Here is a 72,089-nt window from a genome sequence, read left to right as displayed (position 1 = left end):
TCGATTCAGGCTCTGGCCTCCTCTCTGATGGCAGCCATTGCCTCTGTTTCAATCGTTTCTCCTCCCACTCCCACTTCCCAGTTCCATTCTCCTCAACCCCAACCCATTCCAAGCACACAAACAGACATGCATACATATGAGGCAACACCCAAGAGTGGCACAGGCAAACTCAAGCACCACACTTCATCACAAAGGCACTCACACAAACAACATACCGTTGCAGACACGACAAGATCCACTGTCTTGCCCTCCCCTCCTCTTCCACCCCACTCCCAGTTACGTCCACACTCACACCTGCATGCAGTACATCAACATCCACTGCCAGCATCCCCACACCAAGCAGAACACACACCTCACTGGCAGACACCTCCACAACATTCATGCATGTGTCCCCTGTGTCTTCTCCACTGTGTCTGCCCCCCTTCCTAAAGGACACAAACACAAGCACTCAGACACCCAACAGCCATCCACCTCACATGAGCATACAGCCCATGCACCTGCACCCAAATCCAGCAGACATACACCTCCGACAACCACTCCCTCATCCTCCACTCCCATTACTCCCCCCACCTCCCACCCTGACGTCCCTCAGAGGCTTTTCCTTGCCCAACTTGACCTCTTCTCCACCTCTCCCCTCGTCCTGCATGTATGGGCAGGGTACCAAAGACACAGCCCAGCACCTCAGCCAAACAGTCCACGGGACAGTGGTAGCACCACCTATTCATGCTGGTAAGGATACCAGACATACAACACTGAAGGGGAAGGAGCCAGCACCACCAGGGATGAAAGGGAAGAGTCCTGCACCAGCAGTGAGGAAGGGCCTGCACCACCTCTGCCACAAAGGGAAAGGGATCCCCTCCCCATGGACAGGAGGAGAAGAGGCACTCTACGCCAGCGGAAGCTGTCAGGATAACACTGCCACCACCACCACCAGCTGTCACGGGCCCCTACCGCCAGCTGTGGATGTGCAGCCATCAGTGAGTGCAGGGGCTTCCCAGGAGCCTCCCCCAACCACCACCACATGTAGGCATCACCGCCGGCGGACGCCATGTAGTCCACCCTCCAGGGCCTACTGTGCCAGCTGCCCCCTTCAGAATCAGTGGGAAAGTCACCCACTTGAGAGACTGTGGCCTTGCACTCCCCAGGACAAAGCACTGGCCATGTTGTCCCCTCCAGAACCAGTGGGGAAGACACCCACTCCAGAGACTATGACCTTGCACTCCACAGGACAAAGCACTAGGCATGTTGCCCCCTCCAGAACCAGTAGGGAAGACATCCACTCCAGAGACTGTAGTCTTGCACTCCCCAGTACAAAGCATTGGGCATGTTGCCCCCTCCAGAACCAGTGGGTAAGACACCCACTCCAGAGGCTGTGGCATTGCCCGTCCCAGGCAAAGCACTGGGCATGTTGCCCCCTCCAGAACCAGTGGGCTTGATCCCGCATCCAGCTGAGGTGCCCCCCTGAGGTGCCTGCCTATTTGCAAACTGATGCCCCTGCAGTGTCCTATCCAGATGTGCTCAGGTTTTCGAGTTGGGCATTATACTGTGGCCTGTGGCCATGTGGGCCCTTTGAGCTTTGGACTGGGCAGTATCCCTTTTTGTACATGTGTACATATCTGTTTCATTACCAAATCGAATTATTCATTTTGTTGTTGATCTGATTACAATCACTTTAGTCAATTCCTGTTGTCCTTGCATTATTCTGCCGATTTTCAGGGACAAGTTGTTTTTCTTGTGCAGCTGGTTGTGTGTATGGTGTGTGTGTGTCAGGTGTGTGTCGTGCGTTTGTGTGTCATTCTCGTTTTCCTCCCTCCCTCTCTTGTGTGCTGGGCGGCTGTACTCACCATCGCCGTCTGCATCGACATTGGTGTTCCAGGTGGAGCATAACGTAGAAGATCATCGGGAAGACTTGCTGTTCGGTTCCATGGCGGCGTAGTTTTTCACTGTGTCTCCAATGGTGAGTCCTTTCACTTTTGAGCTCTAATTCTGCCAGGCTTTTGTTGGTGTTGGTACCGCCCCAGAAAAGGTGGCAGTTTCCTGTGTCTTAATATGTGGGCAGTACTTTGACTTCCGCCTGGCTGTTGGCGGCTGCCGCCGTGGTGGCTGTTGTTTCCGTCTTGGCCATTGGTGTGGGACATTAGCTGTCTATTGGGGTATCGCCGCCATGGTCTTAATCTGGCGGTAATTACCGCCAGCCTGTTGGCGGTATTACTGCCACTTTATCACCCACCGCCAGGGTCATAATGAGGGCCTTAGTCGTATTCTGCTAACCCTCTGCCTCTGATGCTGACATCACTCCTCAAACAGGAATGGGGTCCTCATCTTTAGCACCAGGCCTATCTGTATACGACCCAAACAACCAGTATTTTGGGACCTTGTTATGGTAAGCCATGAAGGAACAAGGTAGGTTACTTTCAACCAGAGACACACTGGGAGAGACAAACCCGCAGACAACACTAAGAGGCAGATTTAACAGCCACTAGCGCCACTGGAGCATAATTTTTCGTGACTCTCCGGTGGGGCTAACCACTGCTCAATATTACAAGGAGGTGTAATGCCACTTTTTGTGGCGTTACACCTTCTTGTAAACATGGGTCCCTCCAATGCAGTTTTTTGCATCAGAGTGGCTTTTAATGTAGATTTTACTAGTAATTTATGACGGAAAGTCTTAATTTTATTAAAGACAAGGAGGCTAGTATTATGCCTAATGTTTTCTTGTTTAATAAATAGCAGCACTCAAGAAAATCAACAACTCCCAGAAGGCCAAAGGAAAACGGGTCAATGGGAGACAAATAGTAGTTTAAGCAGTCCACCAATAACCGGTGATCACACCCATAAATACATATCTTGACTGTGAACAGCCCTCTTTTCATGAGCGAGAGTCAAATAGTATAAAACAAAGGTACAATAGAACAAACAATGCAGAAGGCCATACCCGGAGCTAAAAAGTGTTGACAAAAGTTCAGTAATTGGATTTCACAAGAAGAAAGGATGACATCCGAATGCTGACGATGTAGATGAAGCCTTGGAGCCAAAGAAGATGGACACCGATGATTTTCTGAGGAATGATTATCATGATGATGGTTGTGCAGTAGTAGTTGATTCTGGAAGGGAGGGAGAAACAATGACAGTATTAAATTGTTGAGGTGGGATAATACTCGGCTCTGTGTCTTTAATAAAATTAAGACTTTCCGTCATAAATTACTAGGAAAATCTACAGTTTATGACAAGACCGAAGGCTCATATTATGCAAGTTTAAAGCTTAATAATGACATCTAAGGCCACATGATGTACTGGTTTGCAATAAAACACCTTAAACACATTATTGTTAGACCAATCAGCCGATTTGAGAATATCTTCTAAACGGGAACCGGCCCAAAAAACTTTGGAAGCCATAGCCCCTGTAGCAGAGTGGGTGCCAAAAGCAGAAGTGTCAATGCCAGCTAAGGACATAATCCATCTAACCCAACGGGCCAAAGTTGGAGAAGAAACTGGTTGAAAGGGTTTTTTGAAGGAAATCAGGAGCTGGGAAGAAGCGGAAGATGTCAAATCAGCTGTTTGTTGTTCATATATTTTCAAACACTGGGGGTCATTACAACCATGGCGGACGGTGTTAAAGCGGGGGTAATACCGCAAACAGGCCGGCGGAACAAAAAAGGGAATTATGACCGTGGCGGAAACCGCCAACAAAGACAGCCACTTTAACACTCTGACCGCCACAGCGGTACAGACAAGCAGCGCGGCGGTCACCACCAACAGACAGGCGGAAGACAAAGTACCGCCCACAGTATTACAACAGGCCAATCCGCCACCTTTTCCGGGGCGGATTCGCTCCTCTACGAACATCAGCAACGCCGGCGCCGAAGACAACGGTGAGTACTGCACCTGCGACATAGGGGAGGGGGGAGACAAAAGTCAGGGACACACACACGCAACACCCCCACCCGACCCTCACCCACTACAACACACACACCAATGCATTTCCAAACATCCCAGTAACAACCCCCAACCCCCCCAGAAGAATGCAAACACAAAAGGAAATGAGTACAACCATTGTAATGTATCAAAATACAGTAACCAAATACATAGAGAAATATATACACATTCCAAAAATTTACATCACGATTAGTAGTGCAGGTATGCACCATTCAATGTCCGTGGACCACTGGGCCCAAAATGCATGGGCAAGCCCCACATCAGATACCTGTCCAGAAACGGAGAGAACCCTGCAGGGGCATCAGATAGAAATACACCAGGCACCTCAGGTGGAAGGGAAGGGGGCACCTCAGCCGGATGACAGCACCACGCCAGATCCACGACAGGGCTCCATGCCCATTGATGTATCCTGGGGAGTGCAAAGCCACAGTCTCACAAGTCTTTGCAGTGGGTGGTTTGCCCACTGTACCATCCTGGGGAGTGCAAAGCCACAGTGTCTCAAGTCTCTACAGTGGGTGGTTTGCCCACTGTACCATCCTGGGGAGTGCAACCCCACAGTCTCACAAGTCTTTGCAGTGGGTGGTTTGCCCACTGTACCATCCTGGGGAGTGCAAAGCCACAGTCTCTCAAGTCTCTACAGTGGGTGGTTTGCCCACTGTACCATCCTGGGGAGTGCAAAGCCACAGTCTCACAAGTCTTTGCAGTGGGTGGTTTGCCCACTGTACCATCCTGGGGAGTGCAAAGCCACAGTCTCTCAAGTCTCTACAGTGGGTGGTTTGCCCACTTTACCATCCTGGGGAGTGCAAAGCCACAGTCTCTCAAGTGGATAACAGTCTCCACTGGTTCTGAAGGGGGACAGGTGCCCAGAGTGCATCACTCTCCCCGTGACGGTCCCACTTCTGTCACTGCCCCTGCCGCACATGGGCTAGCGATGCTTGTGTTGGCGGTGCTTGCCCTGTTCAGCGGTGCTTGCCATGGCAGTCTTTGCCCTGTTCAACGGTGCTTGCCCTGTTCAGCGGTGCTTGCCATGGCGGTCTTTACCCCCTTCAGCGGTGCTTGCCCTCTTCAGCGGTGCTTGCCATGGCGGTCTTTGGCCTGTTCAGCGGTGCTTAACTTTGCTGTCTCTGACCTGTGCAGCGGTGTGTGCCATGGCGGTCCCTCATTGCCCAGCAGGGCTGTGGCTGCAGGGGCCCTCCTGGGCACTGACTCTGGCGGTGGTTTCCTGACCAATGACGATTGTGCTGCCCTCCTGGGTACTGACTCTGGCGTTGGTCTCCTGACCAGTGACGATTGTGCTGCCCTCCTGGGCACTGACTCTGGCAGTGGTCTCCTTACCAGTGACGATGGAGCTGGTGGTGGCCTCCTAGGCAGCGGGGATGATGGCGGCCTTTTCCGCTGTGCTGCTCTTCCCAGACTTTGGCACTTTCTTCTGCCCCTTCCCCACCTTGGGAGGAGTCACAGCTGACTCAACACTCCCCCCGGGACCCTTGTGAGTGGCTTTGCCGGCAGGAGTCTTCACCCTCTCCCGTCGGGCACTGTCCAACTTCTGGTGCTTCACAGGGGGGGGGACTGGCTGTGCTTTGGCTCCATGTCACACTGGCTGCCCTGGTGCCCGGTGCACTCCACATACCTCTAACAGGCACCACTGGTACCGGAGATTTTTTGGCTGAGGTGATACTACGGGACCTATGAATTGGAGGGGGGGATGGTGGGAAAGAGGTCAACGTTGCTCAGGAAAAGTTTCTGACGAACACTGGGACGGGTAGCTGGAGGGGGTCTGGGAGTGGAGGAAGAGGAGGTGGTTGTAGAAGGTGTAACCTTTGATGATTTGAGTGCAGGTGCATGTTCAGGAGGCTGTCGTGAGGTGGATGGATGTTGGGTGTGTGTGTGCCCGCGTTTGTGTACTTTGGGAGGGGGCGTCACAGACACACTGGGAGAGGACACAGGGGACGTGTAAATGGTAGTGGGGGTGGTGAGTGCAGGTGAGAGGGGTGTGGTGCTGGGTGTTGTGGTGCGAGTCCTAGTGGCTGTAGTGGTAGTGCATGCAGGTGAGAGTGTAGACGAGACTGGGAGGGAGGAGGGAGAGGACGAGAAGGGGGACACAGTGGAGGCAGTGGATGTTGCTGTGTCTGAATGTGGGTGATGCTTGTGTGAGTACCTGTGGGATGTGTGGTGCCTATGTTTGCCTGAGATGCCCTTGTGTGTTGACGTGTGTGCAGGCTGGTCTGATGGTGTGCTTGGGATAGGCTGAGGTACAGGGGATTGGGTCTGGGTGGAGGAAGTTGGAGGGGGGAGGCTAGACACAGGGACAATGGCTGCCACCAGTGCTGAGGCCAGAGATTGCAGGTTTCGATGATGGGCAGCCTGACCAGAATGAATGCCCTCCAGGAATGCATTAGTGTGTTGCAACTCCCTTTCTACACCCTTGATGGCATTCACAATGGTAGACTGCCCAACAGTGAGGGACCTGAGGAGGTCAATGGCCTCCTCAATGAGGGCAGCAGAGGTGACAGGGGCAGGGGCTGAGGTGCCTGGGGCGAAGGTGATGCCCACCCTCCTGGGTGAGCGGGCACGGGGCGAAGGCTGAGGGGCTGCTGGCAGGGCGGTGCTGGTAGGGGGGGTGGCGGCTGTACCTGTAGAAGTGGTGGGCACAGATCGTGCCGCCACCACAAGGGAGCTCCCATCGGAGGACGAGTCCGTGTCACTGGTTGCTGATCCGGTGACCGCTGTGAAGCTCCCCTTGCCCTCCGCCCCACTGGTGTATTCTGAGTCCGTGGTGTGGCCCTCCATGGCCATGTGGGATGCAGCCCACTCATGCTCCGGTGCCACTGTACCTCCGCCTGATGATGCTGATGCACAAAAGAACAGGGAGACCACAAAAAGGGGTGGGAAACAGAAGAAAGACAGGTTGAGGGCATGGCTTACCGCTACCGTTGGCGGACAATACAGACACAGCAGCCCCCTGCACTATGCCGTGCTCTTGGGCTCTACAGAAGCAGTTACTGGGACAAGGCCTACATGGCTATGGTGGACATCTGCACACATAGATGACAAAGGGGCATGTATACCTGTACTTGGCACTCTACAGAGGTGGGGTGGGGTGGCACATGCCCTGCATTATGGAGGAGCCTAGCCTACGGAACTCGCCCTGGCCTAGGGAAACCCACAGCCCTCCTCCCCCACCCAGACCCCTCCACTGCGCGCAAAGTCAGCAGAATGCGAGTGTACTCACCCCCTTGTGTCTGCTGTGATGCCCTCAAGCGCCCATCCAACTCAGGGTAGGCCACCGCCAGGATCCGGAACATCAGGGGGGTCATGGTGCGACGGGCACCCCTCCCACGTTGGGAGGCCATCCCCAGCTGAGCCTCGCCGTCTTCTTGCTCCAGCGGCGAATGTCCTTCCATCTTTTATAGCAATGGGTGCTCCGTCTCTGGTGGACCCCCAGGGTCCGAATGTCCTTGGCGATGGCACGCAAAATATCCTTCTTCTGGTGGGCGCTGACCTACATGACATGTACAGGGGGAGAAGAGAAGTCATTGGCAACTGCACAGTCGAAGTGAGTGGCCCCCATCCCTACCCTTGCCATGTGGCACATGCATTCACACTCCTTCATGCTCGCAGAACTCTGCCCCCTTCCTTCTTACATCCAGCCCTCTCCACCCAGGCATAGCCCATGCAACTTGCACCCTATGTACTCACCTGTTGGTCTGGAGGACCGTAGAGTAGCATGTACTGGGGGAATACCCCGTCCACGAGGTTCTCCAACTCCTGTGCCGTGAAGGCAGGGGCCCTTTCCCCAGACGCACATGCCATTCTCTCTTCCAGACTGAGGTCACAGCAGCACTTGCAGTGTAGGTCCTCTCCTGTCGAAGATCAGGTATCGAGTGATTGAACAGATAGAAAATGGCGGTCACGTCCGCGGCGGTGCGTATCATCACCGCTGGCGCACTTCGTCATTGGCTCCTGGGACCCATAGGGTCCAATGTTAACCAATGCAGCATTGCGCCGCGGTCTTCAACCGCCTACCGCGACGGTGTACAACGCCAGTGCAGTTACCTCACATCCAATTGTCCCAGTTTAGAGGTCAGGCAGCCGGCATTTCAGGGGCTCACATGGCTTCATTTTCAACTGCGTCACACATACCTAGGCCTGGACTCAACACTCTTACACACAACTTTTTGGATTATGTTTTGTGTTCAGTGTAGCTGTGGGTACATACCTCTGAGTTGCTTATCTCTGTGGTCGCTTTTGTCCTTCCTAGGCACCGTCAGCTGGGACATGTGAGGAGATGGCGGAATCCTCCGGTGTACCGACCGCTGGTGGACCTGTTGACAATGGAGGAGCGACATTTAATCATCACCTACAGGTTTGACCGTGCCACAATCCAGGAACTGTGTACCCAGTTGGAGCCAGACCTGATGTCAGCAATCCGCCATCCCACAGGAATCCCCCCTCAAGTGCAGGTGCTATCAGTGCTCCATTTCCTAGCAAGTGGGTCATTTCAGACAACAGTGGCCATGGCATCAGGGATGTCCCAGCCTATGTTTTTCAACGTGTTGTCCAGAGTGTTGTCTGCCCTGCTGAAACACATGAGGAGCTACATCGTTTTCCCTCAGGTGGAGGATTTGGCTACAGTTAAAGGTGACTTCTATGCCCTGGGACATATCCCTAACATCATAGGTGCCATTGATGGGACCCATGTAGCTCTGATCCCCCCACAGGAGTGAACAGGTGTACAGGAACCGGAAGAGTTATCATTCCATGAATGTACAGATGGTATGTTTGGCAGACCAGTACATCTCGCATGTAAATGCTATGTTCCCTGGCTCAGTGCATGACTCCTACATCCTAACAGAATAGCAGCATCCCTATGTGATGGGTCAACTCCAGAGGCACCGGGTGTGGCTATTAGGGGACTCTGGTTACCCCAACCTGTCATGGCTATTGACCCCAGTGAGGAGAGGGACGCTACAATGAGGCCCATGGGCAGACTAGGAGGGCGATCGAATGCACCTTCGGCCTCCTGAAGGCCAGGTTCAGGTGCCTCCATATGACAGGTGGTTCCCTATTCTACTCACCAAGGAAGGTGTGCCAGATCATCATCGCCTGCTCCATGCTTCACAGTCTTGCTTTGCGACGCCAGGTGCCTTTTTTGCAAGAGGATGGTCCAGATGATGGTGTTGTGGCAGCTGTGGAGCCTGTGGACAGTGATGAGGAGGAAGCAGAGGAAGAAGACATTGACAACAGGGACTCTGTCATACAGCAATATTTCCAGTGACACACAGGTGAGAACACTTTCTTTACTAATACATTTACTTTCACACTTCTACCTCTATCCTGTCTGTCAATTTCATGCAGTATTTGGTAACTGAGTTGTACATTTCCATTACGATTTCACAGGTGTGGTTACCAACGTGTGTCATCTGCTTGCATCCTTCATGGACTTGTGATGTGTGACATAGGTATGTTGACATTACTATTGAGAACGGATTTTGTCATTGTCATAGCTAATACACTTTTTCAAAATCACAGACTGACTCCAGATTGTTTTGTGGTTAAATGGTGTTTATTGAAGTGCTAATTATTGGAGGGGGTGGTAAAATGGTGATGGGTGATGGTGGAGGAAAGTCCATGGCAGAGTCCAGTCTATTAGTCTCACAGGTGCACTGCCCATATGGGCATAGGAAGTGGAGCTGGGGCAGTTTAAGTATAGACAGGGTGACAAAGTGGGACAGTGGGATGACAATCAGAGTGGTCTCATTTTTTGGCGGGGGTCTTGCCATCGTGCTCTGTCCCGTTCCTGGATCACAGGGGCCGATTGCGGGGTGGTTCTCCGTCTGCAGGAGGTGGGGTGCTGGTGTGGTGGTCCTGTGGCGGGGCGTCCTGTCCACTAGCGCCGGCGGAGGTGGTGGGCAGTTCATCATCCATGCTAGTGTCAGGGGCCCCTTGGAGTGCCACGGTGTCCCTCATGGTGTTCTGTATGTCCTTCAGCACCCCTACGATGGTGCCCAGGGCGGAGCTGATGGTTCTGAGTTCCTCCCTGAACCCCAAATACTGTTCCTCCTGCATGCGCTGGGTCTCCTGAAACTTGGCCAGGACTGTAGCCATCGTCTCCTGGGAGTGGTGGTATGCTCCCATGATGGAGGAGAGGGCCTTGTGGAGAGTGGGTACCCTTGGCCTGTCCGCCCCCTGTCGCACAGCAGCCCTCCCAGGTCCCCTGGACCATGTGCCCACTGCCACTGCCCCCAGGTCCCTGTTGTTGTTGGAGTGGTGGGTTATCCTGGGTTCCCTGTAGTGGTGGACACACAGCTGATTGACTTGTCCTGGGGACAGAGGTATGGGCCCGCTGGGTGGGTGCTGTACTGGTGTTTCCAGAGGGTGGAAGGTCAGTGTTGGGCTGTGCCTGTGCGAGGGAAACCGACTGTCCCAAGGCCCACGATGGTCCGGCCTGGTCATCTAGATCCAGGTGGACAGAGCTGCTGTCATCACTGTGGGCCTCTTCTGTGGGTGGGGTGGAGATGTCTGGACCCTTCTGTCTGGTGACGTTGGGTAGTGGTCTTGCAGGGGTGGAAAGGCATGATTATTGCATCTGTGTGTTTCATGGTGTGCAATGGGTGGGTGACCGTGTACCCCAGTGCTTGCATTCCTGTGTGGGACCTTGTGTGATGATGGTTTAGGGGGTTGTATGGGTATGTGCAGTGGGCATGCTTTAGTGATGGGTGTCCATGCTTTGTTGTTGCATGCAGGGCTTGGTGTTGGGATGGGTGGTTTGTGATGTTGGGACATATGTGAGGAGTTGGGGTGATAGGGGAGGAGGTGAGGGTGGGGGTGTGTGATAGCATGCAGGTAGGGTGGGCGATATGATAGTTAAGATTTGACTTACCAGTGTCCATTCCTCCACCGACTCCTCTGAGGCCCTGAGGATGCATAATGGTCAAGACTTGCTCCTCCCATGTTGTTAGTTGTGGGGGAGGAGGTGGGGGTCCGCCGCCAGTCCGCTGAACCGCCATGTTGTGCCTGGAGACGACGGAACGCACCTTCCCCCGTAGGTCGTTCCACCTCTTCCTGATGTCCTCCCGATTTCTTGGGTGCTGTCCCACTGCGTTGACCCTGTCCACGATTCTTCGCCATAGCTCCATCTTCCTAGCTATAGAGGTGTGCTGCACCTGTGATCCAAATAGCTGTGGCTCTACCTGTACGATTTCCTCCACCATGACCCTGAGCCCCTCCTCCGAAAACCTGGGGTGTCTTTGGCGTGCCATTGGGTGGTGTAGGTGATGTGTGGGGTGGTGTATGTGGTGATGAGTGTGGTGATGTGTAGTGGTGTGGGGTTTTTTGTGCGTGGATGTTGTGTGGGTGATGGTGTTGTGTGCCTCTGTGTGGTGGGGTTGTCTATTGCTGTGCTCTCTCCGTCGCCTTCGTCTCTATTTTTTGGTCGTAGGGGTTTGTGGGTGATGTGGGTGTGTGTTTTATATTGTGTTGGGTGTGTGGGAGTGGTGTCTGTATGTTTATCAGGTGTGTGTATTTTGAATTGTCCAATGTGGCGGTGTTTTGGAGATGCGTGTGTATTTTGAGCGCAGCGGTGTGTACCGCTAATGGAATACTGCGGTTGAAAGACCGCTGCGTGGATTCGTGGGTCGTAATAGCATGGGCGTGTTTCTGTTGGCGTGACGGTGGAGGTTTTGTTTTCGCCAGTTTATCACTGACCTTTGGTGTGGAGGTGTTGTGTGGGTGTCGGAATTTCGGCGGATTCCGAGATGTGTGTCACAATAGCTGTGGCGGAATTCCACGGCCGTGGCGGTATATTGGCAGTCTTCTGCACGGCAGTAAGGGGCTTTTACTGCCAATGTTGTAATGACCCCCATTGTCCCACACAGAGTTTAGGGTGGTCCGGGAAAAAAGGATAAAATACTGAAGACAAATTAGTTTTAGTACGTCTATGAACATTAAATAAAACCCCAGAAGGGGTAAAATAACGAGCAGTAGTACCTAAAGCTCCAACATCTGAAAGACGTTTAAAAGAAACCAAACATAGTAACATGGCCAGTTTTGCAGACAATCTTTTCAATGGAAGCATATAATTTTCCGGCCAGGATAAAAACAGGCTAAACACAACATTGACATCCCACAAAAAACTGTATTTGGGTAAAGGAGGATTAGAAAACTTTACTCCCTTCAAAAGTCGACAAACTAGAGGGTGCTCCTCTGCAGGCTTACCATTGATGTAAGGGTGAGAGGAGGAGATCGCCGATCTGTACAAATTAATTGTGCGGTATGACTTACCTTTACTAGCTTCGGCTGCAAGGAAATTAGCTATGAAAGCTACATCTGCTGAGAGGTGATCAATATTTTTTCCCATGCACCAGCTACGTCATAAGGATAAGGCTGAACCGTAGGCCTTTTTGGTGCCTGAAGCCCAGGAACGTTCAATGAGGCTTGAAGCTTCTGCCGAAATCGAAGGGATTGGAAAGGGATCCCCGACAGTTTCCACACTGAAAGGGAAAGAAGGTTGTCTAGAATCAAGCTGTGAGACATACCAAAAGGGTTGGTAAGAAGTTCCGGAAAGGAGGAAAGAAGAAAGGGAGGTTCTATTGTTAATTCCAGTAGAGAAGGAAATCATACCTGGAACTGCCAAAAGGGAGCCACCAGAACTACCACCGCTCGTTGGCGTCTGATGTGCGATATGAGCCCGGTTATCATAATGAAAGGAGGAAAAGCGTAGTTGAGGGATGTTGACCAATCCTGGGAAAAAGCATTGAAGGCTAGAGCAGACGGATCTGGTCGCCAAGTGTTGAGACGTGATGCAAAAAGGTCTATTTGAAATAGGACCTGGAAATATAGCCTGGATGGAAGCGGAGAGAAGGCCTACGATCCTTGCCAGAGATCTGAGGGATATAAAGGATTTGAGTAGGATGTGGGTCATTTCTGACCTTATAGACTTCAATTTTGCGGGTGGAAGAAGGAGAGTAGCTGACGCTGAATCTATGCGAACTCCTAGAAACTCTATACGTTGGACTGGAATAAGAGAGGACTTTTCGTTGTAGATTAAGAAACTGAGATCAGTGAGAAGAGAGGAGGTTAGAAACAGATGGGATTGCAGGACAGTATGCTCTTGGTTCATAATGAGTATATCGTCTAGATAAATGATTAGTCGAATACCCTGTGCTCTGAGGAAGGCCACTACCGGCCTCATGAGTTTCGTGAAACACCAGGGTGCTGGAGAAAGGCCGAAAGGAAGGGAAGAAAAATGATAGAACTGCTTCATCCATTCGAATTGAAGGTATTTTCTAGAATCTGGGTGCATAGGAAGTTACAGATAAGCGTCCTGGAGATCCAAACGAATCATCCAATCGCCCTGAAGAAGTGAATCCCTGAGATGGAGAATGGTCTCCATTTTGAAGTGACGATAAACCACAAAATGGTTGAAATGTTTCAAATTGATGACTGGGCGCATCTTTTTGTTCTTTTTCTTGACGAGAAAAATCAAACTGACAAAACCTGAGGGATCTGGGTGGCAGGGTAGGATGGCATGTTTTTGTAATAAAGCATATATTGGCTGAAATCGCCCGAGTGATTTCCTGGGAAAACTTGGGAGGCTGAGGAAAAAGGTCTGGAAAGGTTTTGAATAGAGCTCTATGTTGTAACCTTGAACAGTGCTTATAACCCATGGGTCTGAAGTTAACAACTGCCATTTTGGAAGGAGCAACGAAAATCGGCCCCCCTACAATAGGAGGGCCAGAACAAAGACTTACCGGTCTGGGCTTGAAGTCTGGAAGCTCGGCTGCCCCTGTTGCTGAAACCACATCCTCTTTGGGGATAGAACTCCGGTCTGTATTCTTGATAAGAGGTATTGAAGGCACCTCGGGAACCTTGTTGATTGTAAAGTGGTTCCTGCCTCTGCCGGCCCTGGCAAAAACCTGATTGTGAAACATCTTTTTCAGCGATTGTTGGGCTTTGTCCAGTGAAGCAAAGGTGGAAACATATTTGCTTAGTTTTTTGATAAAATTATCGCCAAAAAGTAGTCCTTCCGCCTTAATCCCTGGGTCCGATCCAGCCAGATTGACTAGTTTAGGATCCAATTTGAGGAGGAGGCCTTTCCTGGGCTCATGGGTGGTAGCCGCATTGGCATTGCCTAAAAGACAAAAGGAGCTTTGCACCCATAGGGATAAATCCACTGGATCAATGGGACAGTCGTTAAGGCGGGCAGATTCGTCCAAATCGAAAATACGGGTGAGAGGATCCACCACGTCCAGCGGCTTGTCCTGGCAAGTGGACCAGGCTTTATCAACACCTTTACGAGGATCCTTACCAATCTTTGTAAAAAAGGTGATTAGGGATGGATCAATAGCTGGAGTGGTTGTAATCTTGGAAACTAAAGAAGGACAAGGGCATTCAAAACTGAGTTTGGCTCTAGTTTGTTTGTCTAATGCAGTGCGTAGTCTAGATGCCACATAATCACCCACATGGTCTGCAGGGAACCACTCAGTTGAATTGGGATGATGTATATCTATTGGGTTGAACATAGGAACCCCCTCCGCATCAGCAACCCCTAGAGGCTGGGTAGTCTCATGCGCCATCATTTTTATTTTCTTTGGAGGAGGAGGAGAAAAAAAGGAATCATTGTCATCTGAAAAATTTGTGTCAGCGGCGGAATCAGTACCATCATTATCAGTATCTAAAATACTGGAAATCACAATATGCGCAGTCATATTTTAGTTTTTTTAGTGTACTTGAGCGACGGTTGAGAGTGTAAAACCTTTGAACCCTCCTTTATAGGAGCCTTATGAGGAACCTTGTCCTATGCCTTTTGTGAGGAAACCTCACTAATCAACGCCTTTTTTTATATATTTTTTTTAATTGGGCGTTTCTGCCTTCCCCCGCAGAATGGGCCAGAACCGTCTTGGAAAACAAATTTAAAATGATACAGCTTGTTCAACAGAACTCTGGATAAAACCAGTAAGCTGCTCATTGGTTTGTTCCTCCTCCTCTAGGGCATTTTTGTTAAAAGAGCCCTCCATTTCCATAGGTAAATTGAATGAAAAAAAGAAAAAACAACAAGGAACTAATTTAGGCAGTGAAAGGGTTAATGTCTCTGTAACAGGGAAAGGAAACTACTATGCTCTGCCTATGGTCTGAGAAAATATGGGGCGAGGGAAAACCTGACTAGCAGAGGAAACCGGAGCTGAGCTACCGTAAGGAAAATGCTGAAAAACAGTATCTGCCATTTCTGAGACACGCTGACAGGAAAATGAAGTTGCGCTGCTCAGAAACGGCAGTTTAGAATGCCGGCAACACGAAGGATCACACGCGCGCGAGTAGAGGCGCGCTAGAGTAAAACAAGTACATTCATGATAAATTAGAATAAAACAAAATGACAGAGAGTAAAGGTAAAATACTTATCTTGACTGTGAGCAGCAAGAAAAGAGGGCTGTTCACAGTCAAGATACGTATTTAGGGGTGTGATGACCTGTCATTGGTGGACTGCTTAAACTACTATTTGTCTCCCATTGGCCCGTTTTCCTTTGGCCTTCTAGGAGTTGTTGTTTTTCTTGACTGCTGCTATTTATCAAACAAGAAAAGATTAGGCATAATATGAGCCTCCGGTCTTGCCATAAAATTGGTGTTGCAGTGGGTGTTCTATCCAAACACCCATTGCTTTTGATGCTGCCTCAGAATTACGAGTTGCCGTAAACCTTAGGCAGTCCCAAAAACTAAACGAGAAGGAATGCTTTTATTCCTACTTGTTTTTTGCTTTGTCTATGTATGCTGCATTCTGCAGGACACAAAGAAGAAGAAAAATGCCATAGGTGATTGTTTATGTGCAGGAAGGTGTCCCTTCCTGCACATAAACAATCATTTCAAAATGACGCTTTGGTGTAATGCATTTTGCCACATAATGGACTTTGTAAATATATTTATTTCTACCTGGCAGTATATACAATTTTTAATCTGAGCCTAGTTGCAATTCTGGTCATAATGTCAGACACGTTTTGCGGTCTATTTCAACAATTTAGGCTCCTAAGTATCAGTGAAGAATTTTTTATTTTATGTCTGACCTCCCCAAAGACCTTCCACATTTTTGTGATTTTTAAACCACAACATCTGACACTATATAATTATTGTCTATTTGGTAGGAGATGCATTATACCAGATGCAGATGCACAGACTGACGTTCATCATCTATTTCCACTGAATTATTTGAAACATCTATGTCTCCTCACATACACAGATATGCTTTTTCTTTTTTGTCTGTGTATTCAGACACGCATGATATACAGTCCCAGTGCACAGTAGGAGATGATCTCTTCTGAAATGTTTCAGTTATTTACCACCTGGTGCGGACATCTTTGCATATTGAAATACTGTATCCCAGTGTTACATGTGCATTGGGTGCATGTTTTTCTCTATTATGCATATTTGCAAACACTTTCATTTTTCCTATGAAAGATGCATATTGATATTCACCATACCATTGCGCTGACACAAAGATTATCTACTTTGGATTAAAATTGTGGGAAACTTCTGCACAGAGAAGTCTGACCTTCATAGACAATTTTGGAAACCAGTCTTCCAAAATGCAGGGTTATAGATGCAGGATATCTCCACATGGTAGGGGGCTGTCCAAGTGTGCAATGGGAAGAGGTGGCAAGGAGTCTATCGTCCCTAGTTAAATATGATTCAAGACACTCCCATGATGGGGGGGTTGGCCCGCTGCATGGTCCAGTTATCACCCTGAATTGTATACTACGTTTTCGTGCTGCTACCATGCACTTTACAACGTAGAGATACAGACTCGGGGACCCCCTTCCATGAACCCATCTCTTAAGATCGCAATGATTGTAATGTGTCTAGTATTGCAAGAATTTTATTGTACTAATAGACAATTATGCTTGCAGGCTGTACCAGCTCCCATAATGTCTTTATTTCACTTTTGTTCTTGTGCTTAATAGAGAAATATAAAAAAATAATGTTAGTTATGATTCAGCGCACTGAAACTCAAAAAAGGCCTTCACATTTGTGTGTTATGGTATGCAATGTATAAGACACAATAACAGGTTCAGTGACTTTCACAAAGGCACATTTAAAAAAGGCTAGACACCAACAGCAAAACATGTATCATGAAAGGCACACAGTACAATACAAAAAGTGGCCATCAAGAGGACTTCTCTGTGCCAAATTGATGGCTGCAAAGAAGGCCAGGAGAGTAATATTTGTGGATTGGAAATGCATTATTAGGTTGTTATAAATTTGCTGGGTTGGATGTGAACAGGGTCAACATCTTCAAGGAAGCCAGGTGAAAGGAGACTCACCACAAATGCAAGTGTCCTATTCTTGTTTGTTGAACCACGTTATTACCACGTTATTACCCTTCATAATGCAAAGTGCTTTTTTTTTACTTTATCCAATATGTTTTCAGTGCTCCTTCTTGGAACATGAGAAGGCAGAGATCTGTAGAAGAATAATTGTTTTTCCACCCCTTCATTAGTATGACCTACATTTTAAGCCATTTAACACTTAGATGAAGGTTCTGCCAGTGGCAGACCGAACTAGGGCTAGAATGTCAGATGGGGACAGTAGTTGGCGTTGACAGTCTGGATGTGATCTTAGATGGATGTCAGTCCTAATTTTGTTTTCATTTGTGGACAAAAGAATAATCATGTCTGGGCCTTCCTGTAATAGAGTAACAGGAAAGTGCACAATCACATTTGGATAGAGCATTGGTGTTGTGGGCCTCCTTCAACCTCTCTCAGCCTTCATTTGAGATTCACTTAAATTTATGAAAATTGTTACTCTTCCAAACCATGAGCTTCATTGATATACTTTGCATCAGACCTCTGATGCATCCACAGTGTCTAGCTAGCATCACATACCTCTAATTGCCAAAGTCACTAGGCACCTCCACTTCAATGCGTTATCCACTCTTCCTGCTGCCTTGCTTGCAGAATGACAATTGCTTCCTTCGTGACTCAAGCTCTCCTACTCTTTGTAGTTGTGACAGTTCAAGTGCCAGTCATCTATCTCCGACTATGAAGGTACCACAGTAACAGTGCTGAAACTTTACAGAGCTCCATTCAAAATGTGTTTTATCTTTATCACCGTGAGTAAATGCATTCTAATTGAGGCATGTGGAATAGCCTTTTGAGTAGCACTTTTAAAAACATAGAGCAATTTACACCATCACATTGGGATAAATGACTACACTCATGGTCAGTATTTCTTGTGACTGCTACTATTTTTCTGTAAATGTTGCTAAAGGATTAATGTTTCAATGTTTTGCATTACATGTGTGAACTTTAAAATAAAACATTCATACATTGACATGGCCCAGAGCTCCTTGGTTGCATTGCACCATTAGATTTAGATTTATTAAATATTGTAGATAAAACATTGTTTTATTTCAGGTTACATCAGAAGCAGTGTTTGTGTGCTTCTTGGCTTGTCCTAAGCATGCTTTTATGGGCCACATAGAGCTTGGATAATAAAAAGCATTTGCAACAATGCTGTAGAGGCAACTGAATTAATTAATCCTTAAGAAATGTTTTTCCGTACAACACATAGGGCCTGATTACAACTTTGGAGTAGGTGTTAATCTGTCCCAAAAGTGACGGTGAAGTGACGGATTTACCACCAGCCGTATTACGAGTCCATTATATCCTATGGAACTCGTAATATGGCTGGTGGTATATCCGTCACATTTGGGACGGATTAACACCTCCTCCAAAGTTGTAATCAGGCCCATAATCCTACTTGCCCATACTCCCACGTTGCCTCATTTACAGTAATGGTAAAATATTCCACTCATACCTTGCATGAAAACCTGGTTGCCCTGCTATAACCTTCCCCCCGGTATGTTAGGACAGTTGAATTTTGTCTTCACAAAGTGAACAACACATGGAGGGTTGGGAAACTGCCCTCTCCGCATGTGGTCATCAAGAAGGGCTCTACTGGAGGACACAGAAACAGCTGAAGTTGGTGGTCACTTGGCCCCACTGTCTCTCCCTCAATGGGCATGCACAAAACAAATTATTCATTCCCTTTCACCAAAGTAAAGTAATGAGATGGAGGTTGGCCCGTAGATGGTGCACATGGAAACAACCCTTACGGGCCTCAGGGTCTAAGAGCCAAATGACAAGACAGAAGAAAGCAGGATCTGTAGGGGTGCCCACAGCCACTTAGCTAGTATCATATCCCTCCGGGAGGATGGGGGAGCCCAATGATCTAATCTTGAATTTTGTTTGAGGAGTGAAGGATGGCATGAGAAGGTGTTAAGGACATATTCCTTCTAAGTGGGGGCTGTGACAATGGCACATTCATTGGGATGAGTCGATGAAAGTAATTGTTGAGTAGATCCTATCCCTCAGGTGAAAGGTAGGTATCATGAAAAAGAAGGTGGTCTAGATATGTGGCCACTCTTTTGTGAGATGACGCACAGAGCACACAAGAATGCAGATTCATGGCCAGCAATTGGGGCAGGAGGATGGCAAGTTGTCAGTTGGATGGGATGGACTAGGAGAGAAGAGATGGAGCCACTACATATCCAAGTTACAGGAACTGAGTGGTAACAGACCTTGGCTGGATATGACCTTAATTCATTTAGTGGAAAATGACCTATTACAGCTAATATGTCTGGATTAGTTAGAAATGATCAAGAAAGAGAAGGGAAAGAGAAGTATAAAGAATTGCACTGCAGAAAGACATGATTGAAGATGGAGTAGGAGGCACCCTGGGTCTGGTGTGGTAGGGCACAAAAGGAAGGTGTGGAAAGTAAACATCAAATTTCAGGAATAGGAGACCTTAATACATACATTAAGATGTGGAACCTTAAGATGGGGATACAGAGGGCTCTAGAGTGATTAGGGGGGGAAATGCTCAGAGGTGGGGATAGGTTTAGGTATGGATGTTGGTAATGTTGTTATGGTAAGAGTATGTGGCTACGCTGAAGGTTTAAAACTGCATCACAAATGGTCTCTATCACAAGGGCTTGCTACAGTGCCAGCACAGAGTGTTAGTTGCAGCTCCTGGCTTGGCCTGGCCTCACTGAGCTATCAATTAGTATATGTCCAGACAGGTGTTTAGAGAATCAACACTTTGTAAAAGGCTATTTTGCATAGGGTGAATATGAGGCTGAAGTCATAACACGTCTCTTGTTCATGCTGAAACCCCAAGTTGATTTTAATAATTAGTCACTCAATCAGTTAGGTCCTAATTGAGATTTAAACATTTTGAATAAATGCCAGCTTGAGAAAAAAATATTTTTCATTACGAAAATCCAGTCATTTGTATCTACAGAGATACTGAAAGAAGTAAGCTTATGAACTGAAGATTTAAGTACAGTAGAGGAGGAATGTGACAGTAGAAATATGTTCGAGTATTACTACCCATTATAAATCGCAAAATAGACTCTGATAGTGACTTGTACTAAAGTTCTTGCAATATGGTTGCAATTAAATGCAAACGTGTTTTTTAGGGATTCCAAAATTGTTACACTAATTTAACTAGAAATCTAAATTAATTTCATTGGAAGAGGCAAGTGTTGAAAGACATCATAGGGGAATAGGGGTGAAGTGCTATTTTGAAAATGTATTATGAAAGGTTGCATTTTGTTTGGCTTCTGGCCCTTCAATACTTAGCAGGGTGATTCATCACCAATGAACTGCGGCTCATTATGGGCCACAACCTACATACCACTATTTTTCCTTTCCATAACATCTACCTCTGAAATACTATTATACACATTTTGTACTAACATAGCTCGCAGACTGTGACAACAGTTTCAGAGCACATTTTTTTTGGAAACTCTCAAGTGGATGATTTATTTTTAAGGTTTTCATTCATTATGCCTAAAATGGTCTAGAGTTTTATGCAGTTTATTGTAATGCTAGAAACTGTTTTTAAGGAAAATGGGCTTGGTATATGAATTAATGACTACTTCCCCATGTACATGTCTTAATAGCTTTAAACATTTAATATGACTGTTTCTCAATGAGTTGGTGAACTTTGTATCTGCTTTTCTTTTAGGAAGACTGTCTCAAAATAGTTTAAGGCTTGCTGTTCTTTTCAGAGATACAATATTACCAGATGCAGAAAACATTGGCTATGAATTATCACCACATCAGGATGTCATTTTTAAAGGGATTATTATCAGGTCACACCCACCTCTGTTCAAAGCAATCCACACAGAGTTTTGCTGGTTCCGATGCAAAAAGTAATCCAATCACATTTCCCCTCATTAGACAAAATAAATCTTTTTGAAAAATTAAATGATTTCCTTTTAATGTTGGTATTGTTAGAGCCACTATACATTCAGCAGGGGTCTATGTGATTTCTGCTCTTTCATCCTGCTTAACTTTAGTATAATGGCATGCTAGCTAGCATAATGCAAACATGTGACACCTCTGTGGATTGTGATGCCCCAAGGCTCCTATAACTCCCCGAAACCTATAGACATTAGAATGAATGGGGGCCCCCTGAAGTGTGGAGAAGCCTTGTGTCAGTCAATCAATCAGGGAATTTGTAAAGCGCATTACTCACCCGTGAGGGTCTCAAGGCGCTGAAGAGTGGGTAGGTGCTACTGCTCGAACAACCATGTCTTGAGTTGTCTCCTGGAGGTAAGGAGGTCCAACCCCATTCCTCCTAATTTGCAATTTTTTTCCATGTTTGTGTCACTTTTTTTCTCCTTTAGGTGTCCTAGTGTTTTTCCCCTTTATGTCTGCTATGGCAGAGTCCAGGTATGAACACAAAAAAGAGATGGATAGGATGCTTAAATTAAATTTATCTCAGCCACTGATAATTAAAGAAGTCACATTCCTGCTCATCGTTTTTGTTGCCGACCATGGCACCTCAGATTAGACACAAGCCATATGCAACTCACTATGTATGGCTCCAATAAGAATAGTCCAGCCCAAACGTCCATGCCAGGTCCCTTCTAGACCAGAACACATGCAAAGCAAGACTAGTTTCAGCATATTTTGGCCTTGTCTAGCAGTGTTAAAGCATAGGATTTACTCTTTGCCATTTTTGCATGTCTATATAGGCACATTATCATCTATTGTTTGTTGAAAATAATAAACTGTATTAATTGATTGCAGTATAACATCTCCTTGCAATATTTATTGTATTTGCTCAGGACTGAAACACATTAAAACTTTACCCTTCCTTAGTTTCTTCAAGTAATTAAAGTGGTCCTTGCATTGCTAAACTGAAGGAACAAATGCATGCTTACACCAGTTGATAGTAAGTGGGTTCGTAGTAGTGATAAGTAGGCACCTACCACTAGTAATAAGACCACAATCACAATGTAATGCCCAGTAAGGGTCTCAATAAATTAATCACTTGCTCAAACCCTGGGAGCTGGCAAACAGCAGGCAGGCTTAACTTAGAAGACTGGTGTGTAAAGCATCTAAAAACACCAATGCATAAAATGATTAACACACAATATACAATAAACATCCAACACCAATTTATGAAATTATGAAATATTTGTATCTTTAAAATGACAGGAAGAAGAATAAAATCCAATGTAGGGAACCGGAGATTTACATTTTTAAAGACTAAATAAAAAAATGTGCTTTCTAGTGCTCAAAAATCAATAGCGCCAACCAGAGACATCTGATCGTACTTGACCGTGACCAAGTCACAATCCGCAGATACATTGAGCGGGAGGCCTCGGTCAAAGTTTTACCTTTGGACATAGTCGTTTTTCAGGAGCTTTTTCTCTCGCTGTCAGGTGAAGATCCTCGTCAGACCGGGCTTGATTGCAACATTAGCGGCTTGGCTCAGTGCATGCTCCTGATCAACTGCTGCAAGTCTTGTTGATGAAGAAAAGATCTAGAGCTTCAGGGTCAGTCACCTTAAAGACACTTTTAACTAAAGTTCTCCAATCTTCTCCAACTTCTAGATCTCCTTCCAGAAGTCCTCCTTTGGGTCTCCAATGGTCCACAACACCAATCCAAGGGTCTCGAAATTCTGAGATGGTCCTTGAGATGCTGGTACAGAATGTTCCTTGTGACTCCTCAAAAGTCCAGCTGAAGGTGGTCAGCTGGGTCCTCCTTGGTGAGGATGTTGTACATGAAGCTTGTTTAATCTGTTGATGTCAGGGAGTCCACTCCTTCTCTCTCTTGAAGACAGACAAAGTTCTTAGAGATGTAACAGGTGCGGTCATGCAGAGTGCAGTCATTTGGGGTGCAGACCAGGGCTCCAGTAGGGCAGTCCTCCTTCAGGCAGTGATATGAGTTACTGGGCAACTCTCTCATATTTATCCATTGTTCCTGGGCTGGCAAGCGGGGGGGACCCCTGACCAATCGGATACATGGTGCCACCCTCTGGGATGACCACTTTCTGCAAGGTGTGTCAAGAATCAATCCCTGGAAGCACTATTCTTCTAAAATCCAAGATGAAGAAAATCTCTCCTTGATGTCTGTATCTGGCTCAGCCATCACACTGGCGTGGCGTATTTCCTTAAACACTCCCACTCCATTCCTTCTGCTAATTTCATAACTGGGACTCCCATGTGGCTGGGGTACCAGGAAGAGTGCGTGAGCCTGTGTCCTGTCGTAAGTGTTATTCCCCCTTTGAAGAAAAGTATGAAGTACCCAGCCACATTCCTGCCAGTTGCTACCTAGCTCGCAGATGTCTACTCACCAGATGTCCCATTGTCTCAATGCAGGACACTTCACACCTCATTCAGGCAGCTTCACTCAGACTGGCAGAGGCTGGCCAATCAAAGAAGAGCAGCTAGAGAGCTGGATTTTGGCTTACAGAAAAAAGTTCTATAACTCATTTTCTGTGATAGTTATAATAAATCTAACAGTGGCATACTGTTAGATTTATTCTATCATTTTGGGTCTAAGAATGGACCCATTTCTAGTGAAATATATTTATAAAGTTTACCAATGTTAGCCTGAGGAGGTACTATAGTACAATGGGGAAATTGAAATTGGCAGTGTTTCCCTCACCAGAGCATATATAAAACATCTTTAATAATGTTCCTGCTTATACTTACAAGGCACCATACCCCTGAGGCACTTACAGTAGACCTTAAGGGTGACTTATTTGTAACAATATAATAGTTTGAGGCTTTTGAAGTACCTTCAATTTCAAAGTTGAATTTGCATATGCATTAAATCTAAAAGGAGCTTGCAGGGCAGTGCTGGCTGTTGAATTGACCACAGGCACCGCAGCAGTGCACACTTAAGTGCGTTAAATCTGCTGGACCTCTAAACCTACATGCCCTACCACTTACTATGGACTTACATTTAGATTGTCATGTCAATTATAAGTATGCCTAATTTGCATATACCTTTTAAATAGAGCACTAGCCCTGGTTCTGGTTAGCAGAGCCCAGGGCACAGTCAGAGTCAGAAATCACAAGTATCAGTCAAAAAATGAGGGTGATCAGGGCAAAAAGGATGTCTTTCTCACACCAGTTTATCACCCAGGTTCCCGAGAAATAGCCGTTTGCTCCTTTATAGTTTTTGCCTATTTAGTCTAGTCTTCTGACTGTGAAGGTCTTGTTGTCTGGAATCCCTAAAGATACCGACATCCCTATTCTGTTTGTTTGGATGTGTCAGAAAGGATTCTGTAGTGAATCTTAGTCTGTTTTAATGGGATAACAGGAGTTACCTTAGCCTCTGGCTTGCAGACTCGTGCCTAGTGACTTTTAACCTACTTAGCTTGCTCTGTCTTAGCCCATTTAATTATTTAACTCTTCTAAGATGGCTGCCTTGTTTATAGTTAGGACATTTGTTATGCTTTGCATTATCAGTGCCACTGCGCTAGGCGTCAAAATCGAGCAACACAGACAAACAAACAGTAGGTGTTCACAATTAGGGATTTTCCCTCTCTATACTTTCGAGGGATTGTTTATATCAATTGCCGTCCCAAGCATGTCTGTTATGTATTGTTTGGGAACACACCTACGTCAGGGGTCCTGGTACATCTGTATAAATACATCGCACTTTAGACAGATAATCAGAGGGATTCCGACCAGAAGGCATCGCCACCATCGCTGATATCGATGCTGCACGTCGTCTTGACGCTGACCCAGTCTTCGTGTCCCTATGGAGTCTGAGATAGAGACCTCATTCCAAGGTAACGAGGGTTGGGGGCTCCTATGATGGACATGGCATTGGCAGATTAGGTTTAGCGAACCCAGCTCTCCTTTAGGTAGGAGGTTAGGTCTCTCACATTAGGGTATTAGGGCATATTACATCTCGTATGTCTTTTACATGCATTGCAAGATGGTGGGGTCTTTGTAATAATGAATCTCGTCTTCACAATTCTGTTTCTTGCATTATTCATTATCCTAATCATTGCAGCCCATGCAACATATCACAAACTGCAGTTGTGTTAAATAAAAACTATTGAACTTTACTGCATCTTTGTCATTGCCTGTGTTTGTATGAGACATGATATATCTGTGAGAAAGGGGTAATCTCCATTTGACCACGACGCTCCCTGAGATGTCTTATTCTCGAGTCCATGCGTAAAGGCTGCCACAAATCACCTTTTACTATTGAGTTCCTGGTGAGGTGCTGCTAGTGAGCCGGTAAGGTTGGGACAACAGTTGCGATTTGTTGTAGGATAGGCATAGTCGTCTACAAGCAAAAGTACTGTCATCCTTTAACCAGCAGTCTTGCCTAGAGCAAGAGTCCAAACTACGACATGGCGCCACCAACAATGGTGTTTAGGCACTAATTTACGGATACCCCGACTATCACTGTCTCACAGACAACAGAATAACATTATACGGAGCCGTCCGTGGTCTATGGGAAATTCCTCCTCAGTTGAAAAGGTAACACCTGATTAAGCTGTAGGTTGTTCGAGCTCGAACTCATAAAAGGACTTATACTCCCCATTTCGGTGTTCCATTTTTCTAAACAAAAATGGTTGCTGCCATTGACATTCCTGAAAATGCTAGATATGCACTAACACAACATTTATTAACGCATGGCCTTACAGACGATGTTGGGATGTTACTTTTATAATAGAAGCTAATGAAGCATACCAAACAGAAACATTTTACTGTTGGGTCACCTTTCCTGAGGTAGACCAAAGAACACATACATTCCACACATATGAAATTGCAAATGTACCTCCACGGTACCGAGCATACCAGTATCATGAAATATCGCTCACATACTAAGAGCACCAGAACTGGTTTGAAGGCGCCCTACCACATGTATTACAAAGAGTGAGGCTAGGTCCCTTAAGTAATGACGGACTAACATGGCCTATGTTTGCCACATACACACCTCACCCAGGCATACAAAATATGCCAATAGCAGTGACATTATATAGACGATTAGTTCAGTTCGTAATGCAAACATTGAACACAACACCAGCGCGCCAGCACCTGGTGGTTACCAATTGGCTACTGGGATTAATCCACAAACAGTGCATACTATCATGGGTAAAGTACCCGCAGAACGGGAAAAAATACAGAGGAGGAGATATATGACAAATACAGACTGAGCAGTGCTGCACTCTTAGAATTAATTGAACTACTGAATCCTCAGCTTGAATGACAGACAATGCGCAGCAGCGCCATCCCTACACATGTGCAAGTGCTTTGCTCACTGCACCTCTTGGCCTCGGGTAGCTATCAGGGGGTGATTGCTGAGGCAGGTGGGGTATCCCAAAGTGCACTCTCACGATTCTTCAGATGTTTCCTAGATGCCATACTCACACACATGTCCAGATATATATACCTTCCCAGGAATGAGGCAGAAATTAACAGCACCAAGTTGGACTTCTACAGAATTGCCAACTTCCCCCATGTAATAGGGTGTGTGGACGGGACACATATACAAATTTGCCCTCCTGGAAATCTGGAATATGTGTTCCACAACAGGAAATGTACCTGCTCACTAAACATCCAGGTGGTATGTGATGCCCATAATGTCATTACTGACATTGTAGCTAAATACCCAAGGAGTACACATGACTCATACATATTCAGGCACAGTGGGATACACCAACACCTAGAACGTGGGGAGTTTGGAGACGGATATCTATTAGGTATTGCTGACTACGCCCTGAAGCCATACATACAGGTCACTGTGTAAACCATTGATGCCCTGCTAAATTTGCCTTTTTTGTCAAACAGGTGACAGTGCATATGCCCTGAGACCATGGATACTCACCCGTACCTAACACCTGGCAATCAGAACGAGAGGCGATATAACAGTGCACATCGGCGGACCAGAACTGTCATGGAGAGGACCTTTGGCTTGTTAAAAGCAAGATTCAGATGCCTCCGCAAAAGTGGAGGTGCACTCCAGTATGCCCCGGAAACAGCATGCAAGATCGTTGCCGCCTGTGCCATCCTACACAACATTGCCACCAGACGTGGGCTACATCTCACCCCTGAAGACACGGAGGATGAGGAGCAAGAGCTACCACACCGACAGCCTGGGGATAAAAGCATCGCAAATGAGGGCAGACAGAGACGGAACCACATTGCAACTCAACACTTTGGCAGGTGCGTGGCAACCGTCACCACACTCACTAATGTCAGACACACATAGCCCAGTTATGTAGTGAAACAAACAAAACCTTTTTATTTCTAAACTATGTGAAAGAAAGAATATTGCTGTATGTCACAGTCTGGAATTGTCCATTTTCATTCAAGACACATTAAATTTATGTGCCTTAATCACAGTACAGTTTGGGGGCTCACATCCTCCTCCTAATGCGGCCACCATGGCTCATCCCTGGTGGGTCCCCTGACCCCTGCCGTGCATTGCTACTCCGTAGCACATGGGACTCGCTGGCAGAAACACTACTAATGGTTGACCACTCCTCGCTGTCCTGAGGGGTCTCCCCTGTGCCCCTTGCAGCCTTCCTGCTCTCCATAAGGTCCACCCCATGGCTGATGCAGCCAAGTCCTTGCGCCACATCCCCTGCGAAGTGCCCAAGTTCCACCTGGAGGCTGACTGTATGCCTTGACAGGCATGTTGAATTAGTGGCAAGACACCCAATACATGCTGCCAGTCGGTCAAAGCGTGCAGCAGTGTGGCGCTCCCTGCGCCTTGCCTGTGCTCTGTCTGCCACAAGTTCAGTCACCAAATGTTGAATGGCCTGTGTTAAGTTCCCCAGATGTTGATTCATGTGGTTGAACTGACTGTCCACATTTGTCATCCCATGTGTCATTGTGGTCTGCAGTCTATTGAGGTTTCTGTTGATGGACCTTAATTGTCTGTTTTGCAGACGCTGACCCTGAATGAGCGATGCCTCAAAGCCCGCAAACTCTGCTTCTCCTACATCATCCTGGGGCACTGACTGAACTCTGCACCGGCGTCTGCACACTGGTCCAGCTGCTGGCTCTGTGCGCCTCTCTGTGGGGCTGGGTCCTGGTGTTATTTCTGCTGCCCCCATGTCCTGCGTTTGTTCTTCAATGGACCCTGGTGGTGTTCTGCTGGGCCCTGCAAAGTCACCGGCAGCCTCCTGCAGTGGGTCTGGCCCATGTTTTTCTCCCTGCCTTATGTCGCTGCTGGGGGTGTCTTGTGGGAGACCTGTGGGACATAGGGGATACACTGTCAGTCTTGCACATCTGTCTTGCCTCATAATAAATATTTGCCTATATTTGGACTACTGTACTACATTGCCCATAATGCACTATTCTAGAGGTTGCTAGACTGGAATGGAGCTAGTCTGGTGGTGCCTGCTGCTGTGTACTGGGATAGTGTATATACTGCATTTGTGGGTGTCAAAGCATATCTCATTGTACTCACTTTTTGATGTCCCAGGCGCTGAACTGTCCAGTTCTCCAATGCCCAGTACGACCTCTGGCACCAGTGTCTGCTCCACCATGCTTTCCAGGGCTGTGGGTGGTGGTACGGTGGATTGGCCTCCTCCGGTGCCCCTCATCTCCCTCATGCGCTTCCGCAACCCTCTCCTTGGTCCTTGCGCGCAGGTCATACCATCTTTTGCGGATTTCCTCGAGGGTGCGGTGGCTCACCCCATGGCATTGATTTTCTCCTGTATCTGCTGCCATAATCTTTTCTTCTGAGTGTCTGGGACACTCATTGCTGCCTTTCCAAAAAGTTCATCATGGTGCAGGCAGCATTCTTCTGTCAGCACCTCCAACTCCTTGTCAGAAAATCTAATTTTCCTCCTTCTGCCAGCACTGCCTGTCTCCTCCATGGTTGCTGCAGCTCCTCTCCCCTGGGTGTGGCTCAGCAGTTTGAAATGGGTGTGGTCCTCCCTCCTCCCAGGTCTATTTGATGACTTCCTGGTTCTGATGTCATCACCAAGAGCCAGGAAGTGGGTTTCCCAACTGTTGTGCTGCACCTGCAGGCAATTTGCGAGTCAGTCGCAATTTGCGACACCCTTCTCACAAATTGCGATCTCGCTTTTAGCGAGGTCGCAAATTGCGACCTCGCTAAAAGCGAAGGTCGCAAATTGCGGTGCGACACCTCTGCGACTCGCAAATTGGTATCGCAAGTCTTTCCGCTAAATTTTAGCTACCTACATCTGGCCCATAGTGTGTAAAAAATATAAAACAACATTAGACATATCTAATGGCTTTTTCTGCCAGAACTTAGCACACAAAAGTCGGGACCTGAGTGCATTCTCATTTGGCTCTCAAAAACGCTTTTGTCGTTTATCTCAAGGCTATAAAAATAGCCCGGGCTATTTTCAGCCCATGTAACATAAAAATTGCATGATATTGCTTCTGAGGCGTTATCCTACATGGATGACATATATCTCACAGACGACTACCTCGACATTCATCTTGCAAGGGTCGATCGGATCACTTTTGGATTTGCAGACCTCGGTTACAAATTCAACTTTAACTCAGTGTATTGTTACTAGGATTTGAGCTATCAAACGAGGGTAAGAGCCTGGCCCCCACTTTCTAGAGAAATGTTCCCAACTGCACCCTCCTAATACCCTTAAGAAGCTGCAGTCATTACTAGGTTTCTTTAATTTTGGCAGAACATACATTCCAGATTATGCACACGTATCAAGCCACTTTATGACTTGGTTCAGCGCAATTTTTCTAGCAGACACTGGATATTTGAACACACACACATTCTTAGGGAAATGCAACAGGACATGCTAGAAGCTAAACACTTACACACATGTGATAATAAAATTAATGTGGTCATCAGAATAATTGCTGGTGCCACTGGATTTACTTATGTCACCTTCAACGAGGGTGACACGGTACCCATAGCATATAAATCACATTTATACTCTAATGCAGAACAGTATTTTGCACCTACAGAAAAGATTCTGATGGCAGTTCAGATGGTAGTCATAAAAGAGAGGCCACTTGCCCAGGGGAAAGGTATCATTGTTGTCTCCCCGGTGCCGGCTTTAGAGGCTGTCACCAAAGCAAGCGTTCCAAACGCTAAAGCATTACATCCACGTTGGATTCAATGGGCAACGTCTCTGACTGCCACTGATGCCGATTACATTTTTGATCCAAAACTTCAGACACAAGAGTTTCTTCAGTACGAACACCCCGAGTACCCCGCTCCTCTAAATATCTTGCCATTAGACAGATATCATACTGTCATATATACGGACGGTTCAGCACAACCAGTTGTAGGTGCTAAACATCAATACTCAGCAGCTTGCGCAGCCGTGAGTGGAGTGATGGAAGATGGAGTCTTCCACCCTCACAATACCTACATGCAGACCCTAGGGGACTGCACAGCCCAGTTGGCGTAACTCTAAGCTCTTGTACTAGCGCTCGAACATACTGAACCAGGATGCCTGACTTTAATAGTCTGTGACTCATATTAATGCGTTCAGTCATGCAATGACTATCTCAATCATTTGAAGCTGAACTGGTTTTGAGACTCTAAAGGGAACACCATTAAACAAAAAATATTGTGGGGGAGGGTGGCTGATCTTAAGGATGAGCTACCGCGTGTCCATGTAGTACACACATTGGGCCACGTGTAGGAGTACACGTTACTGGTAATGCATTGTCTGATGAAGCGGCCAAAGCAGCAGTTGCTATGGCTTCTGTGGCTGCAGTGACTCATTCACAGACGAGACTGGATAATGAAATGTTGACTGCTGTGAAAGCTTCGGCTGCAGGCAAGCCCCTTCCGAAAGGATACCCTACAAACTACACTTACCTTATCAGTACACAGAATGCTGCCTACGCAACAATTCCTGGGGTTGGAGATTGTGTGATCCCCAATGAGGACCAGAGATTAGATCTAGTGAAAGCAGCACATGAGGGTGTCGCTTCTGCATATGCTGATACATCGGCCACGATTCCACATCGGCGGAAGCTTCTGTGTTGCGGCCGAGATCCCCGCTGGGCCGGCGGGCGGAACCAGGTTTCCGCCTGCCGGCCCAGCAGGGATCTCCTGATGGCCGCGGCAAGGTCATAATGAGGGCCTATGTCCTTTGCTGTGACATTTGCCAGCAGATAAAGGGCTCTAATATCAAACGCCCACCACAGACATCCCTCTTAGTGTCCAACAGGCCACTACAGTGTGTGTACCTGGACCACTGTGGTCCCTTACAGCCTTATGGTGCATATAAATACATTCTAGTTGCTGTAGATTCTTGTTATAGATTCCTGTGGGTATGGTCACAGCGGTCGGCTAATGCCCGGACTGTTATAAAAGACTTGCTGATCTTTATCAGTACATATGCTGTTGCAGCATTCCATTCGGACCAGGGCCCTGCATTTGCCTCTAAGGCATTCAGGGACACAATGGGGACGATGGGTGTTGAACTCCATTACTCATCACCATACCATCCCAAGGGAAATTCGGTTGTGGAGAGGCGGAATTGTGACCTTAAGCAGTCCTTAACAACTCGACTATTAGGTTCAGGCCGCAGTTGGTTACATCACCTTTATGGGGTCCAGAGAGCACTGAATAATCTGCCAAGACGGTCCCTAGGGAGACGCACTCCATAGGAGGTTCTCTTTGGGATACCAATGTATGTCCCTGATCTTGATGCCTCTGGTATGGTGGCAGCAGAAACACCATTTGACATAAATGACGTCTCACTGTTTTACAGGAGCTTCAGCAATTTTGTGATGATAAATCATCTGCAAGTGCTGCCACCTTAGGAATAAGGAATTTAGTGAAAACTTTGACTAGCTGGATTCCTAAAGTTGGGGATCTGGTTCATGAGAAGATCGCTGTGAGGAAGGAATTCGGTCCATCATACAGAGCACCTGTACCAGTCTTGGGAATTCAAGGTACCAGGACTGTCATCTTACCAACACTGTCTGGCTCTCGAATGAACAGATTTATCTCCATCAATGACATCAAATTGGACCATATGGCCGATCCTTCACAGTAGACCAAGAGGTCCCTTGGGTGGTTCCCAATCCCATCTCACTACCCAACAGGACATACATCTACAGAGTAGGATGAACAACAATACTACGGACTATGCAACAATGTCCAACGCTGTTACTGATACCTCCTCGACCATGGGGAGGGCGGAAAATGAACTCTTGCTAGTTCCTGTCACCACTCCAGTGACCACAAACACATCACAGACTAATGACAACATCTACCAAGAGCCTCCACGTGAAGTGGACCAAAGTACGGATAGTGCACCGGCTCCCGTGTTTGCAGAGACTGCCTCTGACTATTTCATTGACATTGATGACTTTTCTTCAGACTCATCTACTACTGTGATTGACAATGTTTAAAAAAGAAGTAAGCTGTGTCAATGGCTTAAGAAGAACTATTTGATATACTCGTGGAACTATTTATGCTTCTGTCTGACATTTTCAGCATTAATTTTATGGATTGGTATTGTGACTGTTATCTTTTTGCTCATAAATGGTCACTATATTCCTGATCGCTCCTCTGTTGAGCTTGTTGATGAAGTTTGAACTCTATATGATTCCTCACATAAGGTCCGAAGAGACTTGTCCACTGTAAATGTTACAGCAATACCGATTTCTGATGGGATTGCGTGGGACAAAGTTCCCTTTGATATATACGGGCCTACAGAAATTATTCAAATACCATATGTGTTCAAACTTTCTATGACAGATGTAATTACACCTGATGTTGTTTCCGATGATTGGGATGTCCAAACAGTTGATTCAATGCTAACTGAATTGAAGGACTATTCCGCATTTGAAAGTGATGATGTATATGAACATACAATAAATTATGGGGAAATGTTCTGCTATAACAATTGGGGACATTACTACCTACACCGTGCCACTAGATACAGGCCAGTATTAACTACACACAGTGGGAACACTGTTCTACACCCCCGCCCGGGAGCCCAAAATACTATAGTGAAAATGTACATATTTTTCTGGGCATGACGCAAAAAAAGCAGAGTTGTATTATTTTAAAATACCTCCAACACAATTTTTTTTTTAAATTGCTAACTGACACAAAACTGATTTATTCAGATCGATTTGTTTCCCGACTCGCAGTTAAAGGTTATGAATACTAGAAGAGAGCTATTGACTTGAAAAGTGTATGGGGAACACAAGACTGGCAGATACAGGGTAGGGAAGCTTTATTACGAGCATGCCTGATTCCTGTGCAAAGGATTTTCTTAAATGACACTATTCAGCAGACATCCTGTCTGGGGGTAGCAAAAATAAAAGACATGAACATGCCCAGTATCCCCACTCCGGCAAGGTTTAAAGATTGGCAATATTTCCTTAATATCACCGGGGAAAAGCTAGATACAATGGTCAAGGCTGGTACCTATAATTCTTCACTTTCCAGTCCCGGCGGGTGGTTAATATGGCCCACTGACACTGATGAGTGTCAAATGTGTTTTTTGAACTCTTCAGCGTTTTTTTCAATTAACAGGCCAGACCCTCGCTTTGTATCGGGTCAACATACAGGTATAGTTACAACATACAGTGTGGGTAAGCTGTGCCAGCAATGGGTACAGACCAACACGTTAGTGGCAGTTAAGAAACACCTGAACAGTCTTTCTGAAGATATAGACTTGCAGGATTTTCTGCTGGGTCCTAGAAAACAGCGCTCAAAAAGGTTTCTATATGCTATGTACAATGAAATTTGGAAACTTTCACAGATTGAGGCTGCTGCGTGTTTAAGGTAATTGGATAAGGAACATTTAGAAAAGGCTTTAGCAGTTGTAGACAACGGCACGAATACTCTATCCAACAGGATTTATTCACTGTCAAATATAGTGTTGTCTGCTATTGATATAACCCAGATGGACTTGTCCCTATTATATTATGGGCAAACACAGCTACGTTCTATCATGTAGCTGGGTTGGACTTTACAGACACAGAAAAATGGCCGTATTCCATGGAAGTATATTAACAAGAGTGAATTCTTCACTGCTTTTAATTTTTTCAGCGATCAACAGACAATGGCTAAAAGGGAGGCTAGTTTCACCATGCTTCATGCAGAAAAGTTAGATAAATTGCCCTTCACTGTAGCAGAGAGTCCTTCAACTATCTGGCTCTTACATGGCATAATTAATTTACCGATTTCGACCTTTCGTTTCTTAAGCTGCCTGAAACATTTTGTGGTGGGAAGGTACGAGCAACTAGGAAATAGCTATATTAAGGAAGAGGGGGAGTTGCCCTTTGACTATAAATGTCTGAACGGCGAAATGGAGGTCTTTCTTAGCGGAAGCGAATGTGAGACTGCTGTTAGTCATTTCAGGATATGTAAGCAGGTGTCCCTTCACGGTCATTGCAACGAGGAGGTCGCAAACTTGGCCTGTTTGCTGAAGGGTACTCCCGTCCCTTTGATTCGCCCGGTATTTCATGTACTTTCCAATGGAAGTTATGTGGTACTGAATGATCAAAGTTGTTGCAGCATGCGACCAGGAATTGCCTACGCAATCTCGGTCTTGAAGGTGGTTACGTGTTGTGGACATGTTTTGTTCCCCCCCACACGAGAGATAAAAGTATCTGACATGTGGCCCCACATAGATAATATTAATGTGAACTATGGCAAGCTGAGCAGGCTAAATGCACTATTGTTTCAAAAACAGGTCGCCTTGACATCTACAACCGAGACGTATGCTCTCCAGATTGCGAGATAATCAGCCGAGATACAATCCCTATTAAATACCAACTTCCCCAAGCACTTTGGAGAACTGGTATCCAGAATATTCAATGCATCAAGCACCACTGGGATTGTTCATTTCTTTAAGGCTGTCGGGTCTGGTTTTGTGTCCATCTTCCAGACTGTCTTCGGAATCATCCCGTCAGCCATCCACTTGCTCTTTTCAAGTGTGTTTGGTGGCTTTCCAATTATTTTGGCTTTGATTGGCGGACTACTACTGCTATTTCTTCTGATTGGCAGTGGTTGTTTCTTTCCAGCAATGCAGAGCAATGGATGCGCTCCACCAACTCCGCTGTGCCGTGAATGCATGGTTCGGATCTTCGGTGCACCCTTGCTGGTGGAACTGGAACATGACTGGTCGTTGTCATTTCGGTCCTTCTCTGGTGCATACAACCAGTTTTCCGCTGCATATGGTGCCTCTTTGAACATCTGCCTATGGTTTGTCTTGCTGTTGCACCGACATCTCCTGTGGACCACGAACTACTGATGTCCCCGATGAGGGTTCATCCACGGTCATGCCCCTTGAGACTGAGGTTGCTCCGTGAGGCCACCTACGAGCCTTCCGTTTTGAGATCTACAATGGATGATGGCACTGCAACGAATGACTTTACACCAGAAAGTACTGCTCACTACTGCTCACTACTGCTCACTACTGCTCTGTGGATCCGTTTGTCCGCCCAGCACTCGATTTAACATCAGATGATGTTGACTCATTTTTGAGGTCCTTTGTTGGTGACTTCGATGACACTCTTCAAGATCATGCCTACAGCAAATACTTTGATGAATTGACTTGCCATTCCCGATTAACAATTATGCATTTAAACTGACTTGCTTTGGCACGCTGTGCTTGTCATGGTTGACGTTAACATCCCTGTATGTATTTTAACTGTTTTTATTCCTTTTTTAACACATTTTAATTTTAACTAGTTTCTATGCTTTTAGTTTTTTAATTCGAGCAATTTTAGTATTTGGGTTCCTGTACCTTCGTCATACCTGTTACGGCAATGGGGAGGGTGTAGTTAATCCTAGTCTGTTTTAATGGGACAACAGGAGTTACCTTAGCCTCTGGCTTGCAGACTTGTGCCCCCGTCACCTAGTGACTTTTAACCTACTTAGCTTGCTCTGTCTTAGCCCATTTAATTATTTAACCCTTCTAAGATGGCTGCCTTGTTTATAGTTAGGCCACTTGTTATGCTTTGCATTATCAGTGACACTGCGCTAAGGCATCAAAATCGAGCAACAAAGACAAACAAACAGTAGGTGTTCACACTTAGGGATTTTCCTTCTCTATACTTTCGAGGGATTGTTTATATTAATTGCCGTCGCAAGCATGTCTGTTCTCTATTGTTTGGGAACACACCTACGTCAGGGGTCCTGGTAGATCTGTATAAATACATCGCACTTTAGACAGATAATCAGAGGGATTCCGACCAGAGGGCATCGCCACCATCGCTAATATCGATGCTGCACGTCGTCTTGACGCTGACCCAGTCTTCGTGTACCTACGGAGTCTGAGATAGAGACCTCATTCCAAGATAACAAGGGTTGGGGGCTCCTCTCATGGACATGGCATTAGCAGATTAGGTTTAGCGAACCCAGCTCTCCTTTAGGTAGGAGGTTAGGCCTCTCACATTAGGGTATTAGGGCATATTACATCTCGTATGTCTTTTACATGCATTACAAGATGGTGGGGGTCTTTGTAATAATGACTCTTGTCTTCACAATTCTGTTTCTTGCATTATTCATTATCCTAATCATTGCAGCCCATGCAACATATCACAAACTGCAGTTGTGTTAAATAAAAACTATTGAAACTTTACTGCATCTTTGCCTGTGTTTGTATGAGACATGATATATCTGTGAGAAAGGGGTAATCTCCGTTTGACCACAACACTCCCTGAGATGTCTTATTCTCGAGTCATACGTAAAGGCTGCCACAAATCACCTTTTACTATTGTGTTCCTAGTGAGGTGCTGCTAGTGAGCCGGTAAGGTTGGGACAACAGTTGCAATTTGTTGTAGGATAGGCATAGTCGCCTACAAGCAAAAGTACTGTCATCCTTTAACCAGCAGCCTTGCCTAGAGCAAGAGTCCAAACTACGACAATTCCATTATGTACACTCAAAAATATGTAGTAATACTATTGCAGGGTTCTTTTTTTCCTGGCACCAGTGTCAAGCCCATTAATAATTGTTCTCCAAACTAGAAATCCTGGTAACACTGCAGAAAAGATTAAGCTGTACACAACTCAATGGACAAAGTAATGGCACAGTATTTACTTACCAACATATTATAAGGACACAAGTTAAAAATGAACCATGAGTCTTCATGGATGACTCCAAATGTACATATCATTTTTTTTTGGGCTAACAACTGCTATTACCACTGGATGGTATAAGGCATAGATACAGACTTGTGAATATCCACAGGTTGGAGAAACATATCCACAGGCTGGAGAAAGAAATACGCTTACTTGATACAGGAAATAGCAGATGATCAGGCTTCAGTCAATGTGAAAGAGGCACTGAATTCTTTAGAAACGAGAAAGGATGATTTCAGAAACATTGCCCAGCATTGCAAACTAGACAAAAGCACATCAGGAAATATGATGAGGACAAGGAATACTTAGCAAATGAATAATACCAGCAGAATGAGGCAGGACACACACATTGAGAGGGAAAGAGCCACTCAGACGTTTTGTCACATTCTTCCACTCTTCTGCCCCAAAAGCTTCTGATACTGGCAGCACTTCTCAACCAAGTACCCGTTCCTCATCTTTAGCACCAGGCCAATCTGTATTAGAACCAAACAACCAGTCTTTTTTGGGCTGTGGCATGGGAGGCTATGATCTACAGAGAGAGAGAGAAGAAGCAGGCAGAGTCAGGATACTTTCAACAGAAGACACACAGGGAGTGACCAACACGCAGACAACACTTGTTTTGGTAGAACCCATCTCCTTCACCAACCATGTGCCTCCTAGAAAAAAGACTACTATATTTAACCTATCAAAACACACTCTAACATCTTCTGAGTTTGTGATACTGACCAGAGGCCTACATTTTTTTACCTACCACCAGACAAGACTTTTTCAGCATCAAGATTGATTATAAAAATTCTTTCCTAAAATGAGACTTAAGTACAATGTCACACAATGCCCTTAAAGTAGGCAATGCCATAGTAGAGGCTTCCGTCTAACTTAAACCCACCAACAAATACACTGGCAGTAGCAAGTCACAAGAGATGCTGTATAAATTCTAACACTGCAGTAAGAACACTGAGAAAAACACCCAAATTGTCACTAAACCAGCTGACATAAGTGGTGGGGGTGGTAATAAAGGATACCAAAAGGTAGATTCTCTGTCTTCTAAACCCTACTTAAAAGTCACAAAAGTTTTGATAACCCAATGGGAAGAGCTACATACAATACCAGGTTGTCTGCCCATCCAGGAAGTCTTTTCCTAATATGTGGATTTCTTCATTAAACTGTTTATGATTGAGACACATGCATACATTAGATTTCTTTAATACTGTTGAGTATGGGCCTTTTACTTTGACCTGCCGTTGCCTACATACAGTGGACTACCAGTCACTTTATACTAACATTCCCCAATAAGAGGCACTGAAAGTCATGAATGACTTCGAACTAACAGATATGATCTGATCAAAGCATCTTTAGGGCTACTTTTGATCTGTAATCGAGAACTGGAAGGGAGAAAGGAATGGAGAGCTGTGTGCACACTCATATTGTCGTAAGCCGTTTGTTCAAGTTCTGAAGCGGCGCTGGTAAGTTTCCTCCTGTTCCAAATTGAAGGCATAAAGTTATTTTGTTCCACCACCTTGCTATATTTCAAAGAAAACAATTTGACTGTTTACCCGTAGATCACTTATGAAACATTACGATTCTCAACTGGGGAAAAATAAGCAATGTAAGTTGTGTGTTACATAGTGGACATTGTAAGTAAATATACGCCTGTCTGGCAGTAAAGCCCTCTGTCACATACATTTCATTTCTTTCAAAGCAGTGGTAAAGGTTGACATTACTAATAAGAATACATAGCTACATAAACTAACTCTTTTAACGTTAGGAATATATAATGAAAGACTGGGAAAAAACAACGTTCTGTCCTCTTTAATGCATTTTGATGACGGTTCGTAATAGTCAATGTTCTTTATTAGGGTAGTATCTTATGAACTGCAGTTACAAAAGGACAAAAGCAGGAATCTACTCAGCTATCCACATAAAATACCATCTGTGATCTGCACGGAACGCGTTCTTGCAGCAGGCATAGTAACCCTCTGCACTACTTTGTGGTGAGGCAAATATGCCACTAGACAAATCTCCAATCTGTCTCCCAAGCAGGAACATTAATCACAAGATTTATCTTGACATGTTTATTTTTCTTGAAAAAAGCAACCCCCTGAGGTCAGCGCCGTTCCCCTTTAAGCATCTAGTGCGGTTGCACCCGTCGCACCTCTCTAAAGGTGGCGCTGCTGACAACACCAAATTGCCATCTAAATAACATATATTCAATTAGATTTCATTGTAGGTTTCTGCTCATTTAATTGTCCTGAAGAATACTGCGTCTTTAATTAAACCATAAGGGTAAAAATATTGTTGTACTATCAAAACTTGTTGGTTGGACATTTTATATATTATGGCCCTCATTATGACATTGGCGGTAAATCCCACTTAGCGCCATGCTGACTGCTGCCAACATTCTGCCACCGCGGCGGATATCCATTCACCATATTATTATGATATACATACACCAATCCGTCACTATTCAGCCACAGACACAAATCCACCACACCATAGGTCAGTGATAAACTGGCGGTATCAAAATCCACACCGTTACTCCAACAGAACTGCGCCCATCACATTATCACCCACGAATCACCACGGCGCACATTCAATGGCAGTAAACCATTGGTGGTACAAACAGCCGCGCTCAAAATACACACACTCAAACAAAACAACAGCACGTTGGACACACACCTGACACCCATACACACACCACATTCACACACCCACACCATTATAAAACTCACATCCACATTACCCACAACCCCTTACGAATACAAATCATTGGCACGAGTCTGACACCACGACCACAGGCAAAACCAGAGTCACACACTACTAACACCTATACACCACCCACGCACCCCACATCACACATCCGACACATCACCCTACACACCCTCACCTACACAACTCACACAACACCCATGGCACCACACAGACACCCTAGATTCACAGAGGAGGAGCTAAGGGTCATTGTGGTGGAAATCATCAGGATAGAGCAACAGCTATTTGGATTTCAAGTGCAGCAGATATCGATAGCTAGGAAGATGGAGCTATGGCGGAGAATCGAGGACAGGGTCAACGCCGTGGAACAGCACCCAAAAACTAGAGATGACATCAGGAAGAGGTGGAACAACCTACAGAGGAAGGAACGTTCCATTGCAGCAAGACACCAACTTGCTATCCAGAGGACTGGTGGTGGCCCCCCTCTTCCTCCCCCACAACTAACAACATGGGAGGAGCAAGTCTTGGCAATCATGCATCCTGAGGACCTGGCCAGAGTAGGAGGAGGACTGGACTCTGGTAAGTCAACACTCTACTACTATCACCCCCCTACCTCCATGCCATCACATACCCCCACCCTCACCCTCACTCCCATCACTCCCATCACTCCACCACTTCCCACACACCCCACCATCACATCTCACTCATCCTAATGCCAAGCCCTGTGTTGTGTAGCCATTTTAGAATTAGTTCCATGCACGTTAGTTTGACACATTAGGCCGCTGTGCACTTTAACCTAGATATATTTTATTCAGCTTTGGATTGTTATTATTACAATAACCAGTTTTACGGTCTTGTTTTATTTTCATCTATCTAATTGTTTTTGCTTAATTCAGCACTGTGTTCTCAAACAAGACATTCTTGATCACTCTGTGCTTCAGTTTGGTACATTGCCAGTGAACGTGGTAGAGGTTTAGTCTCCAACATTCGTAGAAAATACACATCCTTACATAGGGACATTTTCTTAGAACATCAGCTGTGTTATTATAAAAACACTTCCTAGTCCCATCACACGTTAAGAGGGAGATTCCAGCCAGGGAACCACAACTGTATGCTGATTGCTGATTGCTGAATGCTTCGCTACAGATGCTAACACAGACTACAGGCCTTTGCTCAGGTATGAGTGTTGATGTCCTCCCAGGAGAACCTGAAAAGCCGAATTAGAGCTCAACATGCTGTGCTCAGATTATGACTTAAATAGGAAATAGTCCATCAATCCTACTGACAATATAATAGCGTTATTTTTATGTTTCACTCTTCTTGTCACCATTTTAATTCTGTCATGTTGTGTAGTCCTGGTTATTGCAGCTCACGCTTTGCTATCTAAGATGCAGTCGTTTTATTAAACCCACCATTGAAACATATACTACGTCTGTCTATCATTTGTATATGAGACTGTATTGTGAATGAGAGAACCGGATGTGACCTGAGTGACCACAACTTCCCTGAGAAACCTAATATGTCATGCGCTCAGCTGCCCAATCATCCCTATCTTCTGGTAGAGATGAGGCACTGCTATTAAGCTGGACCAACACCCCGATTTGGAGCGACAGGTGTCACCCACCGTGGGTCGGACTCAGTCTCCCACACTGTGGACGATCTTGCCGCTCAAAATCCAGTAGTCTCATTAGAAAAATGAGAGCCTACGCGACACCTGCATGCCATACTAATGCATGGACACCACTCAGAGCCCTGCATGGACACCTATCACAAATGCATGCACACTAGAGAGAATCAGCTATCCCACCACATACCAATATGCACAAGTGAAAACTGCCAGGGCAAATACAGCCAAATAGGGCAAGCCACGGATGCACAATATGTCAGACACAGAAACAATAACACATCATTTGCATCCCCCCAGGTACCCCAGCCAATGTCAGCGGAGAGGAGGTTCCAGCAATATCCATTTCCCCCACAGAAGAGGCCCAAAGTTATGACAGCAACTCTGGACTTCAGGATCTGGATGACGAACCTGGCCCACCCTTGACCTCTGGACAGCCGGTTACCTGCCCTTATTGAACTAGGGCAAGGATGCTGTGCTCATCCATTCACACTGCTCACGTAGAATGTGAGAGATGGCAGCAATGCAAAAGATCACATCCTTCGTGAAGGAGCATTAACCCGATTTGTAAAAACTAGGTGATCTTGCATACAGTTCCTAGCCTGTGACTTTCTGGAGCTCACCTGCCCAGGATATCTCCAGGTGCTTAGACTGACTGGTTAGGAGCCCCAGCAACAGTAAAGGCTTTGATATCCCCTGTATCACTTTTTGTACTCACCAGCCCCTTACTGATTGCTTTGTTGAACATGTAACACATCCTGGTCATTTTTCAAGCTCTCTCTGTTTCACTCTTGCCCTCCTCTCCTCACCTCCTTCCATCTCCTCCCCTGGAACCCATCCCCTTTTCTCCACCACAACTCCTACTTCCACCCAGACTTACCTCCTCACCAGCTACAACTTGTAGGTGAGTGTGTGTGTTTAAAGAAGTGTTAATCTGCTAATAAATGTGTCACAGTTTGATAAGTCAGAAAAAAACTCTGCAGACAGTCATCAAGTTTAGCTTCATACTGTATGTCATGTTTTGAGAAGATCCATCAAGGAAGGGTACATTTAGCAGATGGTCAATTAAAGTCCAATTAACTTATAACATTGGTAATAATTGATGAATCACACGATAGACAGAAATGAAGCCTTTCTGCAGGAATATTAGATTTTATGCAGAAATTATAAGGTAGGGGACCATGTTGAAGGAAGTTAAAGGGGAGGGTCAAAAATGTGTTTTTATCAAAAACTTCAGAATCGATATTTACCAAACTTTCTATGAATGTCAAACTTTATTCAGAAAGTGTGCTTTTAATGATTTAGTATACATTTTTTCAGATGTGTTTGAGATATGAGTGATTGAAAAATGTGCCAAGAGGGCTTAAAAGAGTTAACACACTTGTATACATTGGCAGTTACATTTGAGATTTGAGAAAATCGTGATTTCTGACAATCACATTTGAATTTTTCAAGGATAATGACTAGCTGATGAAGTGGATAGTTTTTTTAGCCATCTTGCAAATTAAGAGTTTGGCCAATATCAAAATTTTAGTGAAAATGTATTGAAAATTTCACACCTAAGAGAAGGGCACTGTGTAAGGTGTCAGATCATAAGGTAGAGATAGAGGCCAGAAACAGGTATGGAAAAAGAAAGTAAAAAAAGGGAATTTTACAAAATTAAATCACAATTTTGATATGTGATAGCTATTTTGAAGGTATTGAGATTTTCAGAAAAATTGCAAATCCCAAAATTCAATTTTTTTAATTAAAAAGTGAAAAAATAAACGCTAAATAAACAAACTCTATAAATGAAGGTCCTGTTAAGGTACACCGGTGGGTGCAGTCAAACAGTGCAGCCAACACTTGCTGCGCATTGCCGAAACTAGAGTGCTATTTTAAATGAGTGCAATAAAGTTGAATATAATACATCATAATAAAACAGGAGATATTCAGTGAGAAAAGTAGTTAAACGTTAGTTATAGTTCAGTGCACCAAAACTCAAAAAAAGGGCTGTAAGGCTGCCAGAGGGGTGACTTACGCATAGTAAATGCAGTGTATGATGGACAGGGCACACAGGCAGTGTGACATGTCAAGTTCATATTTTAGGTTTGCACCAGGACACTTAGCCTGCAATGGCAGTGCTGAGTGCATCTGAATGCATGGCACTAGAGGGTGGCACAATCAGTGCTGCTGCCCTCAGGGGGCTACCCAGAGTACCGATTGCTGTTGCCACCTAGGTGCCCCTTTACTAGGGACTTATAGTAGTAGCTAAGGGTGTATCCAATTGTGCCAATGAATCACAACAGATTCAGGGAAAGAGCTCTGGCCCAGGGAACCTGGTTAGCAGGGGCCCTGGGCACTACAATTTCTAGACAAATCGGCATCAGGCAAAAAGGTACTCTCAAAACAACACAATGACAAACAGCAACAGCTCTGTGACTAATCCAAATAGCCACTACTATGGATCCACAACCCAGAAATGGACTCACCATGGTATGGAATGTAAGACAGCAGATACCATGCGCATGCACAGACAGGACATTTAACCTTGCTTACTCACATACCCTCCTCCCACTGGGACACCATGCTGCAATGTCCAGCTATTTCATGTCACATATAGCAAGTTTGAATAGTCACTAGGTAACAGTGCTGAACAGTCAAGTAAACTATTAGAAAGTACCAGAACTCATCCACAGAGCTAAATGTACCTAACCTGAATGACACCAACCAAAATGGAGTATGGTACACATCTCACAAAACACTATCTACCACCAATGGTATGCTGTGCAGCACCTGTCTTTGTCATTGCTGGGAATCCTGTTAAGCTACTTTATGCATCTGATAAAAAAATACCCAACCCCACGTTCAATGATTAACTCTGCCATTGAAACCATGGAAAGGATACCAGAGACTGCCAGCCCTCCTCAAGATGAAGGCCCCAGTGAGGATAACACACCTAGATCTCCAGACACTGACAACCTACCTGGCCCATCTGGAACACCAGGTCATTCGATGACTCCCTGCCTCACCCTGCCTACATCAACGGCCTCACCCACCCTGTGCCATCACAATCACAGCCAACACTGTGTCTCCAAACCTGTGTCTCAAGGACTGTTCAAACTATTGTGTACCCCACATTACAGGGACCTGAGATGCCGCCTCACACCCTAGACAATAAAGATCCTGCAGACACTGGGAATGGACACATATTGCCAGGGGCACAGGCACCTGGGGGAAGGGGGTGTGGCAGGGAAGCTGTGGGCCAGAGGAGGGAGCCCCCAAGGGGCTCAACTGACCAGAAATCCATCTCTGAAGACCTTTGGAGCATACCAACAATCCGAGGGCAGGATGAGCCAGATCATCACCATGGTAGGGGAAAACCAAAGGCTTCAGAGGGAATACCACTAAGAGGCCATGCAGCAGTGGCAGGCTCACAATGCCACCATGGCCTCTATTGCAGGGGTGCTGAGGGACATCAACAGGGACATCACCTTGGGTAACCAGGTTTATGGTACCTGGGTACCCAAGGCATTGGGGTTCCAAGGGATCCCTATGGGCTACAGCATATATTTTACCACCCATAACGAGCCCATGCAAAGGCTTCTGCAGGACTGCCATTGCAAGCACTTTTAGGTCACTCCCTTGGGGGCAGATTGGCCTATTTTTATTAGGCCCTTCTGCCCTCACAGGGAGCAGAACACCCACTAGACACCAGGGAACATTTTTTTTTTTAAAAGAGTGTGTGGGTATGGCCATACCCCCACCCCAAATAAATGGGGAGGAAGTCCACTCCTCAGGGGGCAGAAAGCCTACTAGATGCCAGGGAATTAAAAAAAATAGAGGTGTGGGAGCTGCCAACCATTATGGGCATGGTTATGCCTCCACCCCAACTGAAGGGGGTAACAGTCTTTCAGCCCCCCTGCAAACTAAAGGATCTTATCCCAACAGCAAGCAAGAGGACATTTGATTATTTGGGGTTTTGATTTTACATTTGGGCCTAGATAGCTTGGCTAACTCTCAATATTGTCCTACTTGCAATGGCGAGCAGCTGCACTTTTTGAACTTAGGAATGCTGCCACCTAGAAAAATCTACCAGACCTACATGCATCTGAGAAATAAACATCTGGGTGAGTCCAGGGTGGTGTCCTTCACATGTACCCCATACCATTTTCTTACCAACAATGCCCTGCAAACCTCAAACTTTGCTTGAAATCACGCATTTTCCCTACATTTTTGTGATAGAGTCCACAACATTCCTTCCACCCAGCATAGTCGCATCTATACCGTTAAAAATTCTGCCCCCTTGTCCACTGCCCTTTTGGACCCGCTTTGGTTACTCCTCAATTTCGTCATGTTTTTGTCCCTTCCCTGTCACATGCACTTGGCCCACCTACACAAGTGAGGTATCATTTTTATCTGGAGACTGAGGGGAACATTGAGTGGTGGGGAATTTGTGCTGGTGCGGTGATCCCACACAGAAATGTGAATTTTTAGCTCAATTTGAGGTTTGCTGAGGATTCTGGGTAAGAAAACACTTGGGGATCCACACAAGTCACACCTCCCTGGACACCTTGAGTGTCTAGTTTTCAGAAATGTTTGGGTCTGGTAGGTTTCCCGAAATGGCTGCTGAGCCAAGGACCAAAAACACAGGTGCCCCCATCCAAAAACAGGTAGTTTTGTGATAGATAATTTTGATGTGTCCATGTTGTGTCTTGGGGCATTTTCTGGTGCGGGCACTATGCCTACCCACACAAGTGAGGTACCATTTTTATCAGAAGATATGGGGAAATGCTAGGTAGAAGGAAATGTGTAGCTCCTTTCAGATTCCAGAACTTTGCAGCACCAAAATGTGAGGGAAAAGTGTTTTTTAGACATATTTTGAGGTTTGCAAAGTATTCTGGGTGCTAGAACCTGGTGAGAGCCCAACAAGTTACCCCATCCTGGATTTGCCTAGATGTTTAGTTTTAAAAAATGTACAGGTTTGCTAGTGTCCCTAGGTGCCAGCTGAGCTAGAGTCCAAAATCCACAGCTAGGCACTTTCCCAAAAACATGTCAGATTTCAATGTCCATGTTGCATTTCCTGTCTCTGGCACAAGGCCTACCCACACAAGTGAAGTACCATTTTTATCTGGAGACTTGGGGGGAACACAGAATAGAAGTGTCATTGCCCCTTGTCTTTCTCTACATTTTTTCCTTCCAAATGTAAGACAGTGTGTAAGAAAGAAGTCTATTTGAAAAATGCCCTGTAATTCACATACTAGTATGTGGACCCACAAAATCAGAGATGTGCAAATAACTACTGCTTCTCAACACCTTATATTGTGCCCATTCTGGAAATACAAAGGTTTCCTTGAAACCTATTTTTCACACTTTGTATTTTACCAAATTAATTGTGGTATACCCAGTACACAAAGAAAACCCATTGCAAGGTGCAACTCATTTATTGGCTCTGGGTACCTAGGCTTCTTGATGAACCTAAAATACCTCTATATCCCCACAACCAGAAGAGACCCACAGACACAGCAGTATATTGCTTTCAAAAATCTGCCATGACTGGAAAAAGTTACAAAAGAAAATGTGGACAGAAATGGCTGTTTTTTCAACTCAATTTCAATATTTTTTTGTTTCAGCTGTTATTTTCTGTAGGAAAACATTGCAGGATCTACACAAATGACCCCTTGCTGTAGTCAGAATTTTATATCCTTTTCAGAAATGTTTAGCTATCTGGGATCCACCATTGGTTTCATACCCATTTCTGTCACTAACTGGAAGAAGGTTGAAAGCACACAAAAAATAGTACAAATGTGATATGTCCCAGTAAAATGCCAAAATCGTGTGGTTTTCTGATTCACGTCTGCCTGTTCCTGAAAGCTAGGAAGATGGCGATTTCAGCACCACAAACCCTTTGTTGATGCCATTTGCAGGGAAAAGACCACCTGCTTTGTTCTGCAGCACTATTTTCTCATTTTTTCCAAGAAACTAATTGTTTGTATTTTGCCTAATTTCTTGGTCTCCTCCAGGGGAACCCACAAACTCTGGGTACCTTAGAATCCCTAGTATATTAGAGAAAAAAGGACGCAAATTTGGCGTGGATAGCTTATGTGGACAAAAAGTTATGAGGGCTTAAGCACGAACTACCCCAAACAGCCCAAAAAAGGCTCGCATAGGAGGGGGAAAAGGCTTGGCAGCGAAGGGGTTAAGACCATCTACATTAATTGAACATATTTGAAGTTCAGCATTTGAAGTTCAATAGGATCCTAAAAGGTAATTTGATCCTGTTACAAACAGAGTAACGTTTACTTGATCATGAAACCTTATCCTTTTTCCCCCCATGTCCTTTCCATTCCTATTAAATCTGCCCTCCCAGTAATCCCTCCCTTCCACTCTTCCACTATATTTCTGCTTTATTTCAATGGACAACCTTCCCTTCCCAATCATCTTTTTAGAAGTGTGAAAGACACAGACTATTCACCCCCCCCCCCCACGACTACATTCTTTTAATATACTGGGGCTTCTACATTGATACATCATTTAAAGTTAATCATGTATAAATACCAATATACATAAACGCTACCACAATGTGGTAATGTTAATAACAATTGATCTTATTGCACTACTCTTTCTTTTGTAATTCTCTACAACATTCTTGAGCTGAGTCTATGTCTAAAAAATCCTAAATAAGCCCTTCGCTGTGACTTTTCATGTAGCAGACTTCTAAGAGCATTGCTTGGGCATCTTCTTCCTTAAAAAATAGACCATCTGTCTAAATTCCCTTCTCCACTTTGAAGTTTTGGACATTGCAATCTAAATTAATGTTCTACTTTGAACTGCGTTTGCCTAATTGCTATAGCCAAGATTTTTTCTATTATGCAGTAGTCTCCGAAATTCACCAAGACTGTTCTTGGACATGTAATGTCTGAATTGGCTGAAAATGGCACTCAAGGTAATAAGGTGATCATCAAGTCCTCTTCAGTTCTAGATGAGACATAGGCTTTGGTCAGTGAGGAAAAAAGTATTGTTTTTGGAGAGTACACTGATAATCTTTGTAGTCTTGGAATCTTTGGTGAAGATTGTAAATCTGTGAAGTAAAGCCTATTTTCTTTTGACGGAGAATGCAATAAAAACTTATTTTAGTTTTAATTCATTTACTTCTGTCTGAATTTATTTAGTTAAGGAATCAGTAGCCATACTGTGATTTTCCACAAGCTGCAAGTGTGTCCCTAAAACATGCCTCTGACCTCCCATGCATTAGAGCAAGTGTAAGAGGGGCGGTGAAATGAACAGTGTTCAATGTGCAGTATCAAACTCAGGATAGCCATGCCAGAGTGCTACCAAGTTGCTGGCAAAGAAAAGTATTACAATGATGGAAAGATATAAGTTTTACTTAGAAAAACATAAAAAAAGATTAAAGGCCCCTACAGCAATTTTCCAATTCAAAACTCCTGAATATGACCAGACATCAAGGGACCAGGCCTTGATGAGAGCTAGCAATTAAAGATACAAAACGATTGTGAGCTATGCCTAATTTAACTCTTGAGGTAGCTTTGGACTTAGTAAAGACCATCAAACACTCTCACAGAATTGCAGAGGAATTAAGAGTGCTACGTTCTCATGAAATAAATGTAATTGGAAAAAGAGATAACATTAAAAGAAATATGAGATAAACTGCCAGTGGGTATATTCAAATTGGAAAAAGAACCAATATTTGCTACAGGTGGTGGTAGTACACACTAGGAAATTCAATTAGATGTTCTACCTTTGACATAGTAGATTTAATTCTAGGCTAGCCACATCAAGAAGAGATAGTAATTAGAGGGCACCCTACAGCCAAGCATGCTGTCTATATAATAAACTCCAAACAGGGAGGGTTGGATGATAGGTATGAGTGGTTAAAGTAAAAATGTAATGTATCTTTAGAAGCATTTATTGACACTCGAAAAAAGATTTTGACAATGTCATCAAGAGGAACTTTGGAAACTATAAGGGTTTACAGCATAGCGTAATTTTCAATGAAAATCCCATGCCGATTAGGGATTACATGAAAATATTCCATCGACATACAGGAAGAAATTGAGAGATAGTCGGAAATGCTTGTGCTCAGAAAATGTAATCAAGCTGATTAAATTGACTCTGTGTTGCACACACTGTAATTTCAAATAAGAGTTCTGGATAACTTCAGCTCTGTGTAGAGTTTGGTAGCACAAACAGTGCTATATGGATCAATCGGTGCCCCTTATCCAATGTCATACATGTCAACATTTTAGAAGAGGTAAGTGGGATATTTTGAAAAGAAAAATTGAGGGGAAACATTTTCCCCATTGACAGTTAGTGAACCAGAAGTAATTTCATACTGGAGACAGTTAAAATAAAGCTATTTTTGGCTTCAGAACTGGTTCTGTTGTTATGTATGCAATATGTACAAGTTAATCTCCACAATGGAGGTATCAGTATTGTTTTCAACCTTGAAAATTTGAGACATTTACTGCTTTCATCACACCGGAAGGGATGCTTTGGATTAACCAGTGCTACATCTGTCTTTCAATGCATCATAAAAGAAGCTCTTGATGGGCAAGTTAGGGCAATATCCATATCAAGATTACATTCTAGTATTTGGTAAGGATAATGAGCAGCATGATATGAGGTTGCTTTTAAAACATAGTACAGGCCTTGTTATACAAAGAGATACTTTTTCAATTAAAGAAATTTTGCTTCAGATAGAACACAATGGAATTCTCATGGCACATATCTTGGGATGCGATCAGACTGAATGATTCACATGAAAGATCACCCTGGAAGCTCTCAAACTAATGACAAGGAAACAATTCGTTTTTTTTTTTGTACTTTAGAATTTCTCTGCAAATTTTGAGGAAAACTAGAGCCTAAAAGAGTAATAGAAAATGTTGAATTTATGACCCATGACCCTTGACCCTGCTCCAGACAGGTCGCTCCCCCTTCACCGCTGCATCCAGGTGCCCAGGTCTTGCTTTTGTTTTTGAAATTTTACTTCGTTGTTCCCTTGCCGCTGCGTCTCCGTGGCCCCACCCCCTCCCTTCACTTCAGTTTTTCTTCTGTTTCCCGCTGCTGCGTCCCTGCGGCCCCGCTCCCATTCGCTGCCTCCCCTCCCATCTCCCTGCTGCCACTCCCTCCCACCTCCCCTCATATGGCAGCCGTGGCGCGGACACTCAGCAGACGCGCGCAGCGGATGCACGGCTGGTGCGCCAAAGGCACACCTAAGGCAAGCCCGTCTGCGCCCATCCGCGCCCAGACCGCACCCAGCGCCAGTCCCCCTGGCCCTCGCACCCTCCGCACCACCAATCACCACTACACAGTCAATGACCTCCACGCCCTCAATCCAGGACGCTCCTCCACCGGCTTCCAGTCCACTCCAAAACACACCAAAGGACCCTTCTCCTGCAGAGCCTGTAACTTCACCTGCACCCTAACCACCAAGCTCCGACACAGAGCCGCATACAAACACCTCAGCTGCATCCTGCTCAACACCCGCTCCGTTCACAAACACGCAATCAAACTATGGGACCTACTGACCTCATCATCACCTGACATCGCATTCCTCACCGAAACCTGGATGAATTCGGCCTCGGATGCAGACATTGCCATAGCCATACCTGAAGGCTACAAGATCACTAGAAGAGATTGCACCAACAAACCAGGAGGAGGAATCGCCATAGTCCACAAAAGCACCATCAGAGTCTCCACCAGCTCCCACAACACCATCAACTCCGCCGAGCACCTCGATTTCAAAATCCACATCAATGCCAACATCACCCTCAGAGGAACACTGGTCTACAGACCGCCGGGCCCCCGACCCCACTTCTGCGACGACATTGCAGACATCATCAGGGCCCAAGCCCTTACCTCAACTGACTACATCCTCCTTGGCGACCTGAACTTCCACCTAGAAAACAACAACGATATCAACACCACCAACCTACTCGACAACCTCGCCAACCTCGGTCTCAAGCAACTCGTCACGTGTCCCACCCACACCGCAGGACACACAGTTGACCCCATCTTCTCAGCCAGCAACCACGTCTCCTTCAGCCACACCACCGAACTCCACTGGACCGACCATCGCTGCATCCATTTCTCCTTTCAGAAGCCGGTCACTCACCACCTCACCACTCAACCCCCCGCTATTGGAACAGAATCTCAACAGAACAGCTGATCTCGACCCTAGCCCAGGCACCTCCTCCTAGGAACCCCAACTCAGCCCCACCAACCTGCATCAATGGATAGACGACTGTGCCAACACCCTCGCGCCACTCAAACAACAGTCGGACCACAGACACCTGCGAACCCAATGCACCAAGCAACGTTAACCCTCTATGCGCTTGGACCCACGTCAACAATGAAGACACCATCAACACCATGGCCTCCATCCACTCCGGCTCCCCCTTGTACCCCTGCCCACACCAGATCTTCAACAAAGCCAGCGACATCATCGCCCCAAATCTCCGTGCCATCATCAACAGCTCCTTCGAGACTTTCCCGGAGTGTTGGAAACACGCCAACGTCAATGCCCTGTTGAAGAAACCCATGACGGACCCAGATGACCCCAAAAACTACCGGCCCATCTCCCTCCTCCCCTTCCCAGCGAAGGTCAATGAGAAAATCTCAGCACAAAGACCGCACTCATTGCTGCTACAGATGACATCAGGACCATGCTCAACAAGGACGAAACCGCAGCGCTCATCCTCCTGGACCTCTCCGCAGCCTTCAACATCACACCCTCCAAACACGCCTCCACAACGCCGGGATCCGCGCCAAGGCCCTTGAATGGATCTCCTCATTCCTCTCCGGCAGAACCCAGAGAGTCCTCCTTCCACCTTACTTGTCCGAATCCTCCAAAACCATCTGTGGCGTCCCCCAGGGGTCCTCCCTCAGCCTCTTCAATGTTTACATGGCTCCTCTCGCCAACATCGCAAGATCCCACCACATCAACATAGTATCCTATGCAGACAACACCCAGCTAATCATGTCCCTCACGAAAGACCCCACAACAACAAGAAACATCCTCCACAATGGACTACATGCATCGCCAACTGGATGCAATCAAGCCGCCTCAAGTTAAACACAGACAAAACAGAGATCCTCATCTTCGGCAGCAACCCCTGCGCTTGGAACTATTCCTGGTGGCCTGCCTCACTAGGAGCCGCACCCACACCCACCACCCAAGTACGAAACCTGGGAATCATCTTGGACCCAGCACTCAGCATGACTCAGCAGGTCAATGCAGTCTCCTCTTCCGGCTACAACACTCTTCTCATGCTCCGCAAGATTTTCAAGTGGATTCCCATCAAAACCAGAAAGACTGTCACCCACACCCTGGTCAGCAGCCGACTGGACTACGGCAACGCACTCTTTGCAGGAACCACGGGCAAACTACAAACGAAAATGCAACGCATCCAAAACACCTCTGCCCGACTCATCCTTGACATCCCACGCCGTGACCACATCTCTGCCCACATCAGAGACCTACACTGGCTACCCGTATCGAAGAGGATTGCCTTCAAACTACTAACCCATGCACTCAAAGCCCTCCACAACACAGGCCCAGCCTACCTCAACGACAGACTCACCTTCCGGACTCCCGTCCTCCAGCTCCGCTCCTCCAGCCTCGCCCTCGCCTCCGTCACCCGCATTCGCCGCACCACCGCCAGAGGAAAATCCTTCTCTCACCTCGCCGCCAAGACCTGGAACTCCCTACCGCTTAACCTGCACCAGATCCAGGACCTCCTGACTTTCAGGAAACGCCTCAAAACATGGCTATTGGACCAGTAGCTCCCCCCTCACTCCCCCAGCGCCTTGAGACCCTAACAGGTGAGTAGCGCGCTTTATAAATTTCGTGATTGATTGATTGATTGATTGATGTGAAGGACTGCCCTAGGAAAATATTTTTCCAACAAAAAGTGTGACAGTTTACATGCTCCTTCTCTGAAAACGTTTATTGTGGGTAAAGGTTCTATTGCAGAGGTAGATGCAAGTAACATGTATTTGGGGCTGTGCTGGGGACAGACTGTGTGAGTCAGAAGGAAACTACCCAATAATAGAAAGAGTTGCTGGCATCTATGTGGGCTGGCAAACATTTTCCATGGTTCTGCTAGGAAACAGATTTGTGATGTAATGCATAATAAACCTCTAATCAGCATGATTGCTCCAGGAGGAGGGAAGGTCATGATGGTCAAGTTGGCTATACTTTCAGCAAGGCTCCAAAATTACTAATCTGATATTGAAAATGTCTCAGGAAAAATTAACTCACACATATCCTATTTGACTTTGCTTGTTTCAGAAGAGATGATGGGTGATAATATTGATGTTGATAATTATTTAAATCACAATGAATGCTCAAAATTGTCTTGGTGCTAACAAATGTAAAGCAGGCAATAATGAAAGAATATAGGTAACAAGGAACCAGAATTTTCAGGACAGCCTAGAACTAATACCTGGACACCTAGCCTGCCACTTCCTGTGTCCTGCTTGTTCTAGACTGATCCAGTAACACCGCAGATGCCTGGGTTTTACAAACTGGGTTTACCATTCACCATCCTTCCCACCAACAGAAGGTCCTTCTTAATGGAGGCTGAAGCGCGACCGCACGTGCAGTGGATGCGCCTCCATCGCACCAAAGGTGTACTAAAGGCAAGCCCATCAGCTCCCATCCATGCCTGGACTGCAACCATCACCACAAACCCTAGCCTCCTTCCCCCTTAAGACACACCATTTAAGAGATCTAAACCCTCGGACTCTGCAAAAAACACTGTCTCCGCGCGACCCATGTTCCATGTTAAGACCTTTCACCTGCACACACTGCCACTTGACCTGCCACAGCACACACACCAGCCCACTGACCAGCCCCACCCTGAACACACCACAGACACCACCTGAACAAAAACACCAAATCGCATGCACCCTTCTCAATACATGCTCACTATGCAAGCATTCCACATAGTTATGGGACCTCATCACTACTCTTGCACGCATCATTGCCTTCCTCACTGAGACCTGGCTCAACTCTACATCTGAGACATTGCCATAACAGTCCCTGACGGATATAAAATCACTCACCAGGACCACCCCAACGAGCAGGGAGGAGAAACTGCTGTCATTCATAAAGAGACCATACAATACACCACCAACACTGACAACACCATCTCAACTTCAAGCTCCACAACAATGAAAAAAAAACCATCAGAGGCACCCTTGCATACCGACCCCCAGGCCCGCTCTCCAGCTTCTGCAACACCGTTGCAGACTCCATTGCACCCTTAGCCTTAGACTCCATCTTCCTCAGTGACTTAAATTTCCACATCGATGGCCCCAACAACACTGCACACTACCTTAACAGTATGAGCAGCCTCTAATTGACCCAGATCATCCACGACCCTACACACACCGCAGGACAGACACTGTGCACTTAAGCATCCCCCACCCCAGCACCTCCACCTCCAAGATGACCAGTGTCCCCCATCGGAGGTGGAACAAAATCTCAGAGATGAGCTGGGTGGATGCCCTCAACACCTCCAACCCTCTGCAGCCACCAACCTCAAGCAGGGAGTGAAAAACTTCACTGCTTGGATCACCAATTACACTGACAGCATCATCCCCATCAAGCGCAACATCTAGAGAAAATCCTTCAAAAAGGCCTGCTGATACACTCAAGAACTCAGAACAGTGTAATGAAACAGCAAACAGCTGGAGAGGAATTGAACACCTCCGGCAGAACTGCCTTCAAAACCTCCCTCAAACTCTACAACCACGTCCTGAGGGCAACAAAGAAGACAGCCCTTGCCATACACATCAAAACCAGCACTAACAACACCAAGGAACCTTTCAACATCTATAAGGAATTCTCCAACCCAGCTGCCATAAAAAACAACATCACATCCTCACAGGAGCTGTGCGATCACGACAAAATCACATTCATAAATAGAAACTTCGAATCCCAACTGACACCTCCGGACTTCCTGAACAGATATGCCACCACTGTAACCAACACGAATCACATAATGACCACCTGGAACATCCTCTCCACTCAGCCTTCACCATGAAAGCCATCCACTATGGAGCTTCCACAAACCAATGCCCTCTCCACATCTTCAGCCTTGGAAACTAATGGATCGGCCAGAAAATCACTATACTGCTCAACACCACTATCACCACCGCAACATTTCCTGATGCCTGGAAACAGATTGAAGTCAGACCACTCTCCAAAAAAACCTCCCCCGTCCCCAATGAACTCAAAAACTACCTGCCTATCTCCCTGCTCCCATTTCCAGCAAATGTACTGGAAAATATAATCAACAAGCAACTTATGACATACCTGGAGCAGAACCAGGTACTCAGTCCCTCCCAATCCGGCTTTGGCAGCAATCACAGCACCGACCTTTCCCTGATCACATCCACCGAAGACATCCAAACCCTTCTTTAATATGGAGGAACAGCAGCATTGATCCTCCTCGACCTCTCGCCAGCCTTCAACACTGTATCCCACCATATGCTGATCGAAAGACTTCACCACATCACCATCCAAGGGGACATGCTTAGATGGATCACCTACTTCCTCACTGGAAGAACCCAGAGGATCCACCAACCACCTTTCACCTCTGAACCCAAGCCTCTGGTGTCCCCCACTGCCAATACCTCAGCCCCACACTCTTCAAAGCATATATGATCCAGCTGGCCAATATCGTCAGAGCCCACTGTCTCAACATAATGTCCTAGGCAGACGACAGCCAACTCATCCTTTCACTCACCAACGACTCCTTCACCACCAGAATCAACTTCCACAGATGAGTGCTGATCTTTGGCAAAAGCAGCAACACATGGAACGACTCCTGGTGACTATCAGACTAGGACCCGCACCCACTCCCTCAGACCACATCAGAAACCTCGGAATCATCAACAACAAGCTCACCATGAAATCACAGATCAAGGCCATCTTCTCCACCTGCTTCCTCACTTTGTGCATGCTACGTAAGATCTTCAATTGGCTACCCCTACACATGAGATGCACCCCGACACAGGCCCTCATCACCAGCGGACTAGACTATGATTACACCCTCTACACTGAGCTCCTCTTACAGAGACTTCAGACCAGACTCATCCTTGGTCTTCCCCGATGAGCCCATATCACACCCCACCTCAGGCAACTCTACTGGCTCTCCATACAGAAGAGATGCCAATTCAAGCTGCTGACCCACCCACACAAGGCTTTACACAACCAAGGACCCACGTATATTAACCACCGCCTGAAGTTCCACCAGCTGTCGAGAAGACTACGCTCTGCCTCCCTTTCAATTGCCCATACTCTCTGTATCTACCGAAGCATAAGTCAAGGACGTTCCTTTTCTTACATTGTAGCAAAATTCTGGAACAGCCTCCCCATGCATTGCTGGGCCATCACCTCACTTCTGGAATTCTAAATGCCCCTCAAGATCTGGCTGTTCGAATAGGCCTCCAGGACCCGCAAGCACCTGGATGTCTGGTGATTAGCTGCACTTTATAAATTCTGACTGATTGATTGATAGTACAAGGAGCCATCATTTCAGTTGTTTTCTGAAAAATGACAGATTAGGCTGATATTTTAAATGAATGGGCATTTTGTTCCAAAGATTGCATGATAGAAAACTTCTGCCCCCACCAAGACACTTTGTTCCATTTGGGGATGGTTATGGTTTTGGATGCTGCTGAATGAAGGGCTCTCCTAGGCACAAACCAAGAAAAGGATTTTCTCAGATATGCTGGATCTACATTATGCAGAGAGTTTTAGGCCAAACAGAGTGCCTTAAAAGCAACACACTTTTTGATATGCAGCCAATGGAGCTTCACTAACTTGTGCAAGACCGTTTAAAGTTAGGCATTCTCAAAAGAATACGAGCAGCTGCATCCTGTAAAATTTGTAATCTATTTGAAAAGTTTGTCAATTCCCATATAAAGGACATTACAATAAACCAATCTGGTAAGTATCAATGCCATGACCACTGTTTTTTGCTGATCAAATGAAATAAAAGGAGCCATCTTCCTCAACATTCTTTAAAGACTGAAACGAGAGGAAGAGAGCTTATTGATCTGATCAGAGAAAGTAAATTTAGAGTCAAAGATCACTCCTAAATGTTTAACTTTTGAAACATGAGGAGGAAGGGGACCCAAGTGTTGCAGTCACTAGGAAAAATAACTAAAGGAAACATCCTTACCAAAGAGAAGGACCTTAGTTTTATTAGATTTTACTTTGAGGGAGTTAATTCTCATCCAACGGATGATTTGGTTCATACAACCATTTGAAGACATCCTTAACATCGCTGGAAATCAACACCACAATTTAGGTATCGTCAGCGTAGGCAGGTAGTCAAAAAAACAAAAGAGCGGATCAACCTTGTTAAAGACAACACATACACATTGAAAAATGTGGGGCTCAGTGAGGACCCCTGAAGGACCCCACAGTGTAGTGAGAACAGTTTAGACATGAACTCTCCCAGGGCAATGGACTGCTCTCTATTAGAAAAAAAAACTGATCGGAAGAAAACCATCTCTGTTCCAAATTGTATAAATGGATAGAATGTCTCTCCATATCGAAGGCAGCAGATAGGTCCAAAAAGATCAGCGCAGCCGTCCTTCCGTTTTCCATAATGGATCTCATATCCCCCAAGACCGCCAGCAGAGCCGATTCTGTGCTATGATTTTTTCTAAAACCATGCTGGCAATCCTCAAAGGTTTTGTTTTCTTCTAGCTAAACATAGAGATCCATGTTAAAATGCTTTTATAGAGTGTTCACCATCCTTGGCATTGGCAAACCATGAGGCTGGAGGCATTTTCCCATAGAGTTGGAAAATGTCCAGACAGGATGATGTTATTCAAAAGGGAGGTGAGAGGACATGCCACTCTTCCTTCAACCTGGTGGAGTGTGTTTAGGAGGGCAGGGATCAGAGGGGGCCCCTGACTTAGTGTCAAGTAAGAGTCTAATCCTACTCTCTTAAGTAAGTAGGGGAAAAATGTAAAACTTAGTATACCTTGTAACTGGAATCACAGAACCAGAACCAGGGCCATTACCATTACAAGAAGTATAAAATGATTCAAAGACTGCCTCCACTTTATTTTGAAAGAAACAGGTTAACCTGTCACAAAACGATTGGCTAGGTATCGGGGCATTAGTTGAATTAATTCCAGAGACTTATAAAGTTCTTTTGATTACTTTTACATGTCTGCTCTTTGCGGACGATACATTATTGCTATCCCAAACTGTGTCTGGTTTAGCAAACTTACTCCAAAAATTCACATCCTTCTGTAGAGATCACGGTCTTGAAGTGAACTCTACGAAAACAAAGTATATGATCTTTGGTGACAATAAACACAAAGTAAGAAAGAGCATCTTTATGGAAGGGGTAGAGTTGGAGAGAGTTGCCAAATTTGTGTATTTGGGGTTAGATTGGAGGATACACATAGATGGCAGGCTCAGATAGCAAGGGCTCATATGTCACTGAAGCAGAACCTGGGTGGTGTACAGAGATTTGCGAACAGGTCCCCCAGGTTTGCAATCACTCCAGCAATGGAAATATACAAGTTACAAGCAAGAGGGAACGCTCTTTATGGAGCGGAACTATGGGGACATGAAAACCTAAAGGATCTGGAGATTGCTGAAAACTTCTTTATAATGTCTATCCTTAGAATACCCACTAGTTCTCCTACGTTGCCTGTACGCATGGACGTGAACCTCGATTCTATTGCTCGTATAGCAGCGCTGAGACCAATACTATATTGGATCAGACTATGGTCCTTGGACGTACTTAGCCCGTATAGAATATGGTTGAAAGTCTTGACAAGTGGAAACAAGGCAGAAAAAATTCCCTGGCGCAAGTATGTTAGGGCTAGTCTGTCTAAACTGGGGCTGGCCCATTTTTGGATGGCTCCTAATAATTTACCCAAAAATGCGGCACAAGTTGTAAAGGATGGGTATTGGCGGTGGCTAAAAGTGGGGAATTTAACAGAGGTCCCTCTAGGTAGTTTGACGGACAAGTTTACATCAGTCAAATGTCACTATGAGTTTGAATCATATATGGATTTGATTACATTCCCTTGAGCCCGCGCCCTTTACATCAGATTCAGGCTAGGCTCCCTTCTGCTACGTTCTTTTACCTGTAATTGGTGCAAAGATGATTCTTATGCCAATCTTTGTCCGACGGGCTCCTCTCTTCCTGAATGTAGTGCTCATGTACTGTTGCATTGTCCTGCTTACGATAGACAACGAAATAAGTGGATCGTCCCTCTTTGTAGAATTATGGGTTTCCAGAACCGTTTTACTACCCTCAGAATTTTTAGGTCTAATACTGAGGGCACAGTGGCATTTGCCTTAGCAAGCTATTTAGATGAAATTTGGTGTGTTAGAATAAAAATGTTTAAATCGTCCCATTAACAGGATTTTATATTGGGAATGTCTTGTATTCTCATTTAACCCATCTCTCGTTTTTAAATTAGGAATATATTTGTGTCATGATATTTATTATGGAATCGTTATTTTATATGGTTTGTTCTTAAAGGGAAAATGTCTTACATTCAAGGACTTTTACACGAGGACTTTTTATCTATAGTATATTTTTGTAAACTTGAAATTTTTTGTGATGTGCTTTTATGGTATCTGTGTTTTACCGAAATAAAGCTATGATGATGATGATTACTTTTTAGTTCAATCAATTCTCTCGCAAAATAACAATCAGCACTTGGATGAGTGATTTCTATTTGTCTCTAATAAAAGACAAGTGGTCTTTAGTCTCCAAGACATGTCTGCTGTTGAATTTGGCTCTGGATTATATTCAATGAAGCGGAATGAATCAGGGCAACTTAAAATGACCCTTTGTTAATGACATTAGGTGCTATCTTGAATCAGCCTGACTTGATGAAAGGAGAATGCAAGGGAAAATGAGGTAGTTTTCTAAAATACATGGAGAGATTTCTTGAGAATGACCTGTGCAAATGAGGGGAGACAAGTTTGTGCCCACATTTCGGTGTCAGACTGCGAATAATTGAACATGGTTATGGGGGCTTGTTGGTACGTCTGCAAATAAAAAGAAAGTGCATGAACATTTTTAATAGCCAGGGTTGGATGACGTAGCAGACAACACAGTGTGGAGGAATGTCTTCAGTGCTCAATTGTATTACATCACATGTATCATTGTGTATTCTAATACATTGTGTTTTCACCACAAACGTTGAGAGTTTAGAACCTCTAGTCTCTTTATTAACACTTTATGCCCATGTTTAATGTGTCCCAGAGTGTAGATCTTGCAGCAATAGTCTGCAGTCTGTGTTTTGCAGTGTCAAGTGTGAAATATTTACTTCTAAAGACTATGGTTTCTATTAATAAACCGGAATTTACTGGTGCCAAATTCATAATTTATCGCAATTGGTGTGGCATTTAGCAAAGAGGATACCTATGGGACATCCTGAGGGAAAGTGGAAGAATGCAATTGTGTTATCAATAAGTCTATTCAATTGGCTATTCTACTTTCTTTATAGTCACACCAAACTCTGTGAGAGTGCTTTACCCTTTTGAGCTGCTGAGACAACATAAATCAGGTTCCTTTCAAGCCCCTTCGTGGCTCAAGAAAAAAAATGGTTGTCTTTGGGTCCTTCAGTAGGGATGACTGGTGAGACTTTGGTTGATGAGATGGTCCATTGGACTGTCTATAAGTACAAAGAAAAAATGTCATTTCATTTAGGTCTGCAGTGGGGTAAGCTCAATGAGTGATTTCGATTGGTCAACTGATTTGTGTGAAGCTACCTGAAGGACGTGTTGGTCTGACTAGAAAATTATCCAAACATGTATGAGTAATTAAAAATATCAATTGTGCTGTGAGGGAGGTTGAGGAGGGGTGTGGATCAATTTGTGTTTATCCTGAGCTCAAGCCTTATTCTGATAGTGGAGAGTTTGTCTGGTGCTGACATTTTGGATCTTGGGGTGTCTGACCAATCTAATTGTTGTTCTGCAACACACAGAGAATGGAGATAGACTTTGGTGGATGAACCTTTGAATGAGCCTCATGTATGACCAACAATGCTAACAGGTCTTAGCCATGTGCACTGGGTGGGGCGATCAAAGGAGAGGTGAAGCATGAGACCTAAAACATTACCCAAGAAATTCAACGACCTTCTATTGTCGTAAACTTTCATTATAATAAGACTGATGGATTCTCAGGGAAGTCGTGGGAGAACAGATCGTACCCCTTTCTCTCAGTTATACAAGTCTCAGACCAAAATAAATGTGCCTATTTAAGCCCTAAAATAACCTCATGAGTGTATTTCTCAATGATGTTGCAGGATCCTACAATGTCCTGGGTTTAGAACATTATGATTGAGCAATGTGTTGCTTATTTTATCTTTTATTTTTTTCATATTGTTTTTATTTCTACAGGAGGATGGAGTGTAGAGCTGGTCACTTAGAATATGAATTGTAAAATCAAAGATTATTGAATGATCAGCATAAAATGTATAGGAAGTCTGGTGATTAGAATGATAGTGTGCATTTGAAAGTGGACCATTGGTGAATGAGAGCATAAAGCATGAAGTGCAGCTAGCTGGGCTTTACTAATTTGGACCCAAATTAAAATTTATAAATCCAAGATTGAGTTTTGAGATTTATGTAATTTTTCATTGACACTGTGAAGTAATTGATGATGCAGGCTAAATAGTAGTATTGTGGAAACAGGATAAGATTTATTCACAAGGTAGGAGTCTCAAGTTTCACGTAGAAGATATTTTGAAGGTAGCTGAAGGGCCCCACCTGGAGCAGCAACGTTGCTGGTCATCCCACACATTCCAACTAACACTCACTCAAACCATGCACACAGCTGGATTCTATTACCTCACAGTCACACTAGCTGAGCAGCAGGGGACATATAACTAAGGAGAAAATGCATGGCCTAGAAATGAGGATACCACACACTATTATATAGTTTCCACAAATTGAACTTACAAGCTGTTTTTAGAGAAGTGTGTAGTGCACAAATCTATTGACGACCAAACTATTGCAGGCTTGTATTCACCCAGATGCTTTTTTTGAAGCAGACCCTTCAATGGGAGAGGATGGCAGAACAGGATAGCATATGTTAAGTGCTTTACAAAGCACAAATATGCTGAAGCTGTGCAGTCAGGGTCAATAATGCAGCACAACATTGTGGTCAGGAGGCTTTGAGAATTGGAACTGTTGAAAAAAATGAGGGCTGCACAGATGAAAAATTATGATACTGCTAACGCGTCACAACCTTGATAATTTATCTTACAAGGAGACACGTTTTAGGCCGATGAATCTTTTGACCACATTTGGGGACTTCCCAGAATTAGATATCCGCCTAGCATTGCAATCAACAGATCAGTAACCTCATCAATATTCGCAGTAACTGATTAATCCAGTTAATCAATAACAATAAGAATCAAACACACGTGACCTTTCAGCCGTGAATGACCACACAAATCTAGTAAGATTTAGGATATTTAATCCCTATTAGTTACACTCTAGAATCATATTTATTAGTCGCAATATCAATAGGCACATCAATACCACTATAACTTGGCAACTTGAGTAAGACTTTATCAAAGCATAGGTCATGAACATTAGAACAAAGCACGACGTTGACATGAATCAACTTTAGCAGAGTATCATTAGTACGTTATTCAACAAAGCAAGGATTCAGTCATTTGTCTATTTGCATCCAATATTAGTGAACTCCTTAACTAACCTCTAATTAACATCAGCATGTTGGGCTTCATGCAAAACAATTTAGCAAACACTAATTTGGGAACCATCTAACTATGGCCTCTATCAAAAGAGAAGTTGGTACCTAGAAAGAAAAGGCAAACAGACAATTACAATTTCATCAGATAGTTACCCATCCGAATGAGTCAGCAAGCAGTGTCAGTCTTCGTCTTCAGGACATCAGTTGATTCGATATCAGCCAGGACAGAGAGGTAAGTCTCAGTAGGACATAGCAAGAAAGGACTCTTCCGTCATAAGGAGGAGAAGTGCATAGCAGGCAAGGAATAAGGTGAGGATGGTTCAAAGTATCAGACAGCCAAAGGCAAAGTCTCTCAGAATGGCTTCAAGAGTGGCAAATTAATGGCTCTGTAATGGCGAGGAAGAATGGCTCGATAATGACTAAGTAATAGCTAAGAATGGCTGATTTCTCTTCAGGTCATGTCGTTATATCAAAGTTGTCTAACAAGTCCCTAATTTCTCATTGGGCAATATTTGGTGCATTGTTATCTCTGTCCAATAATCCGTCACACACCTTACTAGAATCTCCACCTAAGACAGTTCTCATGCAGTTGATTGGCTCCTGTGATTGGCGTCTTCAACGAGTGGAATGTCAGGTAAGAAAAGTTACACTTGTCGCTCCAGTCAGTAGTTCAATTGTCTTCTCCTAGTCCAGGCGACCTTGCACCTGTTGCGAATTACACTGTTGCATTCTGCAAGAATGTCTCCTTGAGCAAGTCGGGTCCCATGAGAAAGTATTTACAACAGCTACACACATATCTCTAGATTCTGGAAAAGTACAGCTTCGTGTCCTTCAGGAAAGCAGCACATTGCACGTTGGGAAAATACAATGAATACGAGACCAAGCAGCTAGGCCCCGACCCTTGCTAACTAAGGCCTAGTGATTAATTTAGCATAACCGAACACATAACTCTTAATGCTAATACAAAGTTATGCATTAGTACATCGTTAATTCATTATTAATCAGTTTAATTAATCACCGTATACATTGGTGGCCACTCCCCGTGGGCACATTTCAAACGCGTACATTAGTACTACATTAACACATTTTCTATGCGGCTTCATTATACATTATAGTGCAAGCTTTTCATGTTAACATTAATTCTAGAAGTCACACTCCAACAATACCATGAATTCAAAGTGTATTAGGCATGCAGATAGAGATATTGGACTTTTCCTTTGACTGACACCTGTTTTCCAACAGGCCTTGCGATCACGTGTCCACACAACACACCTTGCATGCTATTTTGTACATTGTAAGATTATTCTCGGAGAAGGTTTTTGGTCCAGCTTTTAAACATTTTAACATTAGACAGCATAAGTTGGCGGTCGACGGAGAGCAAGATGGCGGCCGCGTAACGCAGCTGCGAAGCGTCTGCTCCGACCAAGGAAACCTCCCAGTGCTGCAGCAGCTCTCCCGCGGGTCGGAGCCTCCTTCGGCAGCCGCGCTCACAGGAAACAATGTAGCGGCATTGTAGCAGCATTGTGTTGACTCGCGTTGCTTTACCTGCTCCCTCTTTTTTTGGGGATGACTGTCCCAGGGCTGTCAGGAGGGGCGGCACAGGGGAAATATTGCGGATGATATCATTTTTCGAAGGACTGCTTTTCATGTGAGGATTGTTTTAGGCTACTTGGCTTCTGGTTTTTGCGGGGCCTTTTTTTTTTTTTTTTTTTTCTTCTGGGAGAAGCAAACTACGTGGATTTGTTGACAGAGGCTAAAAGGATTGCAAAGTGCCTCCCCGGGATGCGGTCTGGACTGCTCCTGTTCCGACCTGAAGACAACTACAGGTCTGTGCTCACGGGTGCCAATTGGGGGCAATTTTCCCCGTGGACTCAAAAAACGGTCATAGTTTCTTTATTCTATTATAAGTATTTGACACTGGGCGTATATTATAATAACGCATTTTGCATCAAAAAGCAAAAAAAAGTAAAAATGCCACCTAAGGGAGTGAAAAATTTGACTCTGTCTGGATGAGGCAAGCCGGTAAGAGTAAGCTTGTCAGCACGGCAGGGGGGTGGTACGGATATAAAACAAGGCTTAGGTGAGAAGGTTGTCTCCAAAAACAAGAGCGCTTCACTGGACAGGTATTTTGAGAAAGGGAAGGACATACTGGTGGGGGGCACAGAAACCCCCCCCGCCGCCGTGGAGGAGGCCGATCCTCTAGTAACCGAGGAGATGGCGGCCATAGATGGGCCCCCCCGCATGAAGATGGGCAGAGTGATGTTGTAGATGTGGCAACTTTACAAAAACAAGCTACCGGGAGTCAGATGGAGCAGAGGGAGCAGAGGGAGGGCGCACAAAGCGCTAGGACATTATCACAGGTGGAGCGGAGGCCGGTGGAATTACGTGATAATGAGACAATACAAGGAGACAAGTTTTTTTCACTATCAGATCATTCAAGTTGGTCAAGTAACGAGCAGCTGGATTTGGAGGCGGATAAAACTTCTTCTGAATTTGAATCTGAGGTATCCTCCTTGGCACTGGGAAAGGAATTACAGGAGAGTAGCAGGAGTGCCACTGTTAGGAAAAAACAGAGGAAGAGAAGTGAGCAAGTAGGACCTAATAAGCACTCCACTAACCCATTGGACACTAAGGGTCTTCAGGGGTTTCAGTGGGAGTATTCCAAGGATGATTTAACTCTATATGATAATGGTGAAAAACAGCCTAATCCTGTGTCACTGGAAACCATATATCAAAGCATTATGGAACACCGAGAGGAATCTAAATTAGAGAGCCGTAGGACTCAAATGGCTTGCCGCAAGATGCAAATCCAAATTCGTCGAGTAGCCAAGACATGTTCAGAGTTTACTACACGGATGGAAGAAGCAGAGACTCGGATCTCGCGTCTGGAGGATGAGGCTGGAGCTCGCCAGTCATCTCGAGAAATGATGGAGAAACAACTTGAGGACACTCAGTGGAAATTGACAGATTTAGAGGACAGAATGAGGAGGAATAATCTGCGTGTCCTGGGTGTACCAGAAGGACTTGAAGGATCAGACATACATAGTTTTATGGTCGCACTTTTTAAGGAAGCTTTTCCAGATCTACACCAGTGGGATTGGGACAAAGAGGTTCAAAGAGCCCATCGATTTCCTTTTAGCAAAATAGGACCAAACTCAGAAGGAGGAAGTGGTAGACCTAGAGTAATATTAATCTCTTTGCTTAATTATCAGGCAAGGCAGGCTATATACGACCGAGCTCGACCCAATGCTAGAAGTAAGGCTAAGGGATGTGAGTTTTTTGTAAGACCAGACTATTGCCATAGTACTGTTGAAAAAAGGTCGAGGCTCCGGCAGCTAATTCAGCCACTTCAAAGTAAGGGGGCACAGGTTTTTTTATTAAATCCGGCTAAACTGAAAGTAGTAATGGATAATAGGACTCACTTCGTCACGACAGAGGAGAAAGCAAGGGCTTTTTTGGGTGGACTTAACGGTCCGGTTTCCTAAAATAGATTTTCTGGATTGGGACATAGGGGTGGGGGTAAAGTAGAGGGTAAAGTAGAGAGGGTTAGGAGTTAAGCCCTGAGAAGTCGAGCCGGGGGTAAGAGAGAAGCCTCTTAGGATTAATCCCCCCTTTAGGAAAAAGGAAAAAAATATATATATATATATTTCTTTGGCTGAAACAGGGGTAGAGAGAGAGAGATAAAGACAAAGAAAGGGAGAAAAGGAAAAAGAAAAAAAAAAGAAAAAGAAAATCATGCACTGGGTAGGGACGGTCGGAGCGGAAGCTTTACCATCATTAGGGACAGTGAGATCCCATACTCTCCATAAATTGGGTGTAAGGGTAGGGGTAAGGGGTGCAGGGGGGTGGGGGGGGTGGTTGGTAGCAGGGTTGGGGTACAAGGGGTGGGAGGATGGGAGAGGGGGGAGAGGGGTGATGGGGAGTGGGGGGGCACTAATATAGGCAGAAACGTTCAGAACAATTTAAGGAAGACATATCAAAAGAAGAGGATGTATAGGATTCAATATCAACAAGTTGGTTTCTTTAAGGGAGAAAGTATTGACGTGAGATTGGTACATCAAACTGAGTGATATGGCAAATAGATTAAGGATTTGTACATTGAATATTTGCGGTCTAAATAGCCCCCAGAAAAGGAAAAGAGTGGCAGCTGGTCTTAAACTAATTAAATCAGATCTATATTGCTTGCAGGAAACACACATTGCATGGAGTAAGCGAGAGCTCATACGAGAGTTGGGTTGACGCCTCTTGTTTGTACCAGACAGGAGGTTTCGACACGTGGGGTGACGATACTTGCCAGAAATAACAATGTACAAGTTTGTAGATCTCGAGCAAGTAATGATGGGCGGTGGGCTCTCTTAGAATTATCCGTGAATACATTTAAATTTACCCTCTGCACTATATATGGATCAGTTTTGGACGAGGCTGAGCCTCTGGATACGTTGAACATGGAACTAGTTGGATGGCCCTTACCAATAATTATTTGTGGCGACTTAAATATTCATTTAGAGGTAGGTAGCAGGAGCATGGGCACCGAGAGTTTATATCAGGGACGAAAGCCTAAAGTATGGAAAGCTCTAAGGAGGTTAGTAAGGGAACACGGGTTGAGAGATGTCTGGGAAAATATCAAAACTTTAGATCCAGGGTATACCTATTACTCGTTCCCACATGGTAAATTGGTAAGGTTGGATTATTTTTTTGTATCACAAAACTTAATCCATGGGGCTGAAATAGAATGCAAACCCAGATTCTTATCAGATCATAATCCATTAATATTGTCCATAACAATTAAGGGACCATCTAATCCGCGTCGTGTATGGACATTTGATAGGAAATTGTTGGTTGACCCAGGATATATATCCCATATGAAAGAGTGGATTCACCACTTTTTTGATATCAATAGGAATACGGCAGATCCGGGGATGGTATGGGACTCATTTAAAGCTGCAGTGAGAGGTGAAACTCTTAGCTATAGTTTGGGAATACAGAAAATTAGGGGGAAGGAAATTGTAGAACTTCAAGAAAGATTAATAACAAAAGAGAGGGAATTAGCTAGTAAAATTACTAGTAGAGAAGACATTACTCTCACTCAGACCCAAATGGCGATTCTTAAGGCTAAAATAAATGCTTACTTGAATAAAACAGTGGCAGCCGTCTATCAAAGTCACCGATTGGAGTGTTATGAGTATGGTGAATCCACAGGAAAAGTCCTAGCTAGACGGGTCAGACAAAAGGCAGTTAAACAGAATGTTTTGAATATAATTGATGGTAATGGGCGGAAACATACAGAGCTAGAAGGAATTCTAGAGGTTTTTAAGGGTTACTATCAGGAGTTGTATAGTGAAGATATAGTGTATTCTGAACAGCTACAAAAAAAGGTTAGTGAATTTCTGGGGGGATTAAAAAGTACAAGGCTCTCTTCTGAGGAACAAATTACATTAGATGCACCAATTTGTATTGATGAGATAATTGAGGCAGTAAGCTCCCTGGCAACAGGGAAAGCTGCTGGGCCGGATGCAATACCACTTGAATTTTATAAGACCTTCCTGACAGATATTAAAAAGGATATGCATAGCATTTTTTGTATAGCGCAGGCAGGTCAGGCACCTTTATCGTGGGAATGTGCAAGTATTATAGTGCTAAAAAAAAAGGATAAATCAACAGAGCTCCCCAGTTCAAATAGACCCATATCTTTGTTAAACGTAGATCGAAAGATTTATGCAAAGATTTTGGCCAGTAGATTGGCAAATGTGATAGTCAGGTTGGTTAGAAAACAACAACATGGGTTTATTCCGGGTAGAGATACAATAGATCATATAAGAAGAATAATAGCCATGTTTGATCTTGCAGAACTATATCAAACAAATTTAGGATTATTACTTTTGGATGCCGAGAAGGCTTTTGATTGTGTATCGTGGAAGTTTCTATGGGAAGTCATGCGCTGGAAAGGTATAGGGAGTGGATATATTACAGCTATAAAAACTTTATATGTAGCCCCAAAAGCTAGAATTTGCATTGCTGGTTTGGAATCAGATATTATCTTAATCTCTAGGGGGACTAGACAGGGGTGTCCATGTTCCCCCCTGCTCTTTGCTTTATATATTGACTCTTTCTTGCTAAGATTAGAAGAATGCAAAAATATTCAACCTCTATTATATCATGGAGAAACATATAAGGTGTTTGCATATGCTGATGATGTAGCTATAGTGACAAGTAACACGGAGGAAGCTATTAAGGTAATAGAAATAGAGGCAAGAGAGTTTGGAAGATACTCCGGATATAAGCTGAACTCAGATAAAACACAAATAGTATGTTCTGGGCACGTTTCACTAGTAGATAGACGATTGGTATCTGAAGCAGTGTATTTGGGGGTGAAGATTACATCAGTGGTTAATCGGTTGGTGGAAATCAATTTTATCCCACTATTAAATAGAATAAAGAGGGATTTAGACCGAATGCATAATTTGCACTTATCGCTAGAGGGTCGCTGCAATGTATTGAAAATGATGGTTCTGCCAAAAATCCTATATTTATTTCGGGCTATTCCCCTTGAGGTTGATAAAAAATGGCTTAAAAGATTGGAAAAGATGGGGAATAATTTTTTATGGGGATATGCTAAAACGAGAAGGGCAATGAAGTATATGACACTTCCCAAAGATCGAGGCGGGTGGTCAGTCCCTAATTTTACACTGTATTACTACGCCTGTTGTCTTCAACATATGGATGAACTTATAAGGGGAAGTTTTAAGGGTAATGAAGAAGTAAAATCAACTCCTATTTATACTATGATGGCGGGTGGGGAGGCAAGTGGTTGGTTATCAAAATTTGAGGAACCAAGTTACTTTAAAAAAGTAAGATTTAAGCCTTTTTTGTCCGCCTTCAAGGTTTGGGCTCAGATAAAACGGAGTATGGGACTGGGAAAGATTACGGCTTATACACCAGTGAAATTCTCAGCTATCCCAAATCATATCTTTAGGGATCCTATATTAGATTTTTGGCGTTCTAGGGGAATAAATAAAGTCGGAGACTTGTATTGTAAATCCGGTTGTAAATCATTTACGGATTTGCAGTCTCAATTTGGCTTACCTAAGACCCATTTTTTTAAATTTTTGCAAATACGAAATTTTTTACAGTCTCAGAAGTCCGGTAGGGTACAGTTGTTGGAGATCCCGGTAGTTGAGGCTGTTATAAATGGTGCAAAGATTGGCAAGTTATATAAGCTACTAACAGAGTTACAAGTAGATGATATGGCACAACAGAATGAGCGATGGATTGCACGATTTGGGGTGGCTGGAGAGTGGGTGGACCAATCCTTAGCCATGGCTGAGACAACATTTCTATCAGCTAATTTGAAAACCCAGCATTACAAAACACTGATGGACTTATATTATACTCCAGCAAAACTGAAAAAGTGGGGGATATCCTCTGGAAGCTGCAATCAATGTGGGGAAGTTGAAGCTGAGATAACGCATATGTTTTTTGTATGCCCAATGTTGCAGGGAATACTAAACGAGATAGAGCTATTCCTTAAGAAGATCACGCATTGCAATATTCGGGTTACTGTTATGCTGGTAGTATTGGGAGTCGTGGACTCACCTGAAAGTATGGAACCTGCACTGTATAAAATAAGGTGATTTTTATTTTTGTCCATGGCAATATACCGCTTATGTATTGCTACAGATTGGCTCAAAAAAGAACCCCCCACGTTTGAGAGTTGGCGCTCTAGATTACTTACCATCTATAATACTGAATTAAGTCTTTATAAGTTAAAGGGTCAAAAGAAGAGACATAGAGGAGAACGAATGTGGGCACCAACGACTAGATGGTTGGAATATCAAGACACAGTTAAAAAAAAGAAAAAAAAAAAAAAAATGCTAATTGTTTCGATATGTGATATATATAACTGTTGTATTTTTAAAGGTCTTCTTTCTCCCGTTGTTTTGTTTACTCTGCTTTCTTCGCACGGATATATTATGTCTTCTTCTTTTTTTTTTTTTTCTTCTTCTTATGTAACCCCCTCCCTCCGACATATTAAAATAAAAAAATAAATAAAAAAAAAGACAGCATAAGTTGGCAATGCTTTTTATCATATTCACACACCCCTTCCCATTCACCCTCTCTGCGGTATAGCATCATGAAGATACGGGTACTTCCTGAGCCTTGGTTGGGATCGAGTTTTCCGATCCCACCCAAGATGCCCGCCATCTAAAGGATAGGTGCCAGTTCAGTTTTCTGGTATGATGACAATTTCGTCACACCCGGAAGTATTCTTCTGGAAGCGACCGGCACCACATTCTTGCTTCCATGCGGAACCGGGGAGAGGCGTCCAGCGGCAGCACCGGACCCTTGACGAAGTAAGGAGGGGGGAGTGGGACTGTGGGCCTCAATAAGCGGGATGCTTCCCATTTCGCCCCAAGTATACTTACATTCACCCATCAGTCGGGTTCACTGGCATGTCGGAGTGTACTATTACAACATGGGCAGTTCTAATTTGAACATTTAGGGTTTGTGGGCCGAATCATACTCTTTCTGATTCACGAGATGTAACCATTGGAAAGACGGATGTGGGCTATGCTAGAACTATTAAATGTCTGTATCATTTAGCTGGCAATATTAACGGGCCGGCGGGCGGAAGCATTCAACCACAGCATTATTAGACATATTCTAATAGGAGATTATTCATAATCTAGAACTATGTTTGTAAAAACCTGAAGGATAAAAACTACTATATGGTAAATTCAGCGATTTTCAAATATTACATTT

The sequence above is a fragment of the Pleurodeles waltl genome, chromosome 1_1 (assembly GCF_031143425.1).
Source record: "Pleurodeles waltl isolate 20211129_DDA chromosome 1_1, aPleWal1.hap1.20221129, whole genome shotgun sequence".
NCBI lineage: Eukaryota > Metazoa > Chordata > Amphibia > Caudata > Salamandridae > Pleurodeles > Pleurodeles waltl.
The sequence above is the reverse complement of the archived record's forward strand: the minus strand, read 5'-3'. Positions refer to the sequence as shown.